The 60,948-nt window shown below is 44.8% G+C and overlaps 1 protein-coding gene across 1 annotated transcript; it reads left to right on the forward strand.

Moving 5' to 3' along the window:
* Positions 1-6,749: 6,749 nt before the first annotated feature.
* On the forward strand, positions 6,750-56,521 carry SPMIP11 (sperm microtubule inner protein 11; the record flags this gene model as incomplete). The annotated part of the gene is given in 5 exon segments (XM_082247243.1): positions 6,750-6,766; positions 6,768-6,853; positions 12,935-13,042; positions 15,685-15,829; positions 56,259-56,521. Coding segments are annotated over 5 exon segments (405 nt in total). The 3' UTR covers positions 56,308-56,521.
* Positions 56,522-60,948: the final 4,427 nt, after the last annotated feature.

Consider the following 60,948-nt stretch of genomic DNA (forward strand, 5'->3'; position numbering starts at 1 on the left):
GTCTCTGACCATCTCTTGTATTATGCCCCAGGAGGACCAGCAGCCAGCTCCAGGAGGACCAGCCTCCATCCCCAGTACCAGGGCCGTCTTTAGTATTGATTGCACCCTGGGCAAATATTTTCTTGGGCCCTACCAAATGTACCTATCAACTATTTGTGGGTAGTGCGGGCTCAATTGGCAGCTGCTTTGGGCCCCACAACAATAACTGGGCCCGGGGCAGCTGCCCCTTTTGCCCTGTGTTAAAGACGGCCCTGCCCAGTGCCCATTATTTAAGGTAAGTGAAGTCTTCTAGGGCTGGGCAAAGCTGTTGACTAAGTTATTGTCATAGCATTTAGCTTACAAAAAGTGGTGGGGCTGATAGATGGAGAGGTAGAGTCATTGCCATAGGAACATTTGTAAAGTGTAGGAGTTATTAAGATGACCACGCCCATGTGGGTGCACCAGAAATCTTTCTGCACCCAGGCGTCTGTTACCCTAGGGTCAGCCCTGAATCTAAGACTAATCTATCTGACACTGTAAAGACAAAAACGCTATACATACCTTTTCTGAAGCCGCTCCGGTCCCACGCTGAGCTGTCAGTGGCGACTTCTTTGTGTGAGAATGTACAGAAGAGACAGCCAACAACAGAAGCCCCATAGTAACTCTATGGGTGTTGTCACTTCCCAGGCATTTCCCAGTCGTTGTTGGCTGTCTCCTGTACACAGTAGCTGCTGCTAGAGACCGGATCGGATTAGCTTCAGAAAAGGTATGTATAGCGATTTCTTCTTTACAGGGCTAGATAGGTTAGTCTTAGAATGTGGCTGCGAGTAGATTTTGAGTTTGTTTTAGGCTGAACTTTCACTTTATTGCTCTCTTTACCATACCTTGGTCAGAGAGTAGCCCTTTATGTGGGGTTCCGTTCACCACCAGTAAGCAAAATGTGTTACAAGGCTTTATGATATCTAGTGGCATCTTACCTATTATTTGTTAATCAGATCTGAGCTCTATGTCATTGTAAGGCTACCAAAACTGGGGACATTGCTTGGTGTTATCTTGCCTCGGATGGTTACTGTGCTTGATGGCCTGTCTAGTAGAGTGGAGCCCAACTACTGTCTTTTCTCTTAAAGCGGAGTTCCACCCTAAAATTAAACTTACCTCCATCTTCATGCCCGGGGTCACCTGAAAAACAAATGGATAATCGCAATTTTTTTTTTTACTTACCTGGTTTAGAAGAAAATATACTTACCTTACTTCCTCTTCCTCCCCTCGGCGGCCACGGCGATTCGTCACTTCCTGGCTTGCAATGATTCCTGGGAGCTGAACATCATCCCTCCCAGGAATCAATGCGCCTGCACTGGCCCCGACGTCAGTTCCGGTGCAGGCGCTGTCATACCTTGCTAAACAGCTTCTGGGCATGCCCAGAAGCTGTGCAGGGATGACGCTGCGGCACCGGCAGTGACGGCGGGGCCGGTGCAGTGCATCGTGGGACCGAAGAAGACAGAAGAGGACACAGAAGAGGATCGCGCTGGCTTCAAGCTGCCCACACCTGAGATGGCAGCGCTGGACAATTCTTTTTTCAAGGTAAGTATTTCTTCTAAAAGGTAAGTGCAACCCGGGACAGATCAGAGGCTAGCCATTGTGGAATGTACTAGCCCTGACTGTCCTGGGGGTATTTTTATTAAAAAAAGCTTTCCCAGGGTGGAACTCCGCTTTAAGTTGTGTTACTGGTACAGACCCTCTGCCTTGTTTTGTAAAACTTTTAAAGCTCAATAAAAGATAATTATGTAAAAAATACACAATCCAAGGATCTGGCGCCATCCTCACCCAGGCCCATTCTTCACCGGTCTTTGGGTCCTCAACACCAGCATTTCTACTAAAAACAGTCAGCTGTTATTCCTTGTGGCTTCACAGCTGGTTTTCCACTGCGTATGCGCAAGTTGCGCTGCAATTTGTGAATGGTCCTGCAGACTTCTGGGACCTGTGACGTGTCCCAGAAGGCTACGGGCAAAGAGGGGGGGGGGGGACAATTTTCCCTCGGAATGCCTAGGTGATCCAAGAAAAAGTGGGAGAGGGTACATGTTAAAACCATGTAACCACTTCCCTCCCAAACAAAAGTATCCAAAAGTGATAGAGGATGGGGGGGGGGGAGGCAGAAAGGTGGAACTGCCCCCTTTGGGGTGAAGTTCTGCTTTAACTACTTGCCGCCTACCCACAATGGATTTACTGCAGGCTAGAGGCAAAGGCAAGCTGGACAATGTCGCTGATCCCCACCATTACCAGTATAGCATCATACTGTAGCTGCGTAAATTCCAATATAAAGTGCTCAGCATAAATGATTTGTCAGAAAACCTTTACTTTCCTTTCAAGATCAACATTTTCTATGGGACACTATACTACAAAATACTCCAACAAATGAAGGCCATTAAATGCAACCAAGATTTAATAATTTGCACACACACAAAAAAAGTATTTTTACTAACAAATTCATTCAAGACTATGTTGCAAAAATAAATACACCCAAATTAAAATCTAAGGCCCCTTTCACGCATACGTTCATTTCATCAGTTCAGTCATGTTTTTTTGTCATCAGTTTTTTTCAGTCAGCATCAGTTTTTCATCCTTTCATCTGTTGTCATCCGTTTTTTGACGTCAATGGATGGATAAAAAATGGACGAACGGTCTGTATGTGTGAAAGGGGTCTTAAGCCCCGTACAAACGCTACGAATTTCCGCCGACCAGTCGTCCGTTTTTTGTGGCATGCTAGTCTGATGTGGAAAGTGAAGAGGTTATTTTCATACGAATTTTCCCGTACGACAGAATTCTACTTCAGAAGTGATGTCATGTGTTGGATTGCTTTGTATGTGTTCTTTCCTCTCTGAGCATGCCTAGTCTTGCTCTTAAGATTTTTTCCGTGGAAAACTACTAATGAGACGTAAATCGGACGTTGTATTACAGACGACAAAAATTTTATAGCCTGCAATCAGGATTTTGTCAGCCGAAAAGTCGGAGTCGGCTGTCGAAAGCACCATACTAACAATCCGAAAATCGGCAGATCGGTCGTCGGACGAAATTTCCCTTCCGAATTTCTTATTGTGTGTACGGGCCTTTAGGAGCAAAGCTAAATTTTAGACAACAAAATCCTAATTGACAAGAATGCAACTACAGGCGAGTCTAATTATTCATTAAACGGGGGTCCAGCAGACAGTTGATTATAAAAGGGCGTTATTTAACAAAGAAAACCCCTTCCCATTTCATGCTGTCAGCAATGGCACCACATGGAAGAGAAATGTCACAAGGCCTGAGAAAGAAAATAATTTCTATACACAAGAAAGGTGAAGGCTACAAGAAGATCAGCAAAGCTTATTAGTCAGAATACTGTAGCAAAAGTGATACAAAAATGTTACAAAGATGAAATTGCAACCATCTCATAGAGATGTCCAGGCCGTCCACAGAATTTAACACCTCGACAGGAGCATCTTCTGATGAGAAGGGTTGAAGAAAATTGCCATGCAAGTTCACTGCAGTTAGTTAAGGAAGAAGAAAGCCAAACCGGGGTGATTGTTTCCCATGGCACAATACGGCGTACACTGCAGAGGAAAATCATCAGGGCAGGACTGGCCTACCTGGATACCCGGAAATTTCCCGGTAGGCCGGCAAGTCCCCCTGCCTGGGGCTGCCTGATCATCAATGGCACCTGTGAAAAACAAAAAATGGCTGCGGCTGGCCCATCATGTACACTGCATGCACCACCGCCACTCACGAAAGGCCGTACATGCTCAGCTATTCTCAGGCAGGTGGCTCATACACGATGAGGGGCGGCGCCATTTTAAATGTAAAGCGCCTCACCAAAGGATAAGTGAGACCCCTCCGCAGCCCTGCATCCTCTGTACCATGCCCACAGCCCTGCATCTCCTGTACCATGTTCACAGCCCCTGCATCATGCCCGCAGCCTCTGTATCTCCTGTACCATGCCCGCAGCACTGCATCTCCTGTACCATGCCCGCAGCACTGCATCTCCTGTACCATGCCTGCAGCACTGCATCTCCTGTACAATGACCGAAGCCCCTGCATCTCCTGCACCATGCCTGCAGCCCCTGCATCATGCCTGCAGCCCCTGCATCTTCTGCACCATGCCTGCAGCTGCACCATGCTTGCAGCCCCATCATATCCTGCACCATGTCCACAGCTTACATAGTTACATAGTAGGTGAAGTTGAATAAAGACAATAGTCCATCCAGTTCAACCTGTGTAGGTGTGTGGCCGTAATCATCTCACATACCCCTGAATGTTCTGATCTTTGAGATGTACGCCTAAGAGTCTTTTGAAAGCCACCATTCTTCCCGCAGAAACCACCTCTTGTGGTAGAGAATTCCACAATCTTGTAGCCCTAACAGTAAAGAACCCCCCCCCCCACGTTGCCTGAGGTTAAAACGCTTCTCCTCTAATCGCATTGTATGCCCTCGAGTCCTCATGCAATCCCTCCGATTGAATAGCTTTTTTTCTAGGCCGAGATCACCATTGAGATATTTATAAATTGCAATCATGTCCCCTCTAAGGCGTCTCTTCTACAGGGAGAATAAATCAAGCGATTGCAGACGCTCTACATAATTAGAGTCCTCCAATCCCCCAATTAGTTTAGTTGCCCTTCTCTGGACTCTCTCCAACTCCAACACATCCCTCCTGAGGACTGGCGACCAGAACTGGACAGAATACTCCAGATGCGGTCGTACCAGAGTTTTATAAAGTGGAAGGATTATAGTCTTATCTCTGGAATACATCCCTTTCTTTATGCATGCTAATATTCTGCTGGGTTTGGCAGCTGCCGCTTGACATTGCATGCTATTGCCTAGTCTATCCTCTACCAAGACTCCCAGATCTTTCTCCATTTTTGATTCCCCCCAAGGGTTCCCCCCCTAAAGTGTATTGTGTTTTTATGTTTTTAGTCCCCAAGTGCAAAACCTTACACTTCTCCACATTAAACCTCATTTGCCATGTCGTTGCCCACTCCGTTATTTTGTCCAGGTCATTCTGTAGGATATCTGCTTCATGCTGTGCAGCTATTGCCCTGCCCAATTTTGTGTCATCTGCAAAAACTGATAAACTACTGATCCCGTCCTCATGCTGTTTATGAATAAATTGAACAAGGTTGGTCCCAGGACTGAGCCTTGGGGGACCCCGCTTACCACCTCTCCCTCTCCTGTACCATGCCCGCAGCCTCTACAACTCCTGTACCATGCCAGCAGCCCTTGCATCATGTCAGCAGACTCTGCATCTCTTGTACTATGCCCGCAGCCTCTCCCCCTCTTGTACTATTTCCACAGCCCCTGCATCTTCTGCACCATGCCCGCAGTCCCTGCATCTCCTGCACCATGTCCGCAGCCTCTCCCTCTCTTGTACAAGGCCACAGCCTCTCCCTCTCCTGTACCATGCCCAACACCCCTGCATCTCCTGCACCATGCCCGACGCCCCTGCATCTCCTGCACCATGTCGGACGCCCCTGCATCTCCTGCACCATGCCCGACACCCCTGCATCTCCTGCATCATGCCCGACGACCCTGCATCTCCTGTACCATGCCCGACGACCCTGCATCTCCTGTACCATGCCCGACGACCCTGCATCTCCTGTACCATGTCCGCAGCCCCTGCATCTTCTGTACCATACCCACCGCCTCTGACATGTCCTCCTGTACCATGCCTGCAGCCTCTGACATCTCCTGTACCATGCCCTGCACGGTTTAGGAGATATTCACCCTGCATGCAGCCGCTGACACCAGTGGCGCATGCGCTCTGAAGGTCCGGCGTATCTTGCTGGACCTTCAGATCTTCTTGCAGGCTCCCTGGCAGAAAGCGAAATTCCGCGCGCATGTGCGGGAGTGACATCATTGTGGCTCTGGCCACTCACAGCGCCGGAGCCACTAAACCTGGAAGAGACGCGGAGGGAACATGTCAGCTCCCTCAGCGGTGTCCAGACGACCGTGTGGGGGCTTTGTTCTAAGGCAAGTATTTCATAATGTGCTAGTATGTGATGCATACTAGCACATTATGCCATTGTCCTACAGGGTTTTTTTTTTTTTTTTTTTTACACAGGGGATACAACTGCTTTAATACACATTAATGGCTGCATGTTGAATTATTTTGAGGGATCAGCAAATTGACACTGTTATACAAGCTGTACACTCACTATACATTGTAGCAAAATGTCATTTCTTCAGTGTTGTCACATGAAAAGATTTAATAAAATATTTACAAAAATGTGAGGGGTGTGCTCACTTTTGTGAGATACTGTAAGTGATGTGCACGCCTATTTCGGTAACGTGACCTTTCCTGAAAGGTTGAATAGAATACCATCATGCTACATCTAAGCATCCTAGCATGGAGGACCTATGGGGTCAGTAACCTCTCCTGGTAGCCCTGGGGCCACCATCTTCTCAGTTCCCTGCATTGTGAGCCCAGCAACAAGACTTCCTATTGTTAGTGACAGGTTACAGATTCCTAGTACACAGAGCTGGATGATTATTTGTATTTACTCTCTATGGAGCCTCCTTCATTATAATGGTTTGAAAAGATCGGCACTGTAATGGTTACACAGAGCCAGGTTCATAACGAGGTGTTAGCGCTTCTCATGAGAATATCGATGCCGTTAGGAGAACTGAGAAGATACAGCGCCCCGACCAGCTGCCGGTGTACGCTCGGTGTAGCAGCAGCAGTGAGATTCAGTTTCCATGGTTACTGTTCATTCAACCGCCGCGCAGGAACTTCCTCTGGTCTCCATGGTGACAGTGGACGCTTTCTGGAGCGGTCATGGCTTTCTTCGGGCTGACTAATCTCGGGTATCAGTCTCCTCTGCTGGCCGCCCGAATTCAGGAGGACTCGGGTGAGATAAGTGGGTGGGGGCACACACTACAAAGACTGCTTATCACTGCAGGTGGGAGCCAGCCATACTGATCACTAGGGCCAGTGTATTGTGTGAAGCCAGGGCCGTGCAAAGCATTTCACTTCCAGGCCGTGTTCTTGGTCAGATCCTCTGCACTATGAGGGAGATTTACTAAAACTGGTGCAACTGTGCATAGTAACCAATCAGCTTCTAACTTCAGCTTGCTCAGTTAACCTCTTGGCGCTGGCGCCTCCTGGCCCTTTAAGAGGTTTGCAATGCCCGGAGGTGGGGCAGGGTTTAACCACTTTAGCTCCTGAAGGATTTGCCCCCTTTCTGACCTGGCCACTTTTTTCAACTTGGCACTGCGTGACTTTAACTGACAATTGCACGGTCATGCAATACTGTACCCAATCAAAATTTACGTCCTTTTCCCCCCACAAGCAGAGCTTTATTTTGGTGGTATTTGATCACCTTTTTTTATTTTATTTTATGCGGTATAAAGCAAAAAAAATAGCGACAATTCTGAAAAAAATATATATATATTTTTCACATTCTGCTATGACATTCCCAAAAAAAAAATTTAAAAATCAAAATTTAAAATTTTAGGCCAATTTGTTTTCTGCTACATATTTTTGGTTAAAAAAATTTGCAATAAGCGTATTTTGAATGGTTTGCGCAAAAGTTATCGCGTCTACTAACTACGGGAAGATTTGTCATTTTTATTGTTTTTAACTAGTAATGGCGGTGATCTGCGATTTTTAACCACTTGCCGACTGCCGCACGACTATTTACGTCGGCAGTCAGCCCCTCACAGGCAGAGCGACGTAGTACTACGTCGCTAGCCTGTAAGGGTTTTGGGAGCGAGCGCGCGCCGTCACGGACCCCCCCCCCACGCGGGTCCGCCGGGCACTGGCGATCGTCCGTGACAGAGGGAGAAAGGCAGGCGGCTAGTGTAAACAAAGCCGCCTGTCAGTTCTCCCTGTGTAAGAATGATGATCAAACGGTTCTACTATGTAGGACTGTTGATCATTGTTCTTACACACATAGCCACAGCCAATCACAGTTAGAAACACGCCCCTAGGACACACTTAACCCCTCCCTCTACAATACAGTTAACTCCTTCACTGCCAGTGTCATTTTTACAGTGCATATGTATAGCACTGATTACTGTAGTAATGTCACTGGTAACCCCAAAAGTGTCAAAAATGTCAGTCAAGGGTCCGATCTGTCTGCCACAATGTCGCAGTAACGCAAAAAAAAAAAAAATCGCAGATAGCCGCCATTACGCGTTAAAAAACAAGACAAGAATGACAAAAAATCTTTCCCTTAGTTAGTAAACGCAATAACTTTTGCGCAAACCAATCAAAATACACTTTTTGCGATTTTTTTTTTACCAAACATATGGTAAAAAAAATTGGCCTAAAATGTTTAAAAATTTAGATTTTTACTTTATTTGGGGAATTTCATATAAAAAAAAAATGTGAAACATTGTTATTTTTGCAAAATTGATGCTTTTTTTGTTTATAGCGCATGATCAAAAAAAAAAAAAAAATCGCACAGGTGATCAAATAACACCAAAAGAAAGCTCTGTTTGTGGGAAAAAAAAGGACGCCAAATTTGTTTTGGTACAGTGTCGCACAACCGCGCAATTGTCCGTTAAAGTTACGCAGTGCTGAATTGCAAAATAGGCCCTGGTCAGGAAGGCTCTGGCCCTGGTCAGAAAATCTTCCGGGGCTTAAGTGGTTAACGGGAGTGCAACATTGCGGCAGACACTTTTGGGGGGGACCAGTGACATTACTACAGTAATCAGTGCTAAAAATATGCACTGTTACTGTAATTATGACACTGGCAGGGAAGGGGTTAACCCTGGGGGTGATCAAATGGGTTAATGTATGCCTATATGCTTACTAAGTGTGTGTGCGTGTGTGTATGTGTAGGGCAGACACAGACAGATCGCAGTTTCAGCTTACAGGAAACTTCAGATCTGTCCCTGACTGTCTCACAGAAGATCCGCCTGCTTTGTTTACATTAGCAAGCGGGTCTTCTCTTCGTTACCGGACGATTGGGGGAGGAAGGCAGCAATCGCCGCCTCTCCTCCCCCGACCCGCCTCCCGGTGTGTCTAAACAAAGCCGGAGCGCGCGCGCGTCACCGAAGCCCCTTCCCCTCCAGTCACGTAGAGCTACATCACTGGACCCAGGGGAGCCGCACTGCCGCAGTAATATTACTGTGGGCAGTTGGCAAGTGGTTAAGATCATGTGACCGGCGTGATTGGCTGCCACGGCGGTCACATAGTCAGAAAACTCCCGAATGCAAGTAGTGATTGGGAGCTTTCCATTGGCTGCCAGTAACTGGGCGCTCTCAGCACAGCTGTATTTACACTAATTCACACAAATATGCGGTTGATCGGCTCCAAGGCCCAGCCGCTGAGAGGACGCATATTTGCATGTGACCTGCGCCAAGGGGTTAAGCTTTGACAATAAAACAAAAGCTGATTGGGGGTCTATGCTCACCTACACCAGATTCTGTGTGCACCAGTTTTAGTAAATCTCACCCGTGTGTCAGTATGCGTTCTGCACGTTATCATGCGTTGCATTATTTGGGTGGATTGTTTCTCACACCAAAAAGCGTGCATGTTCTTTTTACACAGAGCATTGCAGCGCTGCCATTCGTTAGCCAGCTGAGCCTTAGAGCCCATTCACACCACAACCATACTGGGCAACATTGCTCAGCACAAAGCAATAACAAAGTGAAGTCCAAGATCACACCATTGCACTGGGCGGTAATGGAACACACTGCATTTAGTGTCGCATTAGTTCACACTTATGTGATGCAGTAACATGTGCAATACAGTGCATAGAAACTTCCCATGTCCTGGCAGTGCCATTCTTTCTTAATGGCACTCCAAATGCACCCAACAACACACATGCACTAAATTACATCAGAACGCATGGTAAATTATTGCCATGCATTGTAGTGTGATGCGATTAAAAAAAAAAAAGGTGCCTGAACTTCTATTGTGTAATTGTCGCATGGTTTGTCAGCAAATGGAAATAAGTTGGCTGTACCTAAACATGCACAAAAGCCCCTGCTCCTGTACTTCTGCAGAAGTGTGAACACAGTCACGCAACGCATGAAAAGCACTATGTTCTGGCTGGTTTGAGTAGGTGCCATTAATCTTATTGGCACCCCAAATGCACTAGCCAATGCACATGCTCTAAACAACACTAAAACGCATGGTAACTCATTGCTATGTGTTGTAGTGTAATGCGATTTTAAAAGAAGATATACTTCTTTTCTGTGGGGGACACATGTAGGGCACCACATGGAAATGATTGGGCTGCCCTAAAGGCACAAAAATGTGCATGCACTTTCAAGATCCTTAAACACAGCACAAAGCACTACAGTGCTACAATATGTGCTAAGGAAATAATAATTTCAGCTAATTATGGGTAAAAAAATGCACAGTAACGTTAAAAAAAAAAAAAAAAAAAAATGCACAGCGACCCAAGTGCTTCTAGGCTGGATTCATACCTATGTGTTTTTCCCTGTAATGGATTTTGCATTAAAATCAGTAGAAACACATTAAAACCCATTTTGCATTTTATTGAATGTCAATGTGTGTCATAACACGTCATGATGCATTGATGGGCACCTTGATTCATGTATTAACATATGCATTTTGATGCATTTCCATTGATTTTGTTGAGAAACGCATCAAGCAAAAAAGCAAAGATGTGTGCAAAAGAAATTTGTGTGTTATTGCTACAGCCGGATTCACACAATGAATGGTGTGGTGGTGCATTAACACATGCACAGCATTTTGAGAGCTAATGTGCTTTTTGTAAATGAGCTTGCCAACACACCAATACACTATTTTTAGTAACTTTTTTACTTTTATTTCAATTTTTTATTTTAAATATTTTATTTATTTTTTAGTAACATCAGCATTCGTTGTGGTGCAATTTAAGGCATGTGCGTTTGGTGCCATCAAGAATTAATGGCAGTGCATAATGCGCACTCTCCTGCATTGCAGCAGTTTAAAGCCAACCTTTTGTTTAGTATGCATACTGCTTTACTATATATTTCTTTTTAATTTGTTGCAAAATGTCATACCTTAAGATCCTGCCCATAATGCTAATGCCACTGACTCATAGCTAGCAGCAACATTGTCAAGCTGCTGTGCCTCCTCCCCACTCACCCCCTTCCAGCAGAAGCACTACAACATGCAGCCACGGCAGGTTACAGTGAGCCCAGAGCATGGTTTGGAGGTCGGCAGAGAAGAGCTCAGGACTCGGGGAGGAGCAGGCAGATAACTTCTTACCTGGATCTTTCCTCCTTGTAAGAGATAACACTGCTGATCAGAGGGGAGGGGGACTTTCAGGACTGTTTTATCGAATAATGCCTCCCGTTGAAAAATACATCCGACGAACTGCGCATGCGCAGTACGTAACGTCATTCCAGCTGATATCCCAATAAGCCGGCATGACAATGACACTGCGCATGCGCAGTTTCTCTGAGGCATTACCTGACAAGAGGCAAACCACGGAGAGCGCGGAGGGTGTAGAATCTAAATGTAAGATTCTGCCTCACTCTGTGCGCTCTCTGCGCATGCGCACGACCGAAAACTATTGTTATTGGGCAAATTATTCTTATAGTGAAATTGTGGGAATATTGTCGTGAGTACAGTACGTGTACACAGCTCTGAGGGGGACAAATAGAAGTATATCTGGACATTGATGTAAAGGGGCACTCTGATGGGGACTTTGGTGTAAGGGGGCACTCTGATGTAAGGGGGCACTCTGATGGGACTCTGATGTAAAGGGGCACTCTGATGGGGACACTGATGTAAAGGAGCACTCTGATGGGGACACCAGATGTAAAGGGGCACTCTGATGGGGACTCTGATGTAAAGGAGCATTCTGATGGGGACTCTGATGTAAAGGGGCACTCTGATGGGGGATACCTGATGTAAAGGAGCACTTTGATGGGGACTCTGATGTAAAGGAGCACTCTGATGGGGGACACTGGATGTAAAGGGGCACTCTGATGGAGACTCTGGTGTAAAGGAGCACTCTGATGGGGACACCTGATGTAAAGGGGCACTCTGATGGGGACTCTGATGTAAAGGAGCACTCTGATGGGAACACTGATGTAAAGGGGCACTCTGATGTAAAAGGGCAATCTGATGGGAATACCTGATGTAAACACTCTGTGTGATGTTTAACACACTGTGCTGTATACAATATGCTTTGTTTGCGCAGTGTCATCATCACGCCAGCTGATTGGGATAGCAGCTGGAGTGACCTTACGTACTGCACATGCGCAGTTCGTCGGATGTATTTTTTGACGGGAGGCATTATTCGATAGAACATCTGTTATACTGCCTTATCAGTGGCCCTGGTTACAGACCAGGGATTGGCTTTGGGAAACAAGGAAATCTTAATAACATTACAGCAAATGTGTGTTCTTAGATTCATGTGATGAGAATTTTGGACCGATGTATTTAATAAGTGGCAGGACGGAGCTGGGGTGGTAAATTCGGCCAATACAGCATCTGGCAGCATCCTAAATAGCTATAAGTATGGACATACATACTGTGGTAGTGACATGAGCACTACAACGCTACACTTTGTTCATTGTGGTGTCATAAAGATTACATAGACGCTGCACTGTTTACAGTACTCAACCTTTTAATGATGGGTGCTCAAAGTGAAAGGTGGCATCCAGAACCACACTTTAAGATGAGTCACCAGCACTCCAAATGAATGCGTTTCACATGTTTATTGTCAAGACAGTGTCACATTAGACATAGTGACAATCTACTATTTTGCCTTGGAAAAGGAACCATGTGAGGCCCCAAAGTATTGGTTTCCTATGCATCATGCAATGCAGTCTTCACAATAAACATGTGAGATTAATTAATTTGGAGTGCTAATGACCGTGAATCTTCATATGTACTGTGGTGTCATTTATTTAGAGTGGTACCCCATTTTGTTGTTGGTTAATCGTGTTTTGCCTGAACATTTTATCTCATAATGACACATAATCCATTGGTCCAACTTCCTATTTTCCCTTTTCAGGAATAAGTGGAAAGAATACAACAAAACTTCCTGCCCTTGCTCCCCAGTGTTCATATGTCAGTTATGGGAAATATCAGGAGATGGTTAGACGTCACCAAGACATATGGAGTAAGTATTTTACTATGTTATAAAAGAACAACAAACAGCAGATTTTATTACAATAATAAGTTTAATAGACCTTGAAAGAGTTGGACTGGGAACAATGGTACCATATTCCAGATGGGTATAGGGGTTCCTAAGCTGTGAAACCTATTGGTACATTAATAGGAACTGGGGTGCTGATCAATCACCTTGAGATAAGGCAGGCACAGTTCACAGGATACAAGACAGCTCTTAATCAAGAGGGTTCAATATTAAGTTGACTCACCCTTTGCAGCTATAACAGCTTCCACACTTTCTGGGAAGGCTGTTCACAAGGTTTAGGAGTGTGTCTATGGGAATGTTTGACCATTCTTCAGAAGCACATTTGTGAGGTCAGGCACAGATGTTGGACGAAAAGGCCTGGCCCGCAGTTTTTGCTCTATTTCATACCAAAGGTGTTCTATTGCACAGGACTCTGTGCAGGCCAGTCAAGTTCCTCCACCCCAAACTCGCTCATCCATGTCTTTATGGACCTTGCTTTGTTTTTTTTTTGTTTATGGAACAGGAAGGGGCAATCCCCAAACTGTTATCACAATGTTGGGAGCCTGAGTGCCGGGTCACACTTGGGCGATGCGGGAAGGCTGCGAATTCGCAGCCTGTTCCTGCATCGGAAACGCACATCTGGAAGTTCACACTGCCATATGCGATACGCAGGGGGTGTCAATGAAATGTTAACGACACCCCTAGTTTGATCGCATATCGCACTGCGATCTGACAGTTCGCACAGGATCGGATCGCACAAGTGTGAACCACTGTGTGATCCGATCCTGATGCGGCTGGAAAAAAGGGTCCTGTGCGTGTTTGGTGCGGATACAGTTGGAATTCAGCCATACAAAGTGTATGGCTGAATTCGCATCCACACCTCCGATCGCATGTAATGAAGGAGCAGTGCGCTCCGAATTACATGCGATCGGCGCACTCGCAGAAATGTGAACCGGGCCTGAAATCATCCAAAATGTCTTGGTACGCTGACGCCTTAAGAACTCCCTTCACTGGAACTAAGGGGCCAAGACCAAACCCTGGAAAAACAACCCCACACCATAATCTGCCCTCAACCAAATGATTTGGTTTATATTCATTAAAGAGGGTTGTAGTCAATGGAGAACATTCAGAACAAGGTCATGTTACCAGTGGGGTACCTCAGGGATCTGTACTGGGACCAATTTTGTTTAATATCTTCATAAGTGATATTGCAAAAGGCCTCGATGGTAAGGTTTGTCTTTTTGCTGATGACACAAAGATATGTAACAGGGTTGATGTTCCTGGAGGGAAACGCCAAATGGAAAAGGATTTAGGAAAACTAGAAGAATGGTCAGAACTCTGGCAACTGAAATTTAATGTGGATAAGTGCAAGATAATGCACCTGGGGCGTAAAAACCCAAGGGCAGAATATAGAATATTTGACACAGTCCTGACCTCAGTATCTGAGGAAAGGGATTTAGGAGTAATTATTTCAGAAGACTTAAAGGTGGAAGGACAATGTAATAGAGCAGCACGAAATGCCAGCAGAATGCTTGGATGTATAGGGAGAGGTATAAGCAGTAGAAAGAGAGAAGTGCTTATGCCGCTGTACAGAACACTGGTGAGACCTCACTTGGAGTATTGTGCGCAGTACTGGAGGCCATATCTCCAGAAGGATATAGATACTCTAGAGAGAGTTCAGAGAAGAGCTACTAAACTAGTACATGGATTGCAGGAAAAAACTTACCAGGAAAGGTTAAAGGACCTTAACATGTATAGCTTGGAAGAAAGAAGAGACAGAGGGGATATGATAGAAACTTTTAAATACATAAAGGGAATCAACTAGGTAAAGGAGGAGAGCATATTTAAAAGAAGAAAAACTACCACAAGAGGACACAGTTTTAAATTAGAGGGGCAAAGGTTTAAAAGTAATATGAGGAAGTATTACTTTACTGAGAGAGTAGTGGATGCATGGAATAACCTTCCTGCAGAAGTGGTAGCTGCAAATACAGTGAAGGAGTTTAAGCATGCATGGGATAGGCATAAGGCTATCCTTCATATAAGATAGGGCCAGGGACTATTCATAGGATTCAGATATATTGGGCAGACTAGATGGGCCAAATGGTTCTTATCTGCCGACACATTCTATGTTTCTATGTGCATGTAAAGGCAGGTGTCCCAGCTAAATAGCAATTCCCAATGCCCGCATTGGACGCTTCAATATTTCTCGTATGACTGGTGTTCATTGAATGGACCCACTCACTATCAATCAATATTTTAAATGAAGCCATACTAGTAAAAGAACTCCTAAAAATACTCACCTTTCCTGCTTCCCAAGCCATCAAACGCTGATGCTGAAAAGTTGACACTTTGGGGAATGTGGATCTCCTAGTTGGCCCATAGTTCTCCAGGTTCATGCTGAACTTTACATCACTACTATATTCTGTAATGGGTAGAGGTCAGCAGGAGAGACAGTGAGAGCCTTGCCTAATTTTTCATTCCAAGGAGTTTTATAGTTCACCCAAGAATAACAACTATTGGTCAAAAGAAATGTCATTGTTTTGTGTGATAAAAAGCCAAGTGAAATAGTTATGTTTACAGAGTTATCTGTAAAATCATAAAATCAATGACTGTGTTTTTGCACTTAGCTCCTAAGCAAACTCAGCGGATCCCACTGACTACAGCCCAGCAGTATGGATGGTGGCTGCCACAGGACCCCAAGGCAAAACCAGAAAGTGACTATCCTTGGATTCAAAGTACACGACACCCCATGATCAATAGCCCAATGACCAGGTAAGTCACTACTTATTTTGTCAGAGGAAGGGGGGGTGGTACATAGTTAGATAATAGGTCCAACTCACAAAGCTAACTCACCAGGATAAGAATCTTTAGTTTAAAAAAAAAAGTAACTTTTTCCTGAGTCCATTGAGATTTGAAAATTAAAGCCAGTGCATGCACAGTTTAGGGTATAGGTCAGCCTGTTGCTGGGGAGGCGAGTTTTTGTGGACTTTAGTTCCGCTTTAACTGCACACAGTTCTTGAGCCTACTCTCTGTTTTCACTATGACGCATGCAAGAGTCTTACTGATGCACAAAAAACCTCCGGACAGAAAAAACGTCTTTAAAAGATGAAATCGTACATTACATATGCTATTCTGTATGTAGATGATAGAATATAGAAATGTCTTAAAGCCCAACTCCAGGTGAATAAAAAGATTATCTCTTGCAGTGGGGCTGTTCCCGCACTGCAAGGGTTAATTGGTAATTTTGTCTAGGGGAACAATAAAAGGAAGTATAAATATTTGATCCTCTGCTCATACCCACAGCTAGACCAGTCCCTGCAGCTTCTGCACCCCCACGCTCTAGCAGTGTAGGGTCCTGATATCATCAAGAGCAAAGCGGGGTCTATAGCCCTGTTCTGGATGTGGGGATGCAGAGGAACAGTTCAATGCAGACTGTGGGGGAGTGCCGTTTGCAGCGGGAGCAGAGGATCAGGTAAGTAAAACAAAATGAGCTGTTAACTCTTACAGTGTGGGCTCCCACTGCAAAGGATATCTTTTGTTCTGCCCAGAGTTAAGTGGGGTATACACTAGTAGAAAATCTACCGAAAATTCCTGTCCGAGGTAAAATCGTACTATTTTCGGCTAGTGTGTACACAACTCTCAGCAGCCGATGCCGACATTTTCAACGAAAAAAAACAGAGGGACAAACACCAAAATTTTTATCGTCCGTCCCCAGACGACCAATTTTCGTTTAATGTGTATGCAGTACGTCCGTGAAAAATAGGATACGAAAGACCGCGCATGATCTGAAGTTGCTGACAACCCAGAAGTCTAGGAACAAATGTCCAAAAAAAAAAAAAAATCGGACGAGAAATTTTGTGAACATTTATGCACTGTCAACTAAAAACGGTTATGAACGCTGAGCAAGAGAGAGAAAAATCGGAGGATATTTCGTCCGATTTTCGTCAAGTGTGTACGGGCCTTTAGGCTTTAACCACTTCCAGCCCAAGGCCGTCATATAACTTCCTGGACTTCGAGTGGAGATATCTGAATTATGCCTGCAGCTGCGGGCATCATTTAGATATCATCTTTTTCAGCCAGCGATTCCCTGCACCGTAAGAACAATCATAGCGGCAGTTCAGCCACTTGATCGTTCTTACAGGCGGGGGGAAGGGATGTCCTCCCGCGTGCCCTCCAGGGCTTCTACCAGCTCGCTGGTATAGACCCCACATCTCTCCATAAAGAGGACTTGTCTTGCCATATTCTTATTACAAGGGATGTTTACATTCCTTGTAATAAGAATAAAAGTGATGAAAGAACATTTAAAAAGGAAAGTGTAAAATATATAAAAAAAAATAAAAATAGCTAATGAAAAAGAATGCATGCAAAAGCGAACGCATACGTACTTCATACCCACATATGAAAACGGCGTTCAAACCACACATGTGAGGTATCGCTGAATGTTAAGGTTGCCTATTTTAAGTACCGAACTTTGGCGCCATTCCACAAGTGTGCGCAATTTTAAAGCATGACATGCTAGGTATCTATTTTCTCGCCATAACATCATCTTTCACATTATACAAAAAATGGGCTAACTTTAGTGTTTTGTTTTTTTTAATTCATGAAAAATTTCTGCGCAAATACTGTGTGACATAAAAAAGTTGCAACAACCACCATTTTATTCCCTAGGGTTTCTTCTAAAAAATTTATATAATGTTTGGGGGTTCTAAATAATTTTCTAGCAAAAAAATGATGATTTTTACATGTAGGTGAGGAGTGCCGGAATAGGCCCAGTATGGAAGTGGTTAAGGAAGTATTTCATTAAAATCATGGGGCTATTTAACAGTCAATAGCTGTTGAGATAATGAACAGTCTTTTCAGGAATATGTACAACCGTGGCCAAAAGTTTTGAGAATGACACAAATATTAATTTTCACAAAGTCTGCTGCCTCAGTGTCTATGATGGCGATTTGCATATACTCCACAATGTTATGAAGAGTAAAAATCAGATGAATTGCAAAAAATTGCAAAATCTCTCTTTGCCATTAAAATTAACTTAATTCCAAAAAAAAAAATTCCACTGCATTTGTGAAGAAGGTTTCAGGGCACCCAAGAAAGTCAAGCAAGCACCCCGATCGTCTTCTACAGTTGATTCAGCTGCGGGATCGGGGAACCACCGTTTCAGAGCTTGCTCAGGAATGGCAGCAGGCAGGTGTGAGTGCATTTGCGCGCACAGTGAGGATAAGGCTTTTGGAGGATGGCCTGGTGTTAAGAAGGGCAGCAAAGAAGCCACTTCTCTCCAGAAGAAACAAAAGGGAGAGACTGATATCTGCAAAAGGTACAGGGATTGGACTGCTGAGGACTGGGGTAAAGTCATTTTCTCTGATGAATCTCCTTTCCGATTGTTTGGGGCATCCGGAAAAAACCTTGTCCGGAGAAGAAAAGGTGAGCGCTACCATCAGTCCTGTTATGCCGACAGTAAAGCATCCTGAGACCATTCATGTGCAGGGTTGCTTCTCAGCCAAGGTAGTGGGCTCACAATTTTGCCTAAGAACACAGCCATGAATAAAGAATGGTACAAAAACATCCTCCGAGAGCAACTTCTCCCAACCATCCAAGAACAGTTTGGTGATGGAACAATTCCTTTTCCAGCATGATGGAGCACCTTGCCACAAGGCAAAAGTGATAGGTTAGGCTTCATGTACACAGGACGTTTGAAAACCTCTCCTGAACACTGGAACTTGACAGCTAGTGACCTACGGTTAAAAATGTCAGTTTTTCCACGTTTGCTTGATGCATTTATGCGCATTTAGCGGCATTTGCGTTTAGAAGCGTCTTTACATTGTAAAATGGTCAGAAATGTTTCCAGTTGTAAACACCTATAAAAGAAATGTTAAAACGCGTTTAGACATGTTTGCATGCTGTTACAAGCATTTGGCATTTCAAATGCCAATAATCTTCAGTTTGAACGCATTTTTTTGCTTTAAAAAAAAAATCCCACTAAACTCAACTGCCTCTAAATGACTTTAAAGTCTCAGTGAACATGGACAGATAAGATAACATAGAGGAGAGCTCAGGGGCTGCTGAAAAAATACACCCAACTGCTCCTAAATGTTTGTTTATCAGCAGCAGCGTATATAAGGCCTAAGTGGCTTGGAGAACAAAACATCAAAATGTTGGCTCCATGGTCATAATAACTTCCAGGACCTTAATCCCATTGAGAACTTGTGGTCAATCCTCAAGAGGCGGATGAACAAATAAAACCCCACAAATTCTGCCAAACTCCACGTATTGATTATGCAAGAATGGGCTGCCATCAGTCAGGATGTGGCCCAGAAGTTGATTGACAGCATGCCAGGGCAATTTTTCAGAGGTCTTGAAAAAGAAGGGTCAACACTGCAAATACAGTATTGACTCTTTGCATCCACTTAATGTAAATGTCAATAAAAGTCTTTGACACTCATGAAATGCTTGTAATGCTTGTAATTATTCTTTAGCATACCATAGTAACATCTGACAAAAAGATCTAAAAACACTGAAAGAGCAGACTTTGTGAAAATTAATATTTCTGTAATTCTCAAAACTTTTTTCCACTGCTGTAATATATAGCACAGATTGTCAGGGTAATGTAATGTAATACATAGTGTATAGTGCAGTAGTCAGAAGTACATTATATCGTCAAAAGTATTGGGATGCCTGCCTTTACACGCACATGAACTTTAATGGCATACCAGTCTTAGTCCATAGGGTTCAATATTGAGTTGGCCCACCCTTTGCAGCTTTACCAGCTTCAACTCTTCTGGGAAGACTGTCCACAAGGTTTAGGAGTGCGTCCATGGGAATGTTTGATAATTTTTCCAGAAGCGCATTTGTGAGGTCAGGCATGATGTGGATGAAAAGGTCTGTCTCGCAGTCTCTGCTCTAATTCATCCCAAAGGTGTTCTATCGGGTTAAGGGTCAGGACCCTGTGCGTGCCAGTCAAGTTCCTCCACCACAAACTCTCTCATCTATGTCTTCTCGTCCAACATAACGACAATATAGGGTATGTATCTTACAACATAGCTTATAGAGTGCAGAGATCAAGCATAGAGGGGTGAAAAAAAGAATGAGATTACCAGTATTATCAGGCCTAAATTATAATGAGTAGGCTAAACTAGATGAAAAAAATAAATCTGTGATTATCTTTTGTTTTACTTTGTCTGTACTTTATGATGCATACCAGTGTATTAAGGTGGCCATACATGCATCAAAATTTAGCCGGCTCAGCAGGGAACTGCGGAATTTCAATCCATGTATGGGCAGGCTGATTGTACCCAAGTTGATCTATTAATCGACTTCGGAACAACCTGTTGGATTTTTGTACATAAGACTAATGCCAGTGGCTATAGCAGCTAGTAGTAATCATTGTATTCTGCCGGCTGGCAGAATACAATAGCGGGAGGTATTGAGCGATTTTCGTTCTTTCCACCTGTGGTGGAAGGAAAGAAAATCGAGTAATCTATGGCCTTCCTTACACATGTTCAGCAGAGTTTAGGCTGGCCACAGATTGCTTGGATTTCAGATGGATCCTGCTGAGTCGAGCTGTGGGGGGGGGGGGGGGGGGCGACTAGATTGTCTGTACCAGCCTGGCTCAACAAAAATAGATTTTTCAGAGAAGCTGGGTGGAAAACTGTCAGCCGACCACTGACTGTACACAATCAGTCATTGTTCAAGTATTCAGTAGCTGCGGGTCCCACCAGCTGCTCTAAATACTAACCAGCAGTAAAGGTTTTCTCATCCATGCTGTTTAGTGTGAGTGGGGGGAATTAACTGGTATCTCCCATTTAGCCCAGGTGCTGACTACAGAAATCCAAAGGTATATGGCTAGATTTAGTACAAGTGGTCAGTAAAATGGGTGACTCCAAAGAGGACAAATCATTAGTGCCCGTTTAGCTGGAACATCTGTAACCAAAGCATGACTGAGGGACCTGCAGAATGCCGAGACTCCAGTTATCTATAAAACATTAAACGCTTGACCCATCCCCCCTTCCAAAATGACCAGACGACACATTTTATTTTAAAAAAGAATAGCGCGCAAATGCAAAAGAAATTACTACCAAATCTGAAGACAATCCATAAATAAAAATGGGGGTTTGGTCCCACCATATGGCCATATCGTGCTCAAGCCCACTACTGCGTCAAAGTACCCCATTATCAGTGGGTCCTACACTATCCATGAAAAAGAGATGAATCCAGCCTTTCTAACCCTTGGAGACAACACTCCTTGCTGGGAAAGATGTGCAAATGCACTACAGGGGACTCCTCCTATATACACTTGATGGTGGACACTGATTGAGTACAGGTGTGTGTGGGGGGTGGGGAGGGTTGCTCAACCTCAATGGTCTGGTCAGACCGAATACATAATAAACAGGCAAAAAATTTGGGGGAGCATACCCATGTGTTTCTAAAACTGCTGCAGCTATGAACCAAAAGACATGTATATTAAAAAAGAATAGCGCGCAAATGCAAAAGAAATTACTGCCAAATCTGAAGACAATCCATAAATAAAAATGGGGGTTTGGTCCCACCATATGGCCATATCGTGCTCAAGCCCACTACTGCGTCAAAGTACCCCATTATCAGTGGGTCCTACACTATCCATGAAAAAGAGATGAATCCAGCCTTTCTAACCCTTGGAGACAACACTCCTTGCTGGGAAAGATGTGCAAATGCACTACAGGGGACTCCTCCTATATACACTTGATGGTGGACACTGATTGAGTACAGGTGTGTGTGGGGGGTGGGGAGGGTTGCTCAACCTCGATGGTCTGGTCAGACCGAATACATAATAAACACATTTTATTTGGAGTCGAATGGCCATTGCAGCCTTTTTATTACAAACCATTAAATACAACATTCACAACAAAACAAGTTTAATGCATATAATACAGTCAATGCATACCAAATAAACCAACCACAGCTTATGCCTGGTCTAAGGTCTTTGAAGGCCTATATACTCCCGATTAACCAGTTGTATCTGCTACCCAATCAAGGCCCCCCAGCTGCAACTACACCAGCTCAGAAACAATTAACTACTTACGTACTACCAGATACAACCTAATTAATACCCTGATGTTACCACCCTATTGTTAGGAAGAGACACCCATACCTCAGATGGCCCAACCCACAATTTTCCACAATTAACCAGCACTGCATTCAAAGACCCAATAGACCCCCTACCACAGCACACGAGCGTGACACCTTATTCATGTGTTGCCCCCCCAAACCCGGAAGGTCTGCTGAATACTCCTCCTGCCACAAATCGATGCCGATGCCATTCAGATGCACACCATTTCTTCTCAGATATTGCCAAGTTTCATCCTCCATCTCTCAATGATGTATTGCCAGGTGCCCATTTCAGGAAAAAACCTTGCTACCTCCTTGTTCCCCTTTATCCTGGCTTTGTTGATCTTTTCAACAGAGTAAGCCATATGCCACTCAGACCTGGAAACTATATCAGACCACACAAATATGGTATCCGAGAAAAAATAAATGAAGTTGTAAAAAAAAAAAAGAAAAAATCTAACTCAATATCCCATATTAGCTTGCCCTTAGAACGCAAGCCAAGGTCATTGCCCCCCGATATGCAAGAGGACCACATCAGGGGGCCTGTCCAATCTAGAATAAAGATGCATGTCAAGCAAGATCCTAGACCACAGGATTCCTGGAACACACAGCCAGTAAAATCTGACCTCACCCCTGGACAAGCCTAACTGCCTACCCTCTGTCCTAACCTCCGTCCGCCTGGCACACCAAAAAACATAAGAGTCACCCAGGATCCACACCAAGCACGCCTCAGAATCAGCAAGAGAAAAGAAAACGGGGAGGGGGAAATACAACACCCCAAGAATCCTAACCATATCAACAAACAACAAGAGGATAGAAAACACATTAAATAATGAAGACAGGTTGTACAGGTTAAGACAGCATAACTTAGCCCGACCCAGCAGATAGCAAACCTTAGAAGTTACAATAAATGAGGGCGCACATATAACCAAAATCTGACTGATTCCCACTGTCCAATGCACTGAACGACCTGGTCTTTAAGTCCCCATCAGACTACTTCCATTGCCGCCCCAATCCGAAAGTATTGAGAAGAATAGTTGTCTGCACTCAAACCAGCAGATGACAGGCATTTCCTGAACACCGCCTTAAACTGGAATCGAGACATTGGTGTCCCATCTGCATGCATAAAGGAAACTCCTGAAAGATTTGGCCGAAGCTTTGAAAAAAAACCCACAGCTGGATAGGACAAACTGGAGAAGAGGGAACCACACACAACTCAATCTAAGAACCCCTCCTACTGATCTGTGTTAGATTTTCTTAACAGGATACCCAATGTAGTGTCGCGTAACCATACGTCCTGTACGCTTAAACCACCCTCACCAGGTTTGTTTCGGCTCACCAATTCCCCAACTGAAAACGGCCCAGAACAAAGCAACCTCATAGGCGGAAGAACAAACCAAGTGACCCACTACAGCACCAAGAACTTCAAATGAAACTGGGCATTGAGCGTCTGCCACAGAGTGTCCGTTCCCAATCCTGCATATCCTGCCTGGCCAGAAAAAAACCTTAGTAACATCTCTGTGACCCGACAACTTAAACATGAAAACCAGACCAGCCAACTTCAGAGACATAGCAGAGACAGACACACCACGTTCAAAATTCCTGCCAGTAAAATAAAGCAACATGTGTACATCATTGTCCTCACGAGAACACCCCCCACTTCATTCACCAGATCGCTCCTTTCCTGCCACACTGCAGTATGAAGACCAGGCTGGCGCACATACCAAATGACGAATTGAGAACTTGGAAATGAAATGCTCCACAGATGCTTGGGGCATAGAATTCAGCCCTGCTCTGCTTCCAGTGCCAACCAACAGAATCTGTCGGACTGGAAACAAGACAAAGCATTAGCCACTGATTTATCAACTCCTGGAATGCGCACAATTCCATGGACAGTACATTGGGAAACATTTCTACAACAGCCAAATTATGCACTAAATCAACCTCCCTCCATTCCACTGGTCAACTCTCAGCACTTTAACAACTCTGACAGTAGGTTCCACAACCAGCAGAGCCCACCGCGTCAGTGAACAGTTCTAGATCAAATTTGGAAATCACTTGCTCCTGCCAAAGAGAGCGACTATTGTAGGAAACCAGAAATGAATCCCACACTTGCAAGTCCTCACATTGATCCTGCCCCAGCCGAATATAAGGATGTGGCGCCTTAATTTCCCACTGTAGTAGCTGCCAGTTTTCTACAAAAATACGTTGGCCATTGGCAAAGCACGAATTTTAGTTTTTTTTTTGCATTGCCTATTGGCAGAAACCATCCCCTTCAGATCTTCATGTTTGTCCAAAGGCAAACAGCATTCCATCGCCATGGTGTCTATGACAATACCTAGAAACCGCAACTCAGTGCCAGGGCCCTCCGTCTTGTCAGGGGCCAATGGCACAGCAAAAAACTCGAAAAACATGTTGGACCATGGCCAAACGTGAGGGGCAGATAATACTTCCAGCTAGCCATATGCACAAGAAATCATCTAAATAATGGATGACTGAATTAAGCCCGGAAACATCCTGAACTACCCATTCCAAAAAGGAACTAAACATTTCAAACAATGAACAAGAAATGGCACTATTGGTAAACATCTATCAACAAAAATTCTGCCCTTGCCATTTGCACTCCAGCAGATGGCAACAACTAGGATCAGTCTTGGCCAACAATGAACTTTTACCATACCTACGAACCCACAACCCAGCAATATCAAAAGAAGTATAGGACACCGTGCAAAGCTCCAGATCAATAGCATCATTCCCTGAAACCCCTTAAAGCGGAGTTCCGGGCACAAAACATTTTTTCAATGAACATACCCCCGGGACAGTCAGGGCTAGTACATTCCACAATGGCTAGCCTCTGATCTGTCCCGGTTCGCACTTACCTGCAAGAAGAAATACTCACTTATAAAATTTCTTCCACAGCGTTGCCATCTCTGTTGTGGGCAGCTCAAGCCAGCGCGATCCTCTTCTGCGTCCTCTTCCGCGTCTTTTTCTCCCAGAATGCGCCTTCACCGGCCCCTCTCGTCACTTCCGGTGCGGCGCCGCATTCCTACACAGCTTCTGGGCATGCCCAGAAGCTGTTTAGCAGGGAATGCGGCGTCGCACAGGAAGTGACGAGCGAGGCGGGTGCCGTCGCATTGATTCCTGGGAGCGATGACGTTCAGCTCCCAGGAATCATTGCAAACCGGAAGTGACGGCGCGGGCCGCGGCCACAGAGGGAGGAAGTGAAAAAAGGCGAGTATTTCTTTCTACAATTACGAGGTAAGTAAAAAAAAAAATAATCCTAACTATCCAATTCTTTTTCAGGTGAAGCAAAGCAAGCGGATGGGCACAAAATCGATTAGGTCAATTTTGTGCCCGGAACTCCGCTTTAAGGATGAGGCAAGTGACGCATGAGGCGTAACTTATTGTGTTCTTTTTTGGGGATAATACCCAAAGGAGAAATACTGGCGGTGAATCAAAAGGAACAGCCATGTGAACCAAAGCAACTACTTTGAAACGTTTTCCTGAAAATGACCGCTGGATGTAAATAGAATCACTGCAAGTTTCCTGCCATAAAAGGAACAACCAGCAACCCCGCAGGGAAGTTGCCCTCCTGTTAGATATTGATACTGCCTCCCTGTTAGGATAATGCTTTAGGAAAGGCGCTATCTTTTCTACCCTCACCGGTGTCTACCCTCTTTCCAGTGTTGCCTCCTCTTCCCTTTCCTTGCTTGCCAACATAACCCCCTGCGAGTTGTGGCTGCTTGAAAAGGGAGGAACCAAACTTTGCGAAGACTACATCAGTTTCATCCAGAGACTGATGTTTTTGTGGTCCCAACCTAAGGAAGGCCAGACTGCCTTGCGCTGACGTAATTGCTCATCATAGCGAAACAAAGCAACCCCACCATAGACTCGCTGGGCTTCAACGATAGAGGGGGGGGCAATTCTCAGGGGTCTTTTCTCCAATAACACTAGCTAAAACTGCATACGCCTAACATCAGTTTGAGAACAAACGGGGAATCAACTGATACTGCTGTTTTCCTTCTTCCTCCTTCTTTCATCTGGTTTAAATTTAAAGTTAAATTTCTCCAATGGCAACAAAGAAACATTTACACATACTCACCCTTCCATATATGCTCCGTCACTTCCGTTTTTAGATGCGCACCTAAACGCCCTTTTAAAACACACATACCCTTCGCATTTTTGCAGCATTTGCAAGAAATACCCCTTTAAACCCGGCAACTCCTTTATCAGTCATTTTGTCGTCCGAAGCCTTACCGGCCATAGTTACCACAGACGTCACCAGCCATTGACCAGAGGAACCTGATGGTCCCGCACCCATACCTAGAGGGCGAGCTAAGGCCTCAGATGGAACCCTGACTGCCTGGCTACTGACACTGTAGTCAGCAGCTTGTGTTGTGGACCACTCGGCTACCGGAGAGGACCTCCCTAAGACCTGCTAACTGGGTGTATGCAAAACCATCCATGCCAGGGGCCCCATCCAAAGAAGAGACTGAGGACCCAGTACTGCCCCCCAAAACTCCAGCTACCCCCTCCCATATTGCCTCAATCCTTGCTGAGCTGTCAACTAAGCCCCAGGAACCCCCTCTAACAGAGAGCGAATAAGAACAAGAAAGAAGACATGAAACAGAAGGCTCATCTGGCTGCCTATGTCCCTCAGGACATCCAGCTGCAGATCCGAATCCCTGTGGAATGTGCGGGAGTTCACCATCTTCAGAGCCGTTGAGCACCCCTTCAGACCGGCTTTGTTCACCAAGCTGTGCTGTCGCTCTCCTCTCAGCAGGTTCCATAGTGCAGTTGCTGGCTCCAGAGCCCGGTGGGCGCCCGCTGATGACATCAGCAGCCACCGCCACACCAGAACCCTGCGCGCTCCCTCTCCTACTTCCACGCTGGGCTCTGTGAGGGATGGTGGAAGCCTCACCAGCCGACGCTTGGCTCCTTCCATCTACGGCACTCCCACTCTGGGATGCCAGGACACAGGGTAAAGCTGCCGCCGGTGTCTTTTGTCACTGGGGGCCCCAGCCGCTCCCGGGACCTGCCCGGCACCCACCGCTCAGCCACTCCTGCGCCAGGCTGCAATAAACACAGGCAGGGAGCCTGTATAGCCAGCTGCATCATCCACACTGAGAGGTGAGAGGGCAGGGGAGTGGGTGGCAGATAAAAAAAAAAAACTACCTCCCTGGGTTCGCCGTAGATGAGGATTCATCCTGACTCGCAGGCATGGGGAGCAGGGGAAGCAGGTGTGTGCTTGGCTGGTGGGGTCGGAGCAGGGGCGTAACTACAGGGGTTGCAATTGCAACCGGGCCCCATGCTCCAGGGGGCCTGTGTGGCTCCCCTGTACACCTGGATAGGAGGGGCAGTGGGGGCAGCATGTAGAGAAATCACTGTCCTCCTTTTTCCTCCTGTAGCTGCAGGAGGAAAATGGAGGAGATTGGTTCCTCTGTATGCTGCCCCCGCCACTCCTCCTATCCAGTTCACTTGTGTTCTGCTGTCTCTGGGCCCCTGTGTGCTCCCCTGGTCCCCCCCCCCCCCCACTGTGCTCCCTTTCCTCTCCTGCCGGCTGCTGCAGGGGATGTGTCACAATAGAGAACCAGGAAGGGGTCGGCAAATATGTAATTTACCAGCTCCTTCCTTTTCTGAATGGACAGAGCCATAGTCAGTGACATTGTAAAAAAAAATAAAATGATAAAAAACAATACAATTACAATACCAAAAAATAAAAACTACTGACACCAGTGGGTGAACTTCCAGGATCACAAAGGTCACACCTGCGACCGGGCCCTGGCATTCCACCACGGTTGGGAGGCCCCAAGATGGCAGGAAGGGGGCCCACTGCAGAACTTGTGAATGGGTCCCACTGCAGGACCATAATAAAGGGCCCCACAACGAGAGTAAAGGGTCCCAGGATCAGTGGGAAGAGCCCCAGGCTTGAAGGGAAGGGCCCCGGCCAAGGGTTCGGGGGGCCCTTCAGGGTTTCTTGCACCGGAGCCCTAAAGGTTCTAGTTACGCCTCTGGGTCGGAGGGTCCCTTGAGGGGCTCCCAGAACGGCACCGAACCAGAGATGTTGCCACAGGCCTGAAGCGCTCAGGAGGCCTAGACCTCCTAGCATGTGTGCGTCTAGAAGGGGACCCAGGAGAGACCTGCCTGGGCTCCTGCAATAAGTGTGATAGTTTGTCTTGTAGCCACCTAGGGCCTGTGGCCACAGCCGCAGCTCTAAGCTGGGACAGTATGTTGTCCAAGTCACCCATCTTTTGTTTTTTCTACAGGTGAAGTCCAGGAACGCAAAAGAAAACTCTCTGTACAAATTAGTAAGACTTCATCTGGAATATGCAGTTCAGTTTTGGGCACCAGTTCTTAAAAAGGATTACGGGGAACTGGAGAAAGTGCAGAGAAAGGCAACCAAACTGATAAGAGGCATGGAGGAGCTCAGCTATGAGAAAAGATTAGAGGAACTGAATTTATTCTCTCTTGAGAAGAGATTAGGGGGGATACGATCAACATGTATAAATACATAAGGGGTCCATATAGTGAACTTGGTGTTGAGTTATTCACTTTAAGGTCAACACAGAGGACAAGGGGGCACTCTTTACGACTAGAGGAAGACAGATTTCGTCTCCAAATACGGAAAGGTTTCTTCACCGTAAGAGCTGTGAAAATGTGGAATAGACTCCCTCCAGAGGTGGTTTTGGCCAGCTCACTAGATTGCTTTAAAAAAGGCCTGGATTCTTTCCTGGGTGTACATAATATAAATGGGTACTAATATTTATAGGTAAAGTTGATCCAGGGAATATCCGATTGCCTCTCGGGGGATCAGGAAGGAATTTTTTTCCCCTGCTGTAGCAAATTGGATCATGCTTTGCTGGGGTTTTTTCACCTTCCTCTGGATCAACTGCAGGTATAGGATTGTGTATATGGGATTGTATGGTTGGGTTTTCTTTACTGTTTTTTTTTTTTTTTTTATTGGTTGAGCCAGATGGACTTGTGTCTTTTTTCAAGCTGACTAACTATGTAACTATGTAACTATGATGCTGTGATGAGCTGCGACTGAGCTCTGAAACGATTCCTCCTCCTTTCTACCCACTACAGGACATACCCTCTGCCTTAAACTCTTCAATCTGGTACACAGAATACATCATTCTAAATCAACCCACTAATACTTCGCCTCTTCTGCAGGCCCCAGGCATGCTGGCCTTCCTCCTAGTTTCACTCAGCTCCAGTCCATATGCTTTCACGTTGTTTGGTGTTTCAAGAGCAACAGTGTACATGGTTATGAATGCATGCATGCACTAAGCATGGCAAGATTTTATCATTAAACAATAATAGTGTATCATAAGATAGGTTTACGCCCCATGGCTGAGCGTTTCAGGGGGGCCCATGGCTGAGCGTTTCACTGATTCTGGGGGGACATTTGCCTTTTTATACCTTCAATAGTGGGTCTACCCATTATTATGAATCTAAACTTGTCTTTTGGGAATATTTGAGTACTCAACAATCTCCAAATATGCTAAACGGTTGTTGCGCATTCTTTATTTTTATGCTAAGAAAATAATTTTATTATCCTGGATAGGGTCTTTTTTCCTAGGTTGGCTTCTTGATGAAACTCATTAATGCTTATCTTCCCTTGTATAGACTTACTTTTGAGCGTAGAAAAGAAAATTAAACTTTTTGATAAAATCTGGGGCAAGTGGATTTTTAAACCCCTTACCTGGAACTCTCTGGATCCAGGACACTGAAATTATGGTTTTATCCTCCTATCACAGATTCATTGTGAGTTCCTCTGCCACTGACAGTTTATGTTGTGTTGCTCGTTATTTGAGAATGAATGCAGTATTGTTTCTCAGTAAGTACAACTTACTTGTGTATTCCTTGTTTTATTGGATGATAATGTGTGCTGTGTTCTCCACTTATACAGGAGCAGATGAGCAGTAAGAGCTGTTTCACACTGCTGCAGTGCGGTACGGTAACAGCACAGTGTACCCCTGTTTTCTTGTAGTTAACACTCAATTTCCAATAGACTTTCTATGAGATTACTCGTTTTGGCTGCATTTTCTGAAAGTACACCAGAAGTCCTGCTTGCTGCATATTTGGTGTGCTTTCAGAAATCTCACCAAAAATGCACAATCTAATAGAAAGTCAATGGGAAACCATGTGGTTAACTGCACAAGAACCACAGTTACACCCGCACTGCAGCCAAACTGCAGCGCGGCAGTGTGAAATGGCCCTAAAGAGTATGAAAAAGAAGCTCAGATGAGTGTCTTATGCAATGCAGTGTGGATTGCAAACACATGTACCACACAGCATCTAGTTTACAGTGTTGTACTGTTCACATTTAGGTAAAGCTGTGTCTATTAGCTCCAATAGGCATGATGTCTGCAAAGTGTAAATCACGGTGGCTGTGGGCATTACTGCAGCGATGTGCCGGGTCCACTTGACTCCTCAAATGTGAGTTTTTTAAAGATCCTATCAAGCTGGTGTAAGGGTTGTGAGAGTGGAAAAGGAGTAAGAAAGGATGGGGATCAGAGAGGAGAGTTGAAGTCGGACTGTCATGGACACTGTCACATGAAACTGTGCAACGACCCACAGTACAACCTTGGGTAAAATTGTCCCTAGAGAGTCATTAAAATCTTCTGAGAAATAATAAACGATCCACAATTTCAAAGTGTTTTTTTTTTTTTTTTTAACTTGGCTGTGGAGAATGGCTGCCAACTTTTCAGTAAACAGGTACCACAACATTTATTGTTTAACCTGTGTAACTGATGGGGTACTAGACTACCAGGACAAGGTATGCATGGCTGCTGTAAAAATGTTGGTTGGGAGCCTAAAGTTGGTTTAAGATTCAGAAGTGTTCCATAAATGTTGTTTTTTTTCACATATGGTACTACTCCTGTGATCCTATTTGTTCTTTCAGTAGGGCAACAGATGCGAAGATCAAGTCAAATGACTTATTTTTGTCAGCTTTAGTCCTAACCACCTCCTGTTGCTTAACTCTACAAGACTAGTAGTTCCATTACTCTCTAATAGGGTTGAGCGAACACCTAGATGTCCGTGTTCGACGGGTTCGGCCGAACTTTAAAAAAAAGTCCGGGTCCGTGTCCCGGACTTTTACCGAACTTTTCCCGGACACCGAACCCCATTGAAGTCAATGGGGACCCGAACTTTAAGGCACTAAAATGGCTCTAAAACACCAAAGGAAAGGGCTAGAGTGCTGCAAATGGCAGCAAAACGTAATTAAGAGCATGGCAAGTGCTCTGCAAACAAATGTGGATAGGGAAATAACTTAAAACAACAAAAAAAAAACAGAAAAATAAAACAATGTTCTTCTTCATCTCTGAAGGACGAGGCCCATATGGAGTAGGAGGGAGGTTGAGGTGGTGGTGGATGTGGCGGTGACATAGGCGTGCGCACAGGGTGTGCTGGGTGTGCCTGGGCACACCCTAATCACCTAGGGCACATAGCATTGCCAGTGAGGAGATGGGAAAGATCTCCCTGGGACCTGCTCTGCTCTATTTCTCCTTGCCTACAGGTACATGGCCCCGATACATTACTCTCCCTGCTGGCAAACACATGCATGTGTATTTCAACTTTGGGGTGCACACCTTAATGCAATAGGCTGCGCACACCTATGGGCGGTGTAGGTGGAAGCGGCGGTGGAGGAGGACCAGGGCCGGATTAACAGCATCATGGGCTTGGTGCTGAGGATTTTGAAGGGCCTTAAGGGCCGTGCCTTGCCATGCACCCAGAGGAGGAAGGGTGCAGCCATGCATGCCTAATTCAACATGGGATGCTGTCTCTGAAGCCCATAAACACATCCATGCATCGCCAACTGTCCCTCCTTGTCCGGCCTTCACGCTGTGTGGGGAGGTTCTGAGGGTGCTGCCTGGGGAAGCGAGCATAGAAGCCAGACTTCTGTGTTTACAAGTGACAGAAGAGCGGTAACAGTGAATATGGCCAACCCGGGGCCTATATAAAAGGTAGGGGCCTGGAGCTGCAGCTCCAATAGCCCCTACATTAATCTGGCCCTGAGGAGGAGGACGAGGTAGCCAACACTGCTTCTTTTCAAAAATTTTAAATGAGGGTACACCCCAAAAGAGTGAGAAAGAGCAAAAATGGAACAATGGGTGGGTAAGGTCGGTATCCATTGCTATTCTGCATAAGGTACGGAAAAGTCCCGTGGGATCCATGCCTGGTTCATTTTAATGAACGTGAGCTTGTCCACATTGTCTCTGGACAGGCGGCTGCGCTTGTCTGTTATAACGCCCCCAGCCGTGCTAAATACCCGATCAGATAATACACTGGCTGCAGGGCACGCCAGCACCTCCAAGGCGTAAAGGGCAAGCTCAGGCCATGTGCCCAATTTGGAGACCCAGAAGTTGAAGGGGGCAGACCCGTCATTCACTACATGTAGGCGTGTGCACACATACTGCTCCACCATGTTGGTAAAATGCTGCCTCCTGCTAAGACGTTCCATCTGAGCTGCTGGTGCTGCTGTTTGTTGTGGCGTGCTGACAAAGCTTTTCCACATTTCGGCCATGCTAACCCTGCCTTCTGAGGTGCTGGCGGTGCCCTGGTTGCGTTGGCGACCTCCTCCTCCTCCTCCTCTGCCTTGTGCTTCCACTGTGGCCCCGCTGTCAGATGGGAATGCCAGCAGCATGGCGTCTACCAGCGTGCGCTTGTACTCGCGCATCTTGCGATCGCGCTCCAGTGAGTGAATTAAGGACGGTACGTTGTCCTTGTAACGGGGATCCAGCAGCGTGGCCACCCAGTAATCAGCACAAGTTAGAATGTGGGCAACTCGGCGGTCGTTGTGGAGACACTGCAGCATGTAATCGCTCATGTGTGCCAGGCTGCCCAGAGGCGACGAAAGGCTGTCCTCTGTGGGAGGTGTATCGTCCGTGTCCTCTGTATCCCCCCAGCCACGCACCAGTGATGGCCATGAGCTGGCCTGGGTGCCACCCTGCTGTGAACATGGTTCCATCTCCTCCTCCAGCTCCTCCTCCTCCTCATCCTCCTCATCCTCCAGAACTGTGCCCCTGCTGGACAATTGCGTCCCTGGCGTTTGCGTGTGCAGGAACCCACCCTCGGAGCCCCTTGCGAATGACTGCCCTGAAAGCCTTGGAAATGTTACCTCTTCATCCTCCTCCTCCTCCTCATCCTGTGCCACATCCTCTTCCATCATCGCCCGAATTGTTTTTTCAAGGAGGCATAGAAGTGGGATAGTTAAGCTGAGAACGGCGTCATTGCCACTGGCCATGTTGGTGGAGTACTCAAAACAGCGCAACAAGGCACACAGGTCTCGCATGGAGGCCCAGTTATTGGTGGTGAAGTGGTGCTGTTCCGCAGAGCGACTCACGCGTGCGTGCTGCAGCTGAAACTCCACTATGGCCTGCTGCTGCTCGCACAGTCTTTCCAGCATGTGCAAGGTGGAGTTCCACCTTGTGGGCACGTCACATATGAGGCGGTGAGCGGGAAGGCCGAAGTTACGCTGCAGCGCTGCCAGGCGAGCAGCAGCAGGGTGAGAACGCCGAAAGTGCGCACAAACGGCCCGCACTTTCTGCAGCAGCTCTGACATATCGGGGTAGTTTTTAAGGAACCTCTGCACCACCAAATTCAGCACATGCGCCAGGCAAGGGATGTGCGTCAAACCCGCTAGGCCCAGAGCTGCTATGAGATTTCGCCCGTTATCACACACCACCAGGCCGGGCTTGAGGCTCGCTGGCAGCAACCACTCATTTGTCTGCTGTTCCATGCTCCTCCACAACTCCTGCGCGGTGTGTGGTTTGTCCCCCAAACAGGCAAGTTGTAAAACTGCCTGCTGTCGTTTACCCCTGGCCGTGCTGAAGTTGGTGGTGAAGGTGTTACGCTGTCCGGATGAGGAGGCGGTAGAGGATGAGGAAGCGGAGTAGGAGGAGTTACGAACAGGAGGCAAACTGAAGCGCCCTGCAATCCTCGGTGGTGGAAGGACATGCGCCAAATTGCTATCCGCCTCAGGCCCATCCGCCACTGCATTTACCCAGTGTGCCGTTAGGGAGATATAACGCCCCTGACCGTGCTTACTGGTCCACGTATCCGTAGTTAGGTGGACCTTGGCACAGATGGCGTTGCGCAGTGCACACCTGATATTTTCCCCCACTTGGTTGTGCAGGGAAGGGATGGCTTGCCTGGAAAAGTAGTGGCGGCTGGGCACGACGTACTGTGGGACAGCCACCGACATAAGGTTTTTAAAACTGTGCGTCTCCACCAGACGGAATGACAGCATTTCAAAGGCCAATAATTTTGAAATGCTGGCATTCAGGGCCAGGGATCGCGGGTGGGTAGGGGGGTACTTCCTCTTCCTCTCAAGTGTTTGGGAGATGGAAAGCTGAACGCTTCCACGGGACATTGTGGAGATGGTTGTTGGTGACCCAGGTGGTGGTGTTGCTGACAGATCGTCTGTTTGCGGGGTGGCAGGTGCCGGTATCACTACAGATGTGGCTGGAGCGGCCGAGACTGCAGCAGAAGAGGAAGCAGGATGAGCCAGAGACGTTTCTTGGTTTTGAAGGTGTGTACTCCACTGCAGCTCGTGCTTTGCACTTAGATGCCTGATCATGCAGGTTGTGCTCAGGTTGAGAAGGTTCATGCCTCGCTTCAAGCTCTGATTGCACAGGGTGCAAACCACTCGTGTCCTGTCATCAGCACATTTTCTAAAGAACTTCCACGCTAGAGAACTCCTTTGAGCTGACTTTGGTGCGCTCGTTCCCTTGCTGCGTTGGGCAGTAGCGGGCGTAGTGTCTAGGGCACGGCCGCTCCGCTTCTGCACCCTGCTCCCTCTTCTGCTGTGCTGGTGGCTCTGTGCGACCACCGCCTCTTCCTCCAAACTACTCAGGTCACCTGCATGACGTTCATTCCATGTGGGGTCGAGGACCTCATCGTCCTCCACATCATCTTCCACCCAGTCTTCACCCCTGCCCTCCTTGTCGGTCTCCACAATGCTGAACGCCGCAGCAGTTGGCACCTGCGTTTCGTCATCATCGGAGACGTGCTGCGATGATCCTTGCATGTACTCATCTTGAGAAATAAGTGGTTGGGCATCGCTGCACTCAATCTCTTCCACTTCTGGGGCAGGGCTAGGTGGATGGCCCTGGGAAACCCTGCTGACAGAGTCCTCAAAAAGAATAAGAGACTGCTGTATGGCTTGGGGCTCAGACTGCTGGCCTGATTTGCAAGGGGGTGAGGTGAAAGACGGTTGGACATTGGCTGCAGGTGCCAACTCTGACCTTTCTGCAGTAGACTGGGTGGGAGACAATGTGAAGGAACTGGAGGCACTGTCAGCAGCAAACCAATCTACTATCGCCTCAACTTGTTCTGGCCTCATCACTTCTAGGGGCGTTTGATGCCCTACCAAATACTGATGCAGGTTCTGTCGCCTACTCACACTTGAGGAAGGTGTTTCACTTGTGCGTGTAGCTGGCACAGATCGACCATGTCCTCTCCTTGCAACAGGAGCTCTACCAGCAGCACCACGACCCAGGCCACGGCCCTTATTTGACGGTCTCCTCATATTTCTGTAATTTAAGATCTTGCCCTAGAAAGGTTTTTATTGAATAGCGGAATAGAAAATATGATCCAAAAAAAGTGTATGTATATCACACGTACACAACCACACTAGGCCCCAATTACTATTGTTTGTACCCCTAAAAGGCTAGATGAGGAGTAGGGGGAGTATGGAACAGGCAGCACCCTCAAACCTTCAGAAGTATGAGATGAACCCCAACAACTTGGAAAGGTGGATCTCTCTCACACGTACCGACACAGACTATCCCGCAATTCAATTGATCCTCAAAGGTTTTTATTGAATAGCGGAATAGGAAATATGATCAAAAAAAGTGTATGTATCTCGCACGTACACAACCACACTAGGCCCCAATTACTATTGTTTGTACCCCTAAAAGGCTAGATGAGGAGTAGGGGGGGTACGGAACAGGCAGCACCCTCAAACCTTCAGAAGTATGAGATGAACCCCAACAACTTGGAAAGGTGGATCTCTCTCACACGTACCGACACAGACTATCCCGCAATTCAATTGATCCTCAAAGGTTTTTATTGAATAGCGGAATAGGAAATATGATCAAAAAAAGTGTATGTATCTCGCACGTACACAACCACACTAGGCCCCAATTACTATTGTTTGTACCCCTAAAAGGCTAGATGAGGAGTAGGGGGGGTATGGAACAGGCAGCACCCTCAAACCTTCAGAAGTATGAGATGAACCCCAACAACTTGGAAAGGTGGATCTCTCTCACACGTACCAACACAGACTATCCCCCAATTTAACTGATCCCCAAAGGTTTTTGATTAAATAGCGGAATAGAAAATATGATCCAAAAAAAGTGTATGTATATCACACGTACACAACCACACTAGGCCCCAATTACTATTGTTTGTACCCCTAAAAGGCTAGGAGTAGGGGGAGTATGGAACAGGCAGCACCCTCAAACCTTCAGAAGTATGAGATGAACCCCAACAACTTGGAAAGGTGGATCTCTCTCACACGTACCAACACAGACTATCCCCCAATTTAACTGATCCCCAAAGGTTTTTGATTAAATAGCGGAATAGAAAATATGATCCCAAAAAAGTGTATGTATATCACACGTACACAACCACACTAGGCCCCAATTACTATTGTTTGTACCCCTAAAAGGCTAGGAGTAGGGGGAGTATGGAACAGGCAGCACCCTCAAACCTTCAGAAGTATGAGATGAACCCCAACAACTTGGAAAGGTGGATCTCTCTCACACGTACCGACACAGACTATCCCGCAATTCAATTGATCCTCAAAGGTTTTTATTGAATAGCGGAATAGGAAATATGATCAAAAAAAAGTGTATGTATATCACACGTACACAACCACACTAGGCCCCAATTACTATTGTTTGTACCCCTAAAAGGCTAGATGAGGAGTAGGGGGAGTATGGAACAGGCAGCACCCTCAAACCTTCAGAAGTATGAGATGAACCCCAACAACTTGGAAAGGTGGATCTCTCTCACACGTACCAACACAGACTATCCCCCAATTTAACTGATCCCCAAAGGTTTTTGATTAAATAGCGGAATAGAAAATATGATCCCAAAAAAGTGTATGTATATCACACGTACACAACCACACTAGGCCCCAATTACTATTGTTTGTACCCCTAAAAGGCTAGGAGTAGGGGGAGTATGGAACAGGCAGCACCCTCAAACCTTCAGAAGTATGAGATGAACCCCAACAACTTGGAAAGGTGGATCTCTCTCACACGTACCAACACAGACTATCCCCCAATTTAACTGATCCCCAAAGGTTTTTGATTAAATAGCGGAATAGAAAATATGATCCCAAAAAAGTGTATGTATATCACACGTACACAACCACACTAGGCCCCAATTACTATTGTTTGTACCCCTAAAAGGCTAGGAGTAGGGGGAGTATGGAACAGGCAGCACCCTCAAACCTTCAGAAGTATGAGATGAACCCCAACAACTTGGAAAGGTGGATCTCTCTCACACGTACCAACACAGACTATCCCCCAATTTAACTGATCCCCAAAGGTTTTTGATTAAATAGCGGAATAGAAAATATGATCCCAAAAAAGTGTATGTATATCACACGTACACAACCACACTAGGCCCCAATTACTATTGTTTGTACCCCTAAAAGGCTAGGAGTAGGGGGAGTATGGAACAGGCAGCACCCTCAAACCTTCAGAAGTATGAGATGAACCCCAACAACTTGGAAAGGTGGATCTCTCTCACACGTACCAACACAGACTATCCCCCAATTTAACTGATCCCCAAAGGTTTTTGATTAAATAGCGGAATAGAAAATATGATCCCAAAAAAGTGTATGTATATCACACGTACACAACCACACTAGGCCCCAATTACTATTGTTTGTACCCCTAAAAGGCTAGGAGTAGGGGGAGTATGGAACAGGCAGCACCCTCAAACCTTCAGAAGTATGAGATGAACCCCAACAACTTGGAAAGGTGGATCTCTCTCACACGTACCAACACAGACTATCCCCCAATTTAACTGATCCCCAAAGGTTTTTGATTAAATAGCGGAATAGAAAATATGATCCCAAAAAAGTGTATGTATATCACACGTACACAACCACACTAGGCCCCAATTACTATTGTTTGTACCCCTAAAAGGCTAGGAGTAGGGGGAGTATGGAACAGGCAGCACCCTCAAACCTTCAGAAGTATGAGATGAACCCCAACAACTTGGAAAGGTGGATCTCTCTCACACGTACCAACACAGACTATCCCCCAATTTAACTGATCCCCAAAGGTTTTTGATTAAATAGCGGAATAGAAAATATGATCCCAAAAAAGTGTATGTATATCACACGTACACAACCACACTAGGCCCCAATTACTATTGTTTGTACCCCTAAAAGGCTAGGAGTAGGGGGAGTATGGAACAGGCAGCACCCTCAAACCTTCAGAAGTATGAGATGAACCCCAACAACTTGGAAAGGTGGATCTCTCTCACACGTACCAACACAGACTATCCCCCAATTTAACTGATCCCCAAAGGTTTTTGATTAAATAGCGGAATAGAAAATATGATCCCAAAAAAGTGTATGTATATCACACGTACACAACCACACTAGGCCCCAATTACTATTGTTTGTACCCCTAAAAGGCTAGGAGTAGGGGGAGTATGGAACAGGCAGCACCCTCAAACCTTCAGAAGTATGAGATGAACCCCAACAACTTGGAAAGGTGGATCTCTCTCACACGTACCGACACAGACTATCCCGCAATTCAATTGATCCTCAAAGGTTTTTATTGAATAGCGGAATAGGAAATATGATCAAAAAAAGTGTATGTATCTCGCACGTACACAACCACACTAGGCCCCAATTACTATTGTTTGTACCCCTAAAAGGCTAGATGAGGAGTAGGGGGGGTATGGAACAGGCAGCACCCTCAAACCTTCAGAAGTATGAGATGAACCCCAACAACTTGGAAAGGTGGATCTCTCTCACACGTACCGACACAGACTATCCCGCAATTCAATTGATCCTCAAAGGTTTTTATTGAATAGCAGAATAGGAAATATGATCAAAAAAAAGTGTATGTATATCACACGTACACAACCACACTAGGCCCCAATTACTATTGTTTGTACCCCTAAAAGGCTAGATGAGGAGTAGGGGGAGTATGGAACAGGCAGCACCCTCAAACCTTCAGAAGTATGAGATGAACCCCAACAACTTGGAAAGGTGGATCTCTCTCACACGTACCAACACAGACTATCCCCCAATTTAACTGATCCCCAAAGGTTTTTGATTAAATAGCGGAATAGAAAATATGATCCCAAAAAAGTGTATGTATATCACACGTACACAACCACACTAGGCCCCAATTACTATTGTTTGTACCCCTAAAAGGCTAGGAGTAGGGGGAGTATGGAACAGGCAGCACCCTCAAACCTTCAGAAGTATGAGATGAACCCCAACAACTTGGAAAGGTGGATCTCTCTCACACGTACCAACACAGACTATCCCCCAATTTAACTGATCCCCAAAGGTTTTTGATTAAATAGCGGAATAGAAAATATGATCCCAAAAAAGTGTATGTATATCACACGTACACAACCACACTAGGCCCCAATTACTATTGTTTGTACCCCTAAAAGGCTAGGAGTAGGGGGAGTATGGAACAGGCAGCACCCTCAAACCTTCAGAAGTATGAGATGAACCCCAACAACTTGGAAAGGTGGATCTCTCTCACACGTACCAACACAGACTATCCCCCAATTTAACTGATCCCCAAAGGTTTTTGATTAAATAGCGGAATAGAAAATATGATCCCAAAAAAGTGTATGTATATCACACGTACACAACCACACTAGGCCCCAATTACTATTGTTTGTACCCCTAAAAGGCTAGGAGTAGGGGGAGTATGGAACAGGCAGCACCCTCAAACCTTCAGAAGTATGAGATGAACCCCAACAACTTGGAAAGGTGGATCTCTCTCACACGTACCAACACAGACTATCCCCCAATTTAACTGATCCCCAAAGGTTTTTGATTAAATAGCGGAATAGAAAATATGATCCCAAAAAAGTGTATGTATATCACACGTACACAACCAAACTAGGCCCCAATTACTATTGTTTGTACCCCTAAAAGGCTAGGAGTAGGGGGAGTATGGAACAGGCAGCACCCTCAAACCTTCAGAAGTATGAGATGAACCCCAACAACTTGGAAAGGTGGATCTCTCTCACACGTACCAACACAGACTATCCCCCAATTTAACTGATCCCCAAAGGTTTTTGATTAAATAGCGGAATAGAAAATATGATCCCAAAAAAGTGTATGTATATCACACGTACACAACCACACTAGGCCCCAATTACTATTGTTTGTACCCCTAAAAGGCTAGGAGTAGGGGGAGTATGGAACAGGCAGCACCCTCAAACCTTCAGAAGTATGAGATGAACCCCAACAACTTGGAAAGGTGGATCTCTCTCACACGTACCAACACAGACTATCCCCCAATTTAACTGATCCCCAAAGGTTTTTGATTAAATAGCGGAATAGAAAATATGATCCCAAAAAAGTGTATGTATATCACACGTACACAACCACACTAGGCCCCAATTACTATTGTTTGTACCCCTAAAAGGCTAGGAGTAGGGGGAGTATGGAACAGGCAGCACCCTCAAACCTTCAGAAGTATGAGATGAACCCCAACAACTTGGAAAGGTGGATCTCTCTCACACGTACCAACACAGACTATCCCCCAATTTAACTGATCCCCAAAGGTTTTTGATTAAATAGCGGAATAGAAAATATGATCCCAAAAAAGTGTATGTATATCACACGTACACAACCACACTAGGCCCCAATTACTATTGTTTGTACCCCTAAAAGGCTAGGAGTAGGGGGAGTATGGAACAGGCAGCACCCTCAAACCTTCAGAAGTATGAGATGAACCCCAACAACTTGGAAAGGTGGATCTCTCTCACACGTACCAACACAGACTATCCCCCAATTTAACTGATCCCCAAAGGTTTTTGATTAAATAGCGGAATAGAAAATATGATCCCAAAAAAGTGTATGTATATCACACGTACACAACCACACTAGGCCCCAATTACTATTGTTTGTACCCCTAAAAGGCTAGGAGTAGGGGGAGTATGGAACAGGCAGCACCCTCAAACCTTCAGAAGTATGAGATGAACCCCAACAACTTGGAAAGGTGGATCTCTCTCACACGTACCAACACAGACTATCCCCCAATTTAACTGATCCCCAAAGGTTTTTGATTAAATAGCGGAATAGAAAATATGATCCCAAAAAAGTGTATGTATATCACACGTACACAACCACACTAGGCCCCAATTACTATTGTTTGTACCCCTAAAAGGCTAGGAGTAGGGGGAGTATGGAACAGGCAGCACCCTCAAACCTTCAGAAGTATGAGATGAACCCCAACAACTTGGAAAGGTGGATCTCTCTCACACGTACCAACACAGACTATCCCCCAATTTAACTGATCCCCAAAGGTTTTTGATTAAATAGCGGAATAGAAAATATGATCCCAAAAAAGTGTATGTATATCACACGTACACAACCACACTAGGCCCTAATTACTATTGTTTGTACCCCTAAAAGGCTAGGAGTAGGGGGAGTATGGAACAGGCAGCACCCTCAAACCTTCAGAAGTATGAGATGAACCCCAACAACTTGGAAAGGTGGATCTCTCTCACACGTACCAACACAGACTATCCCCCAATTTAACTGATCCCCAAAGGTTTTTGATTAAATAGCGGAATAGAAAATATGATCCCAAAAAAGTGTATGTATATCACACGTACACAACCACACTAGGCCCCAATTACTATTGTTTGTACCCCTAAAAGGCTAGATGAGGAGTAGGGGGAGTATGGAACAGGCAGCACCCTCAAACCTTCAGAAGTATGAGATGAACCCCAACAACTTGGAAAGGTGGATCTCTCTCACACGTACCGACACAGACTATCCCGCAATTCAATTGATCCTCAAAGGTTTTTATTGAATAGCGGAATAGGAAATATGATCAAAAAAAGTGTATGTATCTCGCACGTACACAACCACACTAGGCCCCAATTACTATTGTTTGTACCCCTAAAAGGCTAGATGAGGAGTAGGGGGAGTATGGAACAGGCAGCACCCTCAAACCTTCAGAAGTATGAGATGAACCCCAACAACTTGGAAAGGTGGATCTCTCTCACACGTACCAACACAGACTATCCCCCAATTTAACTGATCCCCAAAGGTTTTTGATTAAATAGCGGAATAGAAAATATGATCCCAAAAAAGTGTATGTATATCACACGTACACAACCACACTAGGCCCCAATTACTATTGTTTGTACCCCTAAAAGGCTAGGAGTAGGGGGAGTATGGAACAGGCAGCACCCTCAAACCTTCAGAAGTATGAGATGAACCCCAACAACTTGGAAAGGTGGATCTCTCTCACACGTACCAACACAGACTATCCCCCAATTTAACTGATCCCCAAAGGTTTTTGATTAAATAGCGGAATAGAAAATATGATCCCAAAAAAGTGTATGTATATCACACGTACACAACCACACTAGGCCCCAATTACTATTGTTTGTACCCCTAAAAGGCTAGATGAGGAGTAGGGGGAGTATGGAACAGGCAGCACCCTCAAACCTTCAGAAGTATGAGATTGTGTTCACTGTACCCCACAAAGATTGAGTTCACTGCACCCCACAATGATTGTGTTCACTGCACCCCACAAAGATTGTGTTCACTGCACCTCACAAAGATTGTGTTCACTGTACCCCCCAAAGATTGTGTTCACTGCACCCCACAAAGATTCTGTTCACTGTACCCCACAAAGATTGTGTTCACTGCACCCCAAAAAGATTGTGTTCACTGCACCCCAAAAAGGATGTTGTTCACTGCACCCCAAAAAGGATGTTGTTCACTCCACCCCAAAAAGATTGTGTTCACTGCACCCCACAAAGATTGTGTTCACTGCACCCCAAAAAGATTGTGTTCACTGCACCCCAAAAATGATTTTGTTCACTGCACCCCAAAAAGGATTTTGTTCACTGCACCCCAAAAAGGATGTTGTTCACTCCACCCCAAAAAGATTGTGTTCACTGCACCCCAAAAAGATTGTGTTCACTGCACCCCACAAAGGATTTTGTTCACTGCACCCCAAAAAGATTGTGTTCACTGCACCCCAAAAAGGATGTTGTTCACTGCACCCCAAAAAGGATTTTGTTCACTGCACCCCAAAAAGATTGTGTTCACTGCACCCCACAAAGGATTTTGTTCACTGCACCCCACAAAGATTGTGTTCACTGCACACCAAAAAGGATTGTGTTCACTGCACCCCAAAAAGATTTTGTTCACTGCACCCCAAAAAGATTGTGTTCACTGCAGCCCAAAAAGATTGTGTTCACTGCAGCACAAAAAGATTGTGTTCACTGCAGCCCAAAAAGATTGTGTTCACTGCAGCCCAAAAAGATTGTGTTCACTGCAGCCCAAAAAGATTGTGTTCACTGCAGCTCACACACAGAAAAATGGATGTGGATCACTGACACCTGCCTATCTCCAATCCCACACCACACAGCAATATCGATTGTAGTTTGTAGAACACAGTTTCCCTAAAATTCAGCAGACTCTGTCCCTAACAGGATTGAGAAGAGATCGTAGATCAGGATTGAGTGCAGACCCCACCCCCCACACAGCAATATCGATTGTAGTTTGTAGAAGACACTGACCCTATAATTCAGCAGACTCTATCCCTAAAATGCCTACAACTCGCCCTGCCTAAACACTCCGACCTGTCCCTCAATTCTATCCGGACACAAATGGTTTTTTCCTGCCTATCTTTCCCTAATCAGCAGCCAGCACGTTGATGTGTGCTCTGTCCCTGAATCTAAGCAGCATAATGACGCCGCTGCGGCTGCCTCGAACTTATAAAGACTTGGTCACATGCTTCAGACGGCCAATCACAGCTACTGAGACATTTGCAGGCATGGCTGGGATGGCTTAAGGCACACCAGTTAAACGATTGTTGATTGGCTGTTGAAAGCCCGCCATGAAAAGAGCGCCAAAGCATGCAAAACCCGGAAATAAAACGACCGAACACGGATTTTTACCCGAACATACAGTAAAGTGTCCGTGTCCGTGTTCGGGTACAAAAAATCCAATTATTCGGTACGAACACGAATAATACAGTCCGTGTTCGCTCAACACTACTCTCTAACTCTGGGATCTGGCTCCTCTGACAGTTCAGCATATTTGTTATATAATATTTATCAGCCACCTTATCACCTTAAGGGCTAGTGTCAATGCTCTTCGCTGGCCAAATGCTGTGTGCTTTTGACATCAGTTTGAGATCACTCAGAATTAATTGCAGCTGCATTTGACCTGCAGTTAATTTACTTCAAGCTGCCCATGCATTTCCTGTCAGGGCTGGGCTCCTGCTACTTAACGAGCAGCTCTTTTCTTTCAGTGTTCAGAACCTGCTCAAGCTGTCAGCAAATTACCAACCACTCATTATTACCACAGTGACTCACCTGGTTACTATTTACCTGACTCATTAGTCCAGCCTACAGCCAGTTTTTTTGCTATTTAAGCAGCTTAGCTCATTTCCTCCTTGCCCTTTGCGTGGCCTATGATCTCTAAGTGCAGTCCTTCCTGTACTCCTGTGTATGACTTGTCCTGGCTGACTTCCCTTTTGATTACCGTTCCTGAATTTTGCTCCTGAATATGCTGACTTCTGAATTACCTGCTCTGCCATCCAAACCCTGGCTTCTGTTTTTTTACTACGTTCATGAACTGTGTTATAGGTAGAGTGGTTGGTAATTAACCAACAGCTGAGCAGGTTTTGAGCACTAAAAGAAAAAAGCTACTCATTAAAGCGGTTGTAAACCCTAAAAAAAAAAAAAAAACCTGCAAGACAAAGGCATAATGATCTAGTATGCATCGCATACTAGCCCATTATGTGTAACTTACCTTAGAACGAAGCCCCGACACAGACCCCCGGACATCGCTGTGGGCGCTGCCATGATCCCTCGCTGTCTCTTCCGGGTTCGGCGGCTCCGGCGCGGTGATTGGCCGGAAGAGACGGCTCCGGCACGATGATTGGCCGTAGCCGCGATGACGTCACTCCCGCGCATGCGCGCGGGAGTGATTTTCCGGCAAGCTCCCGGCAAACATAATTGAAGGTCCCCCCGGACCTTCAGAGCGCATGCGCCGCTTGCGCGAGCGGCTGCATGCACTGCAAATATCGTGTCGGTTTAGGAGATATTATTTGTACCTACAGGTAAGCCTTATTATAGGCTTACCTGTAGGTAAAAGTGTCAAAAAGCGGGATACTACCGCTTTAAGTAGCAGGAGCCCAACCCTGACATTTCCATAGTCTCGTATAGGGAATATTGATGAGCTGAATTTTCCTGGGTTCAGTTTGGGGCACTAAAGTTCTGGTGCCAAATGTGAGCCTCATTTTCTCTAGAAGACAGTAGGCTGGTTGAAATCAAATGGTTATATGCTTGAGAATGAAAAAAAATGCAGAAAGGATCAAAACCCATTGGACTGTGAATTCTATATGTGTTTGTTATCCAGCCATGTAAGGACCTCTCTGTCATCTGGCTTATAATTGTCCATGAGGGAACGAGTACTGATAGAAGCTAGAAGTTCATCACTCTGATGTTCAGATTGCACAGTTATCTCTGCCTCCTAGGGGATTACATTGTTAATTGTGGAACTATTAGTCCTTAGGATGGACAGATCACATAAACAAGTCAGATTTCGGGAACAGATCATCTGCGTGTTATTCTCCTGAATATTATGCACGTACCTAATAGCAAAAAAAAAGGTTTCAAAAAGTTAATTGGCCACCTAAATTCTGACAGCCCAGTCTCTGCAAAGTAAGCGTAGATGGAGCTGTCATCCGCCTGCTCAGCCTGCTCAGCGGAGATCAGTGGATCGATCCCCGCTGAGCAAAACTGAATCCACCTGGTGCACCGCCGGTGTGAAAGAGGCCTTAGGAATAAGATTGCCTATTAGAAAAAAAACATTTTTTGTTGAAGGACAACTAATATAAAAAGACATTCTTTAAATCCAGGTTCACACTGAGTCCGTTTGGAAATTGTGCAAGTTCAGTTGAACTAGCACGATTTTTTTTACCATGTGTTTATTGAAGAATTGTAAATAAAATACAAACATTCAAATGCAACATTTTCCATTTCCTGCCAGCATAGTGCTTATTACATTGGCGCCTGGCTCAACATTGTCAAGGGTAACAATACAGGAGAGACAGCAGAACGATAAACACACAGAGCATAGAGGATTCTGTAACACTGGAGAACTCGCATGAATTTAAGCCGGCATTTCAGACCAACTTCAGGGGCGATTTCACAGACAACTTTGCGAGTTAAGGCCCGTACACACGTAGCGATTGTCGGCCGTAAATATTCGGCCGCTGAACGATCGGCCAAATTGTCCAATTGTCGGCTTGTTAGTATGATGCTTCCGACAACCGACTGCGACTTTTCGGCCGAACAGAATCGGGTGTGCAGGCTATAAAATTTTTGTTGGCCGTCACCAGAACGGCCGATTGTTCGCCAGTCAGTACAGAATTCGGCCGACTAACAGCAGATGAGCAAGACTGGGCATGCTCAGAGAAGAAAAAACACACGGAAAGTTAACCATCACATGGCATCACTTCTGCAGTCGGCTGTTGTTGGCCGACAAAATTCGTGTGCAGTCTTTAGCACTTTTCAACCGACAGGACAGCAGCGGACAAAAGACGGCCGATCGTTTGGCCGACATTCGGTACGTGTGTACGGGGCTTTACTGCACAGATGTCTATTGAAATCGCCCCCCTGAAGTCGCCAAAAGTTGTACAGAAACTACTTTTGGGAGTCAGTGCGGCGACACAACGTCAGCTTTGCACTGATTCGGACGGTGCAATTGCCGGCAATTGGCTCCAATTTGACATGCGATTTGCATGTCAAATCGCATGTCAAATCGGACATGCGATTTTCATGTCAAATCAGACCAATGTGAACGTGGGCTTATAAACACAACCATTCCGACAAAGAAAAAAAAAATCACATTTTCTTCCTCTGCACAGCACGCATTCAATAATGGCTGTCCACACGGTTTCAGCTCCATCACTGATCTGATGCTCAGATGAGCACTAAATAATTAATTCCCAGTGAACTGAGCTCATGAATTATGGAACATCTCAGTTAGTTATTGCCTTGTATGAGAATGTTTACAATCAGGTGAAGATCATTTAAATTTAATGTTCTGACAGAATATCCTTGTATTTGCAACCACTGCAATAGACAGAAAAAGTACATTTTAATGGGAAAATTGCTGCTGACGGCGTCTCTGTTAAATTGAGGAATGTTGCCAACAAACAAATGAATAAGCATTTTTAAGACCACATTCAGCAAATCAGTTTACATGGCTTAAGATGTACAAGGATTCAGTGATATCAGTAAGCTCCTTGTTGCACTTTTTAGGGTACCTATTTGGCCTTAAGATGGCCCTGGGGGGGGAGGGGTCAAGTGCCAATCAGCTTCTAACTTCAGATTGTTTGATTGAGCTTTGACAAAAAACCTGAAAGCTGATTGGTTTCTATGCAGAGCTGCACCAGATTTTGCGCTCTCCAGTTTTAGTAAGTCAACTCCACAGGCTAACATGAAGCAACATTTAGAGGCAGGAAAATCAAATGCCTGAAAAACAGGTGTTTTTGAGTTGCAGGGTGCGTAAATTCCCTTCCAGTGAAAAAGTATAAATATTTGCTCTTTTACTCTTTGCTGTTGTCAGGATTTATATGGGTCCCATTCCGTTCAGCCATGGAAGAAGAAAACAGACTCCACTACTGCAAAGGGGGTAAAGCTGTCAGAAGTTGTTTTCCAGAACACATGCAGCCTTACTCTTGGCCAAACAAAGAAGTGTTCTGTACTGTTTTAATCATCCAAAGTTGCAGTTGTAGGGGACCAAGCCACGGGGTTCTCCACCACTGAATGACCTTAGGTGCTGTTTCATAGTGCAACAGCGCAGTCGATGTCTGTAAGTTAAATATCAGATTTTGCTTGTACCAAAAGAACTTTGCATATTGATTGAAAAGTAAAAGATGGGAATCTGTGTGTTCAAACATGCCAGTTTCTCAACAACTTAGGATGTCTGTGTTATAGCAAACTCCTAGGTATTTTGGGCACAACTAAGGCCTGGAGTCTAAGTACCAGTTGGTGTTCTCCAGAGCTCCTGATGATGGAGATGGGTCATGATCCCTAATGGCACCCGGAGCTCTTTGCTGCCAGCTGGTACTAGGTTGTGGTCCTCAGGATTACTCCTCTAAGGGCCAAGTGGGGGCAGGAGGGCTACAGTATGGAAACTGTATAGTCTGGGATCAGTATAGTCAGATCCAGGAAGAGGTTGTGGCAGGCAGAGAGTAGTCATGTCCAGGTGGAGGTCATCAGTGACCAAGAAAAAACAGCGTAATAGTCAGGGCAATCTGGCCCAGCAAGAACAAGCAGGTAAGTATGATAGCTCAATCATAGCTGTAGAGAAGACGCAGTACCAGCCACTTCCTGGGACAATTCTTTAACCTTCTTGCTGCCACAGCATAAAAACTATGTAGGTAGCAGCGGAAGGTTTTACACACACTCCTAGAAACTGCCACTGGGAGGGTGTCTATATCTGACAAGTTGCCTGTCAGATGGAAGCTATTGGGTGGCTCTGCAGACGCTCAATCGCTTCCACATACCGTGAGAAATCGCACCCACCCACACACCCCCTGCCATGCTTCCATGGTGTATGCTGCTGGGTAGAGGGGAGGGAGCCAAGTGGACATCCTATCCACCCTACTCCCCTTCTTCTTGCTTACCCAGTAGCAATGTGTAAAATGTCACTTCCGGGTACTCGTGTCACTTTCCCAAGCCTATAAGACTGGGGAAGGATCTATTGCAGAGCGCTCTACTTTAGATTCATTGGAGGACAGGTGAGACCCTCGGGGTCTCATTAAAGAGGATCTGTCACAAAAAAACATCACATAGTGATTAAAAAAAGTGTAAAAAGTTACACCCAAGCACTTAATATCCCTTTTTGGAAAAATTTTGAGCCTCTCCACCCCTACATACGTGCACGTACGAACATAAATGCATGCATTGGAGGCGCCTACACATGAAAACATCGATTGTGCTACACATGTTACATATCACTCCTGGGCGAACGATTCAGCCCAAACATTGGCTATTTGCCCGTTCAAAGCACACCCAAATTATCGGGGCGTTCGACTGTTTGTTCGGCCCGCTGAATGACCACAGTGCATTGAAGCAATCAAAGCTTTGCCCAATCAGGGCACAGAGCACTGTCAGAGCCATGACTGGAGAAAGTAATGATGACTCTAGCCAATCATGGCTCATTGCTCTTAGTCTCGCCCTACACTATAAACATTTCTCCCCATAGCAGCCATTTGCAGTGTGATATTGGTGTGGAGAGAGATATGCCAGGGCTCTGTTCAGTGTTGCTAGCGAGTTAGTGTGCTATAGTGTGCCATTGTGCTTCTGTTATCAGTGTAGAATATCAGTTTAGTGTGAATCTAGTGATAGCTCAGTATGAGTGTAGTGTGACCATTCATTTTTACTTTAGTGTCAGTTTCATTTGTCGGGGTAGGTTTCCTGCAGTACATATCAATGCATTACTGCACGTTTAATGCAGTAATAATCCACGCGTTACTGTACGTTTAAAGCAGTAAATATCCATGCGTTATTGCACCTTTAACGCAGTATATATCAGTGCATTTCTGTATGTTTAAAGCAGTATATATTAGTGCATTACTGCACGCTTAATGCAATATATATCCATGCGTTACTGCATGTTTAACACAGTATATATCCATGCTTTACTGCACATTTAAAGCAGTATATATCAGTGCATTACTGCACGTTTAACGCAGTATATATGAGTGCATTTCTGTACATTTAAGGCAGTAGATAGCCATGCATTACTGCACGTTTAACGCAGTATATATTAGTGTGCTACTGCACGTTTAACGCAGTATATATCCGCACGTTTCTGCGCGTTTAACGCAGTATATATCCATACATTATTGCACGTTTAATGCAGTATATATCAGTGCATTTCTGTATGTTTAAATCTGCCTGGCATTATGGACAGGGCACTTGAGGCAGAGCAGGGGGAGGAAGAAGAGGACTTCCTTTCCTCTCAAGGCCTGCTTTATGCAGACACCATTCTTCCTACGCCACAGAACACACAAGAGGAGAGGGAGGAGGAGGATTCTGGCAGCTTTGGAGGCATTGAAGCAGAGCAAGACATACAGCAACCCTTAACAGGTGGTTTTCCATCCCCAGAACCCTTGGGAGTAGTATGTGGCTGGAAGGAGGCATATCCAGATACTGTAATCCTCAGTGACCCTTAGGTGTCTGCTTCTAATGCCTCTGAAAACTTGCAGTGCATGGATCCCTCGTTCTTTAAAGCCTGCGAAAAGACCAGAGAATACGTGGCATCAAGAAGAAGGATCACTATTGGTTGGCAACCCTCCTTGACCACCATTACAAGGGGAAAGTCTCAGAACTCATCCTGTCCCCACAGAGGGAGCAGAAGATGAAATCTCTTGAGGGCACCTTAAAGAGGAGTTTATGTAACACCTTTCCTGACTCTGGTAGGTTACAATCTGGTGGAAACTGTCATTTTGAGGCTTCTGTTGGTCAAGAGAGGAGCAGTGGAGAAAAGTGCCACCTCAGCGATGCCTTTCAAAATGTTTTAGTCCTCTGTGCCCAGGGCTTATAGCTGTCACATCCCGTCGGCAGAGCCTTTATCATATGGTGGGAGGTTATCTAGGGGAAAAAACAGATATGGAGAGCTTTCCAGTTGATGATCCACTGGGTTACTGGGTCATGAGAATAGACCACTAGCCAGAAACTTGCCCAATATACAATAGAGCTGGGCATCCAGCATGCTTCGTGAATAGGCATTCAGTGCTGCCGGAGGTTTTGTAACAGATAAGAGACCATGTCTGCCCACAGACTTCGTGAACGGCTGACATTTATCAAAATGAATAAGTCTTGGATTAGCAGCAGCTACAAACCCCTGATGCCAATGTCGCTGATTAAGTGCTTTCTGGATCTTGAATCTCTAAAAGACTGTCTAAGCTGCCTAGCTTTGTGGTTGTTGATTTATTCTGGAATACATGTTTGGTGTAGGTTTCCTGGGCACAATTAACCCCCAAGGACCAATTTTTCCACACCTGTTTGACAGGTGCATATCATTGCAATGTTTGACAGCAGGGAAAGTTCTTGTTTTCATCAAGTGTACCTCAATAGGGTTATGGTGTGAAAGCACCACCGACACCCAAAGACCAATTTATCCACACCTGTTTAACATATGCATATAATTTAGATTTATGACAGCAAGGCCAATTCTTACTTTCATCAAGAGCTGTTGTTTATAAAAATAAAGAAAGCTTTAACCACTTTACCACCGGAGGATTTTGCTGTCTTCCGTCCAGGCCACTTTTTGCGATTCGGCGCTGTGCGACTTCAACTGACAATTGCGCGGTCGTGCGACGCCGTACCCAAACGAAATTTACGTCCTTTTTTTCCCACAAACAGAGCTTTCTTTTGGTGGTATTTGATCACCTGTGCGATTTTTACTTTTTGCGCTATAAACAAAAAAAGAGCGTTTATTTTGAAAAAATAACAATATTTTTAACATTTTTTTATATGAAATTCCCCCCAAAAAAGATGTAAAAAACCAATTTTTTAAAAAAATTTTGGCCAATTTGTTTTCTGCTACCTATGTTTGGTAAAAAAAAATCGCAATAAGCGTATTTTGATTGGTTTGCGCAAAAGTTAGTGCGTTTACTAACAAAGGGAAAGATTTCTGTCATTTTTGGTGTTTTTTTTTTTAACGCGTAATGGCGGCGATCTGCGATTTTTTTTGTGGGACTGCGACATTGCGGCGGACAGATCGGACCCTTGACTGATATTTTTGACACTTTTGGGGGTACCAGTGACATTACTGCAGTAATCAGTGCTATATATATGCACTGTTACTGTAAAAATGACACTGGCAGGGAAGGGGTTAATTTTATTGGAGAGGGAGGGGTTAATGTATGCCTGGTGCTTACTGACGTGTAGGGGGGGAGGTGACTGAGTGAGTCATGGACAGATCGGATGTCCAGCTATGCTGAACAGTCCGATCTGTCACTCCCTGTCACTATGGAGATCCGCCCGCTTGTGTTTACACAGGCGGGCGGATCTCCACACTAGATCCCCGGCGATCGGGGCAGAGCAGCGGCGATCGCCGCTGCTCCTCCCCTGGCCCGACTCCCGCTGTGAATGAAAACAGCAGGAGCAAGCCTCCGGCGGCGCGCAAGCGCCGCCCAGAAGGGGGAGTGTCTGACGACGTTAATACTACGTCGTCAGACGATAACGAACCACTTTGCCGCAGTAGTACTACCGTACTCAGACGGCAAGTGGTTAATGGACAATGTCATTTTGTTGGCTTTATAAATGTAATTATTACTGCAGCAGGCTCTATAGACGGTACAGATGTGCCACATGTGCCTACAGGCAGACTAAGGGGACCCACCAGGCACTATATTATATAAATTTATTTCTTATTTTTATTGTTATTTCTCATTTTGATGGTTTCACTTTCAGCATCAGTAAATCACTGCTCATTTAAAAATTATGTTTTTTACAAACATTTATTTCATTAATACATGTCCCTCACGGCAATACCCAGAAGACCCCCATAACCACCGTATGCCCAATTACTTGCATATAAGCCTTCAAAGTAGTCACTTTTGATTTTTCCAGTTAGGGTCCCATAGACTTCAATGGGGTTCGTTATTTGGTTCCAAACAGTGCAATGTTCTAAAGTTCTGCCGCAAACCAAATGGGGTCGTTCGGCCCATCTCTATTCCTGGGTAACTCTACCATCTGTAGAGGCTTCTAAAGCATTGCATATGGAAAATATAGGACATTGAAGTTTGTCACTGTTTCATGTGTGCATACAATTTTAAGGCTTAACATGTTGGGTATGAGGTGCAACCTCCTCTTTTATATTTTAACAAAAAAAATTGGGTACTTAATTGCGGTTTTGTGGCATAAAATGACTTTAGTGTATTTTTTACTGAAAATTGAAACTACCACTATTTTATTTCCTAGGGTGTCTGAAAATATATAATGTTTGGGAGTTTTATGTAAACATAACAAATTTTTAACCATACGTGAAAAAAATGCAAAAATGGCTCTGGCATTGAAAAGGTTAATACCCTTTCAGGAAGTTCTGGAAGTCCTGGCAGGGACTCTGCAATCACCATTGGACGTACTGACAAAGATTCTGCAAGTACTACTGAAAGTGAGGGCAGGGGTTTTAGAAGTCGTGGCAGAAGTTCTGGGGGTACTGCAACAGTCCGAAGTTGACACATGAAGTTATCACAACACACACACACACACACACACACACACACACACACACACACATATATATATATATATATATATATATATATATATATATACAACTTGTAATGCAGAAGAAAGCATGGGAAGTACACATCAGTGTGTGCGAACATAAAATATGTCTCCTACTACAGTATCTAGTCGTAGTAAAGCAAACAAAACTGGACTTGATAACTATGAAAACAGTATAAGACTCATTTATGTGGCTTTTTTAGTTTATCTGGTGGGAACGAATTCCTTTGAAAGCAAAACCTTCCCTCCTTTCACTAAAAATCACAGCAACATACAGTTCTGAGTGCTGATAAGACATAATTTTACATTCATTGCTAAACAAACATTTTTGCTTTTACTTAAAAAATAAAAAATGTATCTTACCAGAATTTTACTTTCCTGGTGCCAATCCATGGCAGCATACATGTGGTAGTATGCTGCCATGTTGGCGCCAGTAAAACAGAAAATTGTATCAAATACTTGTCGTAATTTTCCTTTCCTGGCGCCAATCAATGCGGCATTGTACTACCACATGTATGCTGCCCTGTTGGTGTCAAGAAATACTGGTTGAATGAAGCCCTAATGATGTACCCTGTAAAAACTCTGCATGTGTTGACCAAAAACAATTAATATGCCATAAAACTTCAAATAAATAACCAGAGAAGAAATATATATATCAAATGTGCACAGATTAAATTGTGAATTATGAAGTGCTTTAACATTAAAGTGAAAAGGTGTTATAATAGAACAGTGGTTCTTAACCTTGTTGGAGGTACTGAACCCCACCAGTTTCATATGCGCATTCACTGAACCATTCTTAATTGAAAAAATAAAATATGATTTTTTCAAATTCAAAACATAGGAATATATTTAGGTATACATTTATACATAGGTGCACAAAATGAACAAAACCATAAAAAAAAAAAAAAAAAAAAAAAAGGCTCCATAGCTCAGGGGTTAGAGCACTGGTCTTGTAAACCAGGGGTCGCGAGTTCAAATCTCGCTGGGGCCTCCCTGCAAGTGTTGGTGACTGTATCTCAAAAAACAAAACCATTAAGAACAAAGAACAAAACCATGTTGTCAGGAGGGCACACACTGGGGGGGGGGAGGTGTTGGGAGGGCATACTATGGGGTATCAGGAGGGCACACACTGGGGGGGCTGGGAAGACATACCATGGGGTGTCAGGAGGGAACACACTGGGGGGAGGTGTTGGGAGGGCATTCCATGGGGTATCAGGAGGGCACACACTGGGGGGGTTGGGAGGACATAGCATGGGGTGTCAGGAGGGAACACACTTTGGGGAGGTATTTGGAGGGCATACCATGGGGTGTTAGGAGGGCACACATTGGGGGGAGGTGTTGGGAGAGCATTCCATGGGGTATCAGGAGGGCACACACCAGGGGGTATTCACAATGCTTTATTGAGCTAAATGAAAAGGACATGCATTTCCATCTGTCAGCTAACAGCACCTCTATGCTAAGCTGCAGTAACTCAGCAGACGTAGCATAGAGGTCCTTGTAAACGAATCCACCATGTACAGATAGCTGAGCCTACCTCCAGGAACATTCACTCGGCTCCCTCTGCTCATCTGCTCACACTTCCCTCTTCCAGGCGGGCGATCTCCGTGGTCAGGTATATCCCCATCCCGCCCACTCACGCAGCAAGCAGCCTGCAGGAGATAGGCTGGAAACCTGCTGGGGGAGGTACAGGGGGCGGAGTGTCAAGTGTCTATGTGTAATGGCTGTGAGTTGTCCCGACTGCAGCTCTTATTTCCCGGGGTGCGCTCGGCCTCACAATCAGTAATATTTTCTCGGGGTGAGCAATTGCCCCTTTGTCCCCCCCCCCCCGCCGAACCCCGGAGAGTGACTCACCGAACCCCTGGGGTTCGATCGAACCCAGGTTAAGAACCACTGTAATAGAACATAAAGTCCATTAGTGCAAATTCTACACAAACGAGCAGTGTCCGTGTATCACTCACGCTCCCCCCTGTGTAGTTGCACTCACCAGATGGATCTCCCCAATAAAGGGGTAGCCTGCATTCACAGTTGCAATAACTGTCTGTAGATCTTTTCCCATCAGGGCCTCTGTTTCCTTAACGTGCTTTGCCTCAGTGGTACCATGTAAATAGTAATAGGAGCCTCCATAGTGTAATAAACTGTAAATATTGCACTTACATCAGGAAAAAATCATTAGGAGTTTGTTTAAGTAAAAGACCAGGAAGTTCAGAGCTCCCTACGCTCCACGGACTCAAACCGCGATGACGCTCTATCTCCGCATTACGGGTTTCGTCACTCGGGCGTCATCAGAAGCGACCAACTTCTGATGACGTCCAAATCAGGGACAGCTGGAAGGTATGCATTAAGGTGATTTCAAACACCATAATACATTTTATGCACACAAGGGAGGTGTTATATGAAGTACATAATTCAAGGTGGGAAGTACAGTGCATTTAAAAAATACTATATGCAGCACTTTTGGGTGCAGCAATGTGTATACTCAGGTCTATCGGTATAAACTATAAAAAAACATTTTTAAATCATTTTTATAATACTTTTGTTAGTTATGTTTAATTTTTGGTACTAACCACCCAGTATCATTCATATTTTTCAGGTTTGTGGATCAAATGGCGGTGACTAACAAAGAATTCCGTTTATTTTAACACCTACCATGAAGCATAGAGGACACCAGTTATTGAAATTTCTTTTGATATATAACAATTTAACTATAGTTCCATTTGTTACAATCAGCCTTATCTCATCAACTTTTGCCAGTTATACTTCTTGCACAATATTAATTCTTTGTTTTGGCCACTGAGTACATTCAAGGCCTGGTAAACTTTTACACAAATTCAGTTTGAACTTTGAAGTGCCTCATTTAACGCCAGATATTTGCCAAATTCTTCTATATTTTTTTGTTGTGGAGATGCATACAACATTGTGGTTACCATGTGGTTGAGTTCACAAATCGGGTCAGTTTAATGATCGATGGTCATATACAGTATAGGTTCAATTATCCCTTTGGATAACCAATTAAAATTTACTCCACTGAAGTCCAGACCAGTTCAAGATGAATTATTATAGGCTGCTATGGTTTTACTGCACAAAATAATTAACAATGTCCTCCATATGCTGCACTAGCTTTATCGTGGTCATGTTCACATACAATTGCTTAAACCCTTGTATTACTGAAAATAGTACAACTGACATTTTAAGCTGTTTAACATTTAACAAAAAGGGGGTTCACATGGCCACAAAATTGTACCACCTTGGATGATGTCTGCTTGCATATATGCATTGCCTTTGTCCTCATGCTGTGATCAGATCTGTTACTAAATAAAAAATATTAATCATTCATACTCTTCTCTGTTAATTATGGACTATCTAAAAGACACAAGAGCAGCCTCAGTTGCGAAAGGTATATTTGACTATACTACAACAAAAGCATTGTATTACAGGAAGCATTCATTAGGTACCAGAATCCCATGTACTCTTATGAAATTTAAACTTTTGATACTTTTTTTTTTTTGTGTTATATGGTGGGCCTTACCCATGCTCCCTCTACCACATAGCAAATGGCGTGTCAGTTTACTAAGGGCTTTCATTTATGATGTCACACACAGTGGGAAGAAAGTTTCCCATTTGTGTGCACTGCATTTCAGAACAGTGCCGCTATTTTACAGAAGGCAGTCTGTAATTGGAAAAGGGGGGGGGGGGCATGTGGCAGATAATCTGACCATGGGAGATGCAGGAACACTGTGTGGCAGCACAGCATCCTGCTTCTCAATAGAGGAAGCACTGAGATGCAAACTGACCACCCCATCATAGATCTGTTTCTGTGCTTGGGTAACTGGGGCAACACAGTGGCATGGAGTTTGAATGTTCTCCCTGTGTTTACATGGGTTTCCTCCAATATTCCAAAGCCATACTGGTATGTTAAATGGCTTCTGCCTAAATTGGCCCTAGTGTGTATGTGTGCATGCATGCTTGCATGCATGTGTATGCATGACCTTAGATTGTAAGCTTCTTGAGAGCAGGGACTGATGTGAATGTACAATACATAAAGTGCTGTGTAAATTGTTAGCACAATATAAATACCTGTTATAAATAAACTGGCAGGATGACCAGGAATTTCTTTTTTTCAATCAATAGTTTTTATTAAGATTCAAATATAGATGAGAAACAAAAAAAAAACACATTAACAGAATGTGAAATAAGTAAAGAAAATGACTACAACAAGGTAGAATATTATCCAAAAGTAGATGGTACAGTGTTCAAGAATCAATATAAACTTCGTACAAGTGCATATACATTATGCATATAAATGTCAATACAGTTTGCATTGATGCAGAGAGAAGATGAGAGGCGTTGAACCACCCTGACTCAGAACCCCTAGGGGAACAATGTCACCAAGTCATGGATCGTCCCCACCTCCCGACCTCCCCAAGATCAACACAAATAAAGATAAGCTCAAAACAAGTGGAACTAAGCTAAGTAAAGGGTTAGATTATAAACTTCTAGTTTCAGGTGCCAAATAGGGCCACTCCGACCAAGCTTTTTGAAATTTGTGATGCGTTAAAGTATTGAAGGATAAGGCTTTTTCCAGTTTATGGTTCTCATTGACCAAGGTGATTGCCTCAGAGAGATTCAGAGTGTCGGTGGTTTTCCATTTTCGTAATATTAACCACTTTACTACTAGAGCATTTTGCTGTCTTACGTCTGGGCCACTTTTTGCGATTCGGCGCTGTGCGACTTTAACTGACAATTGCGCGGTCATGCGATGCCGTACCCAAACGAAATTTACGTCCTTTTTTTCCCACAAACAGAGCTTTCTTTTGGTGGTGTTTTATCACCTGTGCGATTTTTACTTTTTGCGCTATAAACAAAAAAAGAGCGTTTATTTTGAAAAAATAACAATATTTTTAACATTTTTTTATATGAAATCCCCCCCCAAAAAAGATGCAAAAACCAATTTTTTTTAAATTTTTGGCCAATTTGTTTTCTGCTACCTATGTTTGGTAAAAAAAATCGCAATAAGCGTATTTTGATTGGTTTGTGCAAAAGTTATTGCGTTTACTAACTAAGGGAAAGATTTTTGGTGTTTTTTTTTTAACGAGTAATGGCGGCGATCTGCGATTTTTTTTGCGGGACTGCGACATTGCGGTGGACAGATCGGACCCTTGACTGACATTTTTGACACTTTTGGGGGTACCAGTGACATTACTGCAGTAATCAGTGCTATAAATATGCACTGTTACTGTAAAAATGACACTGGCAGGGAAGGGGTTAATTTTTTTGGAGAGGGAGGGGTTAATGTATGCCTGGTGCTTACTGACGTGTGGGGGGGGGGAGGTGACTGTGTGAGCCAGGGACAGATCAGATGTTCAGCTATGCTGAACACTCCGATCTGTCACTCCCTGTCACTTAGGAGATCCGCCCGCTCTGTTTACACAGGCGGGTGGATCTCCAAACTGGATTCCCCGACGATCGGGGCAGAGCAGCGGCGATCGCCGCCGCTCCTCCCCTGGCCCGACTCCCGCTGTGAATGAAAACAGCGGAAGCACGCCTCCGGCGGCGCGCGAGCGCCGCCTACAGGGGAGGAGTCTAGCGACGTAGGTCTACGTCGCTAGACGATAACGATCCACTGTGCCGCAGTAGCAGCACAGTGGCTAGTGGGCAAGTGGTTAAAGTCCTAGCTGCCGAAAGGAGATGTACAATCATTTGTCTATATGTGAGTGGATATAATTCAATGTTTAGATTAAGTAAAGCTAATTCAGGTTTGGGAGGCGTTAAGATTCCAGTGATGGATGCCATACATTGGAAAATTGCTTTCCAAAAACTTGTAAGGGAGGGGCACTCCCAGAGGATGTGTTGTAGGGTACCAATTTTACCACATTCTCTCCAGCATAGTGGAGAGAGGGAAGCATTCATTTTGGTTAACCTATAGGGAGTGAAATACCACCTATTCACAATCTTAGTTATCATTTCCCAATGATTTGTGCAATGTGATAATTTGTGGGTAGAATTGATCGCTATTTGCCATTGTTTTAGAGTGAAAGATTGGTTAAGCGTTTTCTCCCACTTCAGCACGTGTTGTGATTTGGTTTTGAGGGAATCAGATGTAAGGTAGGAGTAAAAGAGAGATATTCCTTTAGTTAGGGGTGGAACTGTGGAGATGAAATTCCATGTTTGGGAATTAGTTAGTAGTTCTGATAGTGGATGTTTGGCTAGAGTGAAAATTAACTTGGAAATGGTAAATTACAGGTCATGAGGGAGGGAGAACTCCTGTATAATTTCTTCTTTGTCTTTAAGCTTATAGTTAATGTATAGTTGTTTAATGAGTGAGAGGCCGTAATCCTCTAGTCTAGAAACATTAAGTTTTTAAAATTTAAATTCTACTATCTTGATAGGGATATCACATGCGTGGAAAAGGTTTACTGTAGGAGTTTGTTTGGAAATAGCTCTCCAAGCTTGGAGAGAAGCCTTGACTGTTATAGGAATGTTGTGCCAATTCCAGGGTATCCATAAATCACACTGAAGCATGAGTGTTAGGTTTTTAGTTGGCACCAAGTCGGTTTCAATTAATGCCCATAGCGGGTTTCACTACTGGTATACCAATGTTTTATTTGGTCTAGCCTTAAGGCCCAACAATAGGCTTGTAAGTTCGGTAGCCCAGCTCCCCCCATGGATTTGTGTGCAGTTAGTATATTGAAAGCTATGCAGGCTTTTTTTCCTGACCAAATACATTTCCTAATAATACTTGTAAGGGCATTCAACTGTGCTTTTGGTATGGGGATAGGCAGTGCTCTAAACAAGTATAAGATTTGAGGAAGGATGGTCATTTTTATTACCGCCATTCTCGCTCCCCATGTTAAGTCAATTTTAGAGAAGTTATTAAGGTCCTCGCATATTTTTTGTTTTAGGGATTTAAAATTCGAGTGAATAAGGCCAGAGATTCGAGGTGTAATGGTAATACCTAAATAGGATATTTTCTCATCTGTCCATGTGAAGGGGCAGTTTCCCATCAGACGGTTTTTTGTATCAGGACTAACATTCAGATTTAGGACAAGCGATTTGGAATTATTTACTTTATAGTAAGAGATTTTACTGAAATTGGTAAGGATAATGTGGGCTGCAGGTAGGGATGTTTCTGGAGATGACAACATCAAGATAATGTCATCTGCGAACAAAGTTATCTTGTGTACTGTATCGCCAATAGTGAAACCTCGTATTTCGGGAGAATTTCTTATAGCTTCGGCTAGGGGTTCAATGGATAAATTGAAAATTGTTGGGGAAAGGGGGCA

The sequence above is a fragment of the Pelophylax lessonae genome, assembly GCF_965119305.1.
Source record: "Pelophylax lessonae genome assembly, chromosome: 2".
NCBI lineage: Eukaryota > Metazoa > Chordata > Amphibia > Anura > Ranidae > Pelophylax > Pelophylax lessonae.